The sequence below is a fragment of the Saccoglossus kowalevskii genome, chromosome 17, assembly GCF_978046115.1.
Source record: "Saccoglossus kowalevskii chromosome 17, keSacKowa6.1, whole genome shotgun sequence".
NCBI lineage: Eukaryota > Metazoa > Hemichordata > Enteropneusta > Harrimaniidae > Saccoglossus > Saccoglossus kowalevskii.
In genome coordinates, this window is record NC_140657.1 from 22,698,905 (window position 1) to 22,770,993 (window position 72,089).

Sequence of the window (72,089 nt, forward strand, 5' to 3'; positions counted from 1 at the left end):
AACAGTGTAAATAAACATTGTGTTTATACAATATTAGAACTCGCGCTATGCGGCTTCGTTTTATCTTGGTATACGTCATTTACATAACAACACTGGGTCGTTGCAACTAGCTATACACACGCGTGCATGCCTACCACGCATATCAGCTGAATTGTTGTTTCAGAAATTTAAACAGACACTGTTTTTAACCATAAATTGCATGTGTGGAATATTCTTTGGTTTTAATAGTCATATTAGTAAGTTATTGTTCGGAATCAAATAGATGGAACTGATTCATCGTATTTTCAACTTGAATAAAAACGCATGTCGCCATTATGCGTTATACTGTTTGTAGTGACTGTCATATTTATTTATCCAAAATCCAATGGTGTCTCATATATATAAAATGAATTTCAGGTATATTTATTAGCAGTTTAGTGTTAAGCCGCTAGTGTGATAGCCATTTAGAATAACAAATTTATAAAAAAATAATTGAATGACAAGACCGACAATGGTTTCTTTAGAGGGGGAGGGGTCAAACACCCAGTCGAAAAAATAATTTAGCAAAATTTCAGGAGAATCCCGTGACATTCTGTTATTTGTAAGAGGTCGTGAAAAGCTGGAGGTCCTGGGGTTGTTTTTTGAGACATACTCTTCGAATGCTCGCGGTGGACTACTGGGTAAATAGTGTTGTCTCGCATGAGTACAGGCTTTCTTATATTCGCCGGTGAGACCCGGCTCAATATTACGTCTCGTTCTTGTACCGATTTACAACAACCTTCGAAAGTAACCGATAATATCGATAGTAATGTCTAGTTGTGATAAGTACCGAAGAAAACTGTGTTTTCGCGAATTAGTTGTAGATTCAGGTTGCGTGATGTCTCAAATATATAGGACATAGGAGTGCGAGATCATATCGAAAGCAAAGAGTGAAAATATATAAATAGAATAGTCGGAGTTTAACTGACTGTGTTGCCTTCTCACCGTATAAGCAAATAGATAGATACTTAACCTCTGGAATTATCGACTGTGTTTGGTGATTTTAATAGTACTGCTTCGATCAAGTAAAACTAATTGCTACGACTTTTGTCGTTCTAAATTTTAAATAATCAACAAAATAAGATATGATTAAATGTAACATAGGTAAAAATTGTGTTAAAACATTGGCAAAAACAGCCAATTTGCAATTGAACTCTCATAAGGTAAAAAACTTAAACAACACACACAATAGCACACACAATTGGTTATTGTATCAGAATATTAGAAAAAAAGACAGCGGCATTCAGAATGTTTTTCGGTTTATCTTTGTGTCACCCTTGTAATAAATGATTTCCAAAATAAGATTGTGAGTTCAGTAACAATTTGACACTCGAGTCAAATCATATATACGGAATTTAATACGTCAAAACATTCAAGCTGCTCTCTGATTGGTCGGATTGTTAGGTGTCATAGTTAGGTAGCCAATCAGGCGCAACCTAACATTGTGGACAACTGAATTTCAAACTGTGGGTGAGTTCAATTTTTAGGCGTGGATTTTCGCTGAAATATGAATTATAGTTGCACATGCTTTCGCCTCATTATGATTATGGAAACTATATTATCTCAGGGGAAAATATAGGGTTACTTAGCAACAAGAAGATCAAAGTTGAAGTCATAGCATCGAGTCGTTGCAGTTATTAACGTATATTTTAAAAGATCTAATATATTTGGTGTACGATTTGGAAATGACTACAATTTTCCCAATGTATTTATTTATTTATTTATTTATTTATTTATTTATTTATTTATTTATTTATTTATTTATTTATTTATTTATTTATTTATTTATTTATTTATTTATTTATTTATTTATTTATTTATTTATTTATTTATTTATTTATTTATTTATTTATTTATTTATTTATTTATTTATTTATTTATTAGTTTTGTTTGTAATCCCCTCTAGGCTGAAAGTAGTGCAACTTGCGCAAATGACGAGAAAATAAAATATTTAATGAATCTGGCGTTCCGCAATAAAATTGTTCTCATCCACACATAACACTCAATCTGATTATACTTGGCGATTTCATCAAAACATTATTTGGTTGAAAGACGAATTCATTGTATCTATAAACCCTTCAATGTGATGCAAATTTATGAAACTATTTCAGATTTACAAACAAACAACAGTTGATCATACAAAATTCACATATAATTATGTAGAAAGGTTGTGTTTGTTGTGACGCTCTTAGATTTTCTTAATATGGTAATACGAATTGTAAACATGTTACTACTTAAAACTCCGCCGAATTACTGACTACAAATTAAACTGAAGTTACTTTCGTGAGACTGTAAAGTCGTGCACATGGATGAAAATGTAGTGTCTCCCGTCGATGGATAATCGATTATCAGATTATTTACTAATCTACTCGTAGACGCACAATCAAGTTTTAAGAAAAGATAATTCTGTCAAACTGCGTTGATCCACATCAAATGTTGCACAATATCGATAATGGCTACTTCACTGGCGTCCGCTTGCTCGATTTGTCCAAAGCCTTTGATCTCATTAACTACAATCTACTATTAACAGAGTTTTCAGTGTATTGTTTTGTCAGAGTATGCTGTTAATTGGTTTAAATCATACCTGACAAATCGACAACAATTTGTGTATGTTATGGGCTGTATTTCGAGAACGGACTTATTTTGTTTAAATGATATGGTTTTTAAAACAGAACCCCCTGAGCTTATCATATGCCAGACACTTCATGATAAATGATAAAATTAATGATGATCTAAATGTAGCTACAAATAATGACGTTAAATAAAATAATTAATGAATAATTATATGCTTATAAAAGTAAATTCGTAGCTTAGGCTTAAGCATGCTTAAAACTTATAAAATATATATATAAAATAAATGTTCCTTAAAAAAATCGCTTGGTTTACTTTGTGTTTATTCACCCTACGACTTTACTTCTGTTGAACTATTCTCAACGTTGCACGTTGTGCCGTACACTGAAATATTTCACTGCCATTCTCACATTGAAATAGTTACTGACTGAAAACATGTAAAACATGTAACAAATATCAGATTTATTAACATATTTCGTAGAACACACTTTAGAGGCAATAACACCGAAATACATTCTGCGATAGTCAATGAAAAAAATGTAAAATATGATATGACACTTTTTTCTAGTATAAAAATGAAGACAGCTTCCTAATTAACAAAGAACTAATCTACCCCGAAGTCGTATTTTGCCCATGTTATATACATGACGAAAATATTACCAAAACAGTAATGTAACTGTGAAAGCATAGCTTTTGGCGTTGCTGTTTTACATAGTGTATTATCTACCGCAGTGTCAATTATAGCTCGAGGGGTTTGTCTGAAAGAGCGTCAGATATGAATGGCTGAATTACTGATTTCTGCTAACTAATCTGTTGGCTTATATTTTCCGTTGTATTTTTGGGTTTGCTAAAACGTCTTTTCAAACAAGGTCGTGCGAGATGTGTGATACAGAACGCGCTCTAGAAGTGACGTCATTATCACATTGTATTATGGGTATTTATATGCGAGAAAAAAAAACGTATTACTATTTGATCCTAGCTACAGAGCTATTCGATAAATGAGTAACAGTTCGTAATATATAAACAAATAAAACCATACCACAAAAACAAATATTGATAAAATGTAAGTTCTCCAGAGTAAAACGGTTTGTTTACTTTAGTTGAAACTCAAGATAATGAACTAATGCGTTCTCACATGATAACTTCTATGCGACATATTCAATCCCATCCTCGTTCAACAAACTGTATTAATCAACCTTACAGCGTCCCAGTCGTCACTTAGCGCGTGTTCGAATTTCCTGTAAACAAACAATGTATTTCACATGCGTTGTATATATCTTATGGGACCCATACCGAACACAACGCAGTGTGACAACAATGGCGCTCTAAGTTCGTTCTCGGGCGTTTAGCCTTATAAATAGGACAATAAAAAAATCATTTTTTTAATTCGAAAGTGTCACTTAATTATCTATTAAGACACATGTACACCAACTCTATTTTCAGCAGGCACGCTATTTTCAACAGGCACGATGTACATTTTTGGAGAAAAAACTGAATGAAGAAAATACAAAAATGGACATTATTGGAACAAATTAAAACATGGACTAAATAGTTAAGTTATTTTTATTATTTGTTTGTAGGAGAAGTAGTTTTTGTCAACAATAGCATGTTGTATTGTTGTTAAGTCGAGAGACGTGACCATCAGATCCAGTGCATAGTGCTTTGTTTAGATTCCAGTTAAGGCATTGATTTAACTGACCGGCTTTACTGTATACAATGATACTATCCGATAGAATTGATGAAACGTGTTTTCCCATGGACACCTGTGAAACCAGACAACAACTTAATTAGCACAGATTTCCCCTAAAACAACAATTGTTAAAAGACGCACGTACGTGTAAGCACACCCACAAATCTGTTCACAGCGGAAAAAAACGTCCGCAATGAAGCGATATCAAATGATATTTATTCAAGGTTTCCTGCGAACAAAAAAAAATGCGACAGAGGCAATGAATCAATGAAGGACGCCGGAAAATACGTCACGGTGCGTGTATCATTTCACGAGTTCTTTTTTACACTGTTATTAAATTCCAATTCGATTTATTGTAGATGATGGGAAAACTCATCACATCACATCTGTCTCTCAGCAGTCTTCCCAATGTCTTGACCTTTTTTTGTTCTGCTCTCATTAAAAACTACGAGAATTGATAGCTTTCTTTTAGTAGAATCCACCAGACTTAAATTAATCACTTGATCCGGGTAAGTTTGTCAATTGCAACCAAGGTTTAATCGTGAGAGGAATTCTTATAATGGCACGGTTATGTAAAAAAACCGATGAACAAGTGATTAGACAAAGTGCAGCTGTCCCCAAATTATGTTCAATGTGAGGTTTAATTGTTATAAAAAAGTAATTTAAAAAAAAATCGCTGCTGCATTATGCCCACTCTCAGACTGTAATGTATATCATTGACGTCTCAATAACATTCGTCTATACCCGACCAGGAGATATTGTACCAATGAACAATATCACGGCAGTGTCACGTAGTATGACCAAGTAATAATCCATTTGTTTATTCAATCTTGTTCCCCGAATGTAATAATATCAATAATAATAATAATAATAATAATAATAATAATAATAATAAAAACGCATACCATAATGCCCCGTTTTAGGGTGCCTTTATAATCCTAATTTGCTTCTTTTAAAGTAAGTGTCCATCTTCACAGTTGCTGGGTTTTGTTTGTACAGTTCAAAGAACGGTTTGAATTTCAGTAAATATGCTTATTCAGTTGCACATACGTTTTAATTAGTTTTATTATTTGATTAGTTTTACTATTATCAATTTACCAGATCTTTGCAGCACTATTCCACTATTTCCTATCTATGTGATACGCATTTTGCAGCTCAATCAACAGGGCTTGTAGTACAAATGCAAACTTAAAAAAAAAAAACATTGTTCTTTTTGTACTATTATTTAAATATTAAATCTATTTATTTAACTATTAAATCAAATATAACTGTTAAATACAAATAACACTTTTACAAAGATAACATCAGAAAGCATCAATGTTGTTTGACTGATACAGATGACATGTTTTAAAACAGGTAGATATCAATATGTGTGCTAACACCTGACACTACTTCATGTGTTCAATCGCGTAGATATACCTTTAAGACATTATTTGTGGTTTTAATCAAAACACCTTATAAGAAATTTGTGTAATTGTAAACTTGTTAAATGTACAGTGTTGTTCCGAAATTTGCGGGACCGCCTTCTTTGCAATGTTTTACACTATGTTGGTGATGTTTTTATTCCATTTTTATTTTCAAATTTATGTCTAGGTGTTTTATATAAATATTTACATCTAACACGTACGTGTCTAATTTAGCATGTTCACTTGTGTTACAGATAGTAAGTGCTATGGCAAGACTTAATGTATTACACCGAGTGCCCATAAACATGCATATACCTTAAGGTATTTATTGTATCGAAAAAACCGTTAGAGTCTGTCTTTTAACAACCAGCTACTAACAGTGATTACGAATAGAACCTGAACTTGGCTCGGTGTTCGTTTGCGTACGGTTTGCTTCTACAGTCCAAAGAACAAGGACATTTTGTAATCATATGAACTAGCCTGTATTCTTCGTCGTCCATACAACATTCCATCATCATGTTAATTAGACACGTGACTGAATTTGCCTCTTCATTGAATGAAAGTTTCACGACTTGTTAAACGAAATAATTATCGCAAATTTCACCTCATCCTCGATTTCAGACGTTTAAACATATTGAATCATTAAATCTGACCTCTTCTCGAGTAGAGTTCCAAAGTTCCACGATGCTACGTCTCGTCATAACTTGAAAAGCTGGGATACGTTCCTACAATTTGCAGTTTATCAACATCCCATTACTTTTGGTATCCCTGTGTAAAAATGATAGATTCCGCATTCGAAACCAGCCGCTCGGTCGTCTTGCAGATCTGTGAGTCAAGAAAAACATAGACTAATTCTGTTCGTTCTTTTGTGGTACAGGAAAATATAGGCTGATCGTCATTACGATCAATAGCCGTTTGGATTGTCTCGGTAACTTAGTAAAATGTATGACGGGAAAAAACAGATTTCGGGTTATTGGAATGGAGACAGCTTCAGAGCCTACTGGTCGTCCGCGTATCCTAGCAACTGCCAATGTCGATGTCGATGTTGAAGAAAACAAAAAAACAAGCCATTGACGACTGCAACCGAAATCAATGGAAACCGGCTCGATGGCGGATACTGTATGGTCGATTCTCTGACTTCAGTTTTTTGTCCCAAATAAATATCACGAAATACAACGAGTATTGAAACTCCCCTCTATATTTTTTTTTATTTTTAACTGGTACATTATTTCCGTTAAAACCATTTATAATGACATTTCGGTAAGATTGAGCCTTTCGCAGAAAATATGAAAACACCCTTTTGAAAAATGGTTTGTCTTCAAATCAAATACGCTTTGCCCTTTGTTTTAGTGTTACACCCATTATAGTACAATGATATTTTCGTCGATTGTATAAAAGAAAGGGCATTGCAGAATTTTTAGAGTTTTAGATAAATAATAATTAATACGATTTCGATTTCATTATAATAAGATTGATCAATACAATAATGATTTCATTGGAAGTATTAATGTAAAGTTATTGATTTCTCCACAAGAATGTTTTATTTTCTTGAACTGTTGCCCGGATGTGATGACGTAGGTTAGAGTGCAGTCCTTTCGTCTCAGTAAGCTGGTTGCGTTGCGTTTCCTATGATTAGTGTGAAGCTTACTACGTAAAGTTAGTGTCCATAAAAAACGTAAAAGTACCATTAGTGATTTTTTATCGCTCTACTATTTAAAGTATGTTAACACATAACAGAAACATTACATATTATATGTATAATCATGTGCAATTATTTACCATTTATTGTACAGTGGTGTATTTTAACAACCTACACAGTCTATTTTGCATTTAACCATCACTTGTGTTAAAAGTCCATTGATACGACTCAAATCCCACGTTTTGTCACGTACTAAGAGACAAAAGGCATCTAAATTTATATTTTGAGCACAGTGTTGGTAAGATAGTTGTGCCTTCCAAGATTTTGAAAAACAGGATAAAGTATGCCAGAAAGAAGTTGTGCTTGCATATTTATCTATAAAGTTCTTGAAACATTTATTTCACGTCGTTGTTTTAATCATTGTGTATAACACATAATGCCCCAATTACATTGCCTCTGTTATTGCAAATTATTATAACATGTCCTCATCTGCTACAATATCGGGGCTATAAAAAAGAAAACACATGACAAAATAATCAAATGTCTGAGTAGAATGGCGGCGAAGATATTTCTCATTAATCGAGGTCATACCCGCATTTTATTTTAAAAACAATAAAAGCCCGTATGTAGAAAAGTAGCTCCTTGTAATATTACTCTATGATGCATTTGTTTCCATTATCCTAATGACCCATATGCTATCTTGACCAATCCTAAATCAGTCTGCATTTCAATATATCGAAGATTTTCTTATTAGGTGGTGTCATTTTCTTTCGTATATACGTTCAAACAATTTATCGCAAGTGTGAATTTGTGCCAAAGAGACATAGTTCAGCCTTATATTGACCAATTAAGGGTCCAGAAAACCCACATTCATCCTTTTGTTCTAAATGCGAGGAGATGACGTGTATAAATCAATGTGATTCTAATTTGAATTACAATTGCCTGTTCGTGTGTGATCTCATATTGACCTATTTTCAATTGGATTATTGTTCCCTTTTCAAAATTATGTTTTTTTGTTTATATTCATAAACTATTTGGTAATTTACCTCTGCTCATGATATCATTTCATTCTTGGTCGAATAGCTAAGTCTTGTGTTTGCTGATCAATAATTGTGTGGAGTTTCTTTTCCGTGTGCTTATGTTTATACAAATTTTGAGTTCAAACTTTCTTTCAATTGCTTGTTTCTGAGAATTGAATTGTGGCCACGTGAATTTTCATATCGTTAAAACTCAAAGCGAGTTGGATGATCGACAAATGGAGCGTTTTCTTTGTATAAACAGTGTCATTTAGTGAGCTGCATTTGAATTTCCAAAACTTGGGCATCTTTTGTAAATGATCATCGCGCCATAGTGTGATTTAGTAAATGTACAATGCTTTAAAGCGGGAGGGTCTTCACCCGCGCACGCGCGGGAATTGAGTCCTAAGCGACGATAACAACACACGCGAAAAACGCAAAGGCTCATGGGTAGACGTTTGTTTGTAAACAATGACATACTATGCCCATCTGACGCATGTGCACGTGACGACTCCCCCGCTTTAACTTGTACTTGTTATACCCAAAGAACGCCAAACGCATTACGGCACTCTCCAGTTTCAGAAAATAATACCATTCTGATTTTCACATTAATTTTGACATTAATATATTATCTAATTAAGATAATTTTACCAAAACATTGGTGGCTGGTGTAAAAATCCTCCCCACTAAATTCCTGTTTCCTTCTCTACTACTATGTGTTTCTTGCAATACAATTATATGTCAATTTTTTTGTCTACGACAGAAATGAATCACACCATCACTTCATGTATACCACTTATTATGTATCGTGATATATTTAAACTAAAACATTAACAAACAACACAATGCACACGGAAAACAAAGAAAGGCCAAATAAAGCTCGGGCAGCGGCAAGCACCAAAACAAAAAAAAAAGAAAATCGCTTGAGCTGAGGGTAGATGCTTATTAGCATGGAAACTGAACTTGACATTGAACTCAAACCTATCAAAGTCACGAATCTTGTTCGACATGCTTGTTAAAATTGAAGTTAGCAACTAAAATACATAATACGGTACTCAAACGCCATATAATTTTTTTAATCTTTGTGAAATGGCCTGTCCAATGTACGGTTTGCCGTAACGGAAAGGCAGGGTTTTTTTTCGTCGTAGATTTGCTTCACTACATCTTTCAACGCTTAGTGTACTATATGAATTGCTGAATTCCATTTCAATACATTTGTGGTATTCGACTTTAACTCTTGAATTTTTCAATCTTAAATTGTTCAATGTTGAATTTTAACAGTAGATTCCCGAATAAGTCGATGCCATATTTATTTTCTTTCTGCTTAATTTCTCTAAAATAGAGGTTCTAGTTTATTGAATATCTTTCTTGTTCTTCTGTTTTGCTGATGTTCTTCATTTTGGGAGATCAGAAACTTTTTTTTACCAATTCTTGTAGAAAGTTCCGTATCTTGTACAGATTGCGTCACTTTTTTATTCTTTTTCGCGAATTTCCCCCAAACCGGCTTGTAGTTCTCCAAGCTACTTTTTTACACAGATTGACTAGTGCTTCTCTGTTCATAACCTAATTTAAATTACGATCCTTAGTCTTCTTGACCTCTTTGTCCTCGGGAGATATTAGTTGTCCGATTGAATCCACCCAGTGCGTCATTTGCGATATCTAGATATTGACCGCCCGTGAGCCACCACGATACAAAATCGTGACTCTATAAGTTTGAACTCGCAGCTCCAAGGTCAAAGTCTAATTTTGAACGACTACGAATTCGATGTCAGTTGTCGGCTTTAGTCATGTACAAAATGTATTCATGAATATTTATAAGCTGATTATGCATTATTCATCTGCCATAACCTTAACACGTAAATGTTATGTGAATAATTGAAACAAAGTCCAAACTACGTGAGCACATTTATACCGGAAATCAGTCGTAATTGGAACGTGATTGGTCAGTACAAACTCCAGGTTTGGTTGAAGCCAGATATTGTACTCCTGTTGTGCAATCGTTCAGATATTGAACTTCACTCAGGCATCCGGGTGGGTCGTTCAACACCTTAACGATTGCAACAAGGGACCTATACAAAGAATATCTTTTTTGCTACATTTTGTATAACCGCCTTTTGTCATTGTATCCTGTTTACAATTTTTCTTTTGTGCTGCTGTTTTCCGAACGATGTATGACGACTAGTCACTACGTTTGTTGTGCACTAGCTCGCACTTGATGGGAAACAAATGTGTCATTAAAAAATAGGATTATGTACGTTGACGGCGGTCATTGTTGATAGCCCGATGCTCTGTCCTTTTCTATTTTCTGCTAGTTGATAGCGCGTGAAATTCCAGTTATAACGCTTGAATTGAAATGGGAATTTATATGTCTTGCATTTTATTTAATCTTCAAATATAATATATACGATTTTAATAAATGTCATTACAAAATAACCCACGCATTTGTATCTATTTTCGTCGGCGATTAATCAGAAAATATTAGCGATAAGTTTTACTTGCGTCATTGTTTCTTACTCCACTCTTTGGGAATTATATAAGAGAACAAATTGTGTGTGCGAATCTTATCAGTATGACGACATGTGACGTCAGAAGTCTCAGGGCCTGCTGTTTCTTCAAATTCTACATAAACAAAATACTTGTCTGTCGTTGCATTGTCACCATTCACGGTAACAACAACGAAGCGTGTGACTTCTGGTTGCAGATCGCAACAGCTCCCCATACACACAACTAAAGAAGAAAAAACGTGTCATTAAAATTAAGTGACTATGAAATGTGAAGTGTAGTGTTTACACGTTGTGACAGATAAGTGTACACGTAACACTCAATGTGCTCGAGTCGGCGCGCTATTCAACGAACCACGAATTCAATTGTGCATGCAAAAAACGTTTAAAAAATAAACAGTATAATTGGTAGCTGAGATGGGAAGTACTTAGGAATCTGTCTCCGTGATGTTGTGATACCCATGTGTAAGTAATTGGATTTTCCGTGGCTAATGACGGAGAATTGCAATTATTGTTATGATGCACGTGGCACTGGGGACACTAAATTAGCATTTGATTTCAAAACAACAAACAACGTCAAACAAACCGTCGTTGTTAGATTACTAATATAATCTCCGTGCTTGCACGAACTTGGATGACTAATTTGGAGGGAATTTTATGAGTTGATCTTACGGTCAGTCAGAGGAATTATAATGAACACCGTTATGGACTCCTGGCCTATGAAGGATCTCAAGAAACGCATATCCGTTAAGATCATTTTGATATTGATCGAGGGGCTCTATAAATCAAAAAAAAATCCGTGAACGACATCTGTTACGTCACCAACGCGCTTTGTCGCTAGATGGCGCGTCTAACAGGAACGGTGCAATTGCTGACTTATGACGAATGCTAAACTGCGAACGTCGCATTATAGAGTCTGCATCACGAGACGCAGACCGCTTCCGAGTTCTCCACGCACATATTCTAATTTGACTCGTATTCCTCGAAGGCATCCATATACATTGCGATATCATCGGGTAATTGCATTTGACATCCAGCTTTCCCGATGTTATTATCCCCTCGAGACTTAATAAATATATTTGTAGAAATGTCATATACGTATAATAGGACTGTTACAGTCGTTTTGAGCCGCAATGAAAAGATGCCGACAAAACACCACAGTATGTGTATACTAAATGATTATATTGTATTGTAGGGAGGCTGTTCTCGTGTTATTCAGTGGCACAACTAAACCTACCAATCTCTCGGCTTTAAAATGTAAATTTATTATTAAATGGGAGAAATGGGAAGATATTCTCTAGTAATTCTTTGAATTTTTTTGAATAACATATCAAACACAGATGTTTCTATTTCTAGGCTTGACTTTGTTAATAGTGATGACCACTACAAACCGTTTTGATCTGAGTCCGTTCTGAAAGCGGAGGTACTGTATTTTATTGTTGTCAAGATACATTACGAATAACGTACTAATAGTACGGCATTTTCGAGGTAGAGGGCACGCTTTGCTTCTTTATACATTTTCACGTATGTATACGAGATGTAGAGAATTGAAATACACTATCACTAATTTCTAGAAAGAAGTGTTCATTCAAACGAGTATCGTTAGAATGTTCGGCTTCGCCGTTTCCGTAGTAGACGCGCAATTCATTTTTTATCAGCAGTGCTGGAAGGATGGTAACACGCATGCGCGGAAATGCACTTGCGCATTTTTTTTTCTGTCTCGCTATGCAAAATACGCACATAAAAATTGATCACATTATCTCTTTTATCTTGACATACAATGCAATTATATTAGGGGTTATATCAGATGACACTTTCCTTCACTGTGTTTTGCGTAGCGCTAATATAACGAGCGAGTTGGTAGGTTTTATGAACGTCGTCAAACGAATAGGCACAGTAAATTATATACAGTTAATCATGAGCAATACTTGGGTAGGAGTGTCTCGCTGATCACTCGAGTTGCACTCTCCGCAAACGACCCTCCACGTCAAGAAGAGTGATCATAAGTATACTTAGCAAAGATAACATGCGTATATACGTTTCACATCACTATCAGCCCACACCTCTGTTCTGAAAACTACGTTTTGCAAAGGGTTGCATGCATGTACTTCTGTAAAATGACTAATTTTCACTGGGTTTAAATTTCACTGATTTAGCATTTCAGGCATATTCAGTGGGTTTCCAATTCACGGTTTATCATTTAGATAATATGTTCTATGCTCAATTTGACATATTCACTGGGTTTCAATTTAACTTTTTACCAATCAGCGAAATAAGCAAAATTAAAACCCAGTGAATAATTAACCCTTTTACAGTATATTCAAACTGTTGTAATAAACAGTTTTTACTCTTCTTTTTATTGTCAGACTGACTGACTGATAGTTTCGAGGTATTACGTTTCCCTTACTGCCATAAACATTATCGCTGAATATCGGCTTCATTTTATTTTATTATTTTAATTACTATAACGATACTGTTTACTCAGGGGTTTTTAAAGGCTAAACGAGAAATAAACTTTTAATTACTGGATTCACTCGTCCCTGTGTTTTATGTTGTTTTCATCCTCGTTCGTACACGACAAATGTAATTGTCGTGTGTCACATTCTACTCAAAAGTCTAAGCTGTGACTTTTACAGGTAGTCACAACACTACAAATACTAGATATCTTGTTGACCAAAAGATCCCATCAAATAAATAAAAAAAAAGAAAAGAGAACGTAATGAGAACAATTCTCCGTGGGTTTTTCAAAACGTTAAGTCATTATTTGTCGGCCATTTTAAATTGAAAAGTGATCATTGAAGTTCAGTTACGCCATACTTTTTTTTTCAGATTTTCAAATAGTCACATAAAATAACTTGGCAAAATTTCAGAATATTACTGTGTCCAAATATTGTATGTATTTACTCGGGCGAGGTAGAAATTAGATATCCGAATTTCACAAGTCATATAGAATTTCAAATTCAGATAATATTATTTTTGGTTTCTTTTAGATATTACTTTGTCGATGCAGCCGTAAAATTATTTCAAGATAAGAAGGTGAGCGCCCTCTACCGACTATTCCCATATTATTGGCAGAGGGCGCTTCACGATTACTAGTATCTATTCAGGATTCTTATTATCGATTAATACCATACTTCATGGCAGCATTAAGCATTGTTATTGAGAGCGCCCTCTTATATATTATTCTACCACAGATTTTTAGTAATTTTGTGACATTTATTGATGATGAACGGCGAAACGTTATAACAAACTCGGACACGTCAGGAACTGCATGACAAATTAAACTATAATACGTCATGAAGTTCTCGGGCGAGTGACACTGTGTGGTCTAAAGTCGGAACTGGTTCGTTTGTGGAAATTATTAGTTCGTCACTATTACTCCAGTTACTGTGAGACTACTCAGTGAACAGCCAAAAACGAAAAGTTCGAAGCACAATTTGCGATTTGTGGGATAGCTGGTACATACATCTCAGACAATGGATTGTGGAGACACTCGGAAGCATTTTGTAGAAAGAAGAATTTTAAGCATATAACTTCAGTCCCAAGATACCATGAAAACAATGAAAAGGCAAAAAAACACAGCTTCTGACAAGAAAAAAACAACAAAGTTGACTGTAACATATCCTTATCCAGACATAGTTTGCAAAGGCTCATGGGAAGACAAGGGTACGATTACCTACAGCAATTAAAGATGTAATATGGACGGCAAGATGCAATTTTTAGTATTGTTTTCGGATATGTATGTTGAAGATTACATTAGACTATGGCTTATCATGAACTTGACACGCTGTTGGAACAATGGAATTTTTTTTAGTTCATGATTAATACTTGTCTAATTTGGTCTACATTATACAGTATGTAGTGTATCGAACAACGATATTAGTCTGACCACCAGTAAGAATGGAACGGCAATATTGCATGCAATACGAGACAGTTTTTTTAACAAAATGACTACATTTACACAAAGTGTTGCAACAGGAAACAATGGTTACATTTTCGTTCGTATTGCATCTTGAAACTTTTCAAATCAGCAATAGTTGCGATTGTAGCAATGTGCACAAACCGGGAACCAATTAATAGCCTGTTTCTGAAATATCCCAAAATGTGCAATAAAGTTTGCAATAAAGGGTTGTTTACTACTTTACATCAAGTAATTAGTGAGTTAATAAATTTCATACTTTCAATGAGTTTGATAATGACACACATGTAAGATCTGGTTCCGAAAATTTCAAAATGCATTTCAAAAACCATAAAGGTGCCAAATCAAAAATCAAAGAAGATCGAACGTGTTTCAGATATGATGAACATAGAGTCAAACATGTTTTCTGATATGAAGAACATAGAGTGGAACATGTTTCAGATATGAAGAACATAGAGTGGAACATGTTTCAGATATGAAAAACATAGAGTCGAACATGTTTCAGATATGAAGAACATAGAGTCGAACATGTTTCAGATATGAAGAACATAGAGTCGAACATGTTTCAGATATGAAGAACATAGAGTCGAACATGTTTCAGATATGAAGAACATAGAGTCGAACATGTTTCAGATATGAAGAACATAGAGTCGAACATGTTTCAGATATGAAGAACATAGAGCTGAACATGTTTCAGATATGAAGAACATAGAGCTGAACATGTTTCAGATATGAAGAACATAGAGCTGAACATGTGTCAGATATGAAGAACATAGAGTCAAACATGTTTCAGGTATGAAGAACATGGAATTATCAGTTAAATTTCCAAATTCTCATAAAGGTTATCCCCCATTGGTCAAAAAACATCCTTTTCTGGAAATGTAAAAAAACAAAATGACCACCACCAGTGACCCTGCATGTACTATCATACAAAATCCGAAGAAAAGTGATTTATGTTTATGCAAAAAATATATGAAGCATTGAAATTAGGATTGATTGGGAAGAAAATGTGGAAATACTGTAAAATTACTAATTTTCACTGGGTTTAAATTTCACTGATTTACCATTTCAGGCATATTCAGTGGGTTTTAAATTCATGGTTTCGTCATTTAGATAATGTGTTCTATGCTAAATTTTACATATTCACTGTGTTTTAATTTAGCGCATTTTTCCAGTCAGCGAAATAAGCTAAATTAAAACACAGTGAATAATTTCCCCCTTTACAGTATGTCACTTTGAACCATATCAGTTAAAAACATGTCTGAGAAATGACTGCAGAAATTTAAAACCAAGAATTGAAACATAAACCAACACAACGTACATTAGTAACTCAGCATATCAAATTTTAAAGCGTTGAAATTGTGATTTTCAAGAACTAAAATTGCTAGACCAAACACACATCACTCACCCAACAACAAAAAACTACCGGTAATTACCAAGTCTGAATCCTAAGCCTATTTCAGTGCATTTTTGTTAATGGCCAGCAGTCAAAAATATACATCAATCAAAATATACATATACAATTAAAACAGCCACCCAACATGTACATACCAAGTTTGAAACAAATTGTCTTAGGTCTATTTTAGTGCATTCTTGGAAACAATAATGGCTGACAGTTGGCCATATTTGATTGGATCAAAAAATCAGTGCCTGTGCACACGTAGCTATGTCTTAAATTTGAAGAGGATCAGCCCAGGTACAAGGTACATATGGATTCACAAGGATTAAGTCATAAGTGTCCATTTTCAAAATTTGTCTTAATTTGGACTGATAACAATTGTGACAAATGAGTAAACTTTAAATTACTGTATTGTACTTTCAGAAATATAAGAATATAAATTCATGTGAATATCATACAATAACAAATTTTATGGTAAAATCTTACAATCATTAAAAACAAAATAACACAATCTGTATGTACTCTACACTCTTGACACTATAATCATAAGTTATTAAGCATACATTGATATTATTTATTAAAAACGCACCTTATTAGTCAGCAAGAACCTACATTTATTATGCATGGCTAGAGTGTGTATTATTATCTTTTTGACAAACATCAGAAAGATGAAGAGGCAACAAGAAATTAAAAAGCATGCCAAACTTGACCTAGGATTTATGCAAATATTTAAAGCACACAATCCAAAATTACTTTGTTATGATCCCAAGTAAGTGAACATTCGGGTTGTACAAATAAAAATAGATTTCCCATTTGCTGTTTGTATATGCACAGCATGAACAAGTTAACATATTACGCCATATGCATGAAGTGGATTCCACAGAATTACATTAATTAAAAAATGTGGGATAAAAATGGCATCAATCTGACTGTCCTTTTTACCCTATTAAGAATCTGGATGTCAAAGTACTTCAGGAACAGTTTGAGGCTCATGCATGATGAATATAAACAACTCGTAATTACAAAATCTGATGCATGTTGCAAACATTCAAGGGAATTATTTGAATTTTATGATAGAAAGTCCCAGCCCTCATAGTAGTAAGTGTTGAACACAAATGTAATTGAAAAGTAGCTATCTCATTATGTTTTGTCTTTGTGAAACATTTTATTCATACAGTGTTAAGAGTCAACTTTAATGATAGAGGACAGTGGTTGTTGTAGCCACATGCATTCAAATGTGTGTAAATAAATGTGTTTGGAATGCACATAAAATATCTGATTGCAACAGAGTTCAGATACTACTTGCAATTGAACATTAATAAGATGTCGACCCTAGCGAAGGGTGAAAGTGCCACAGACTCAAATCCATGGGCATTGACCAGGCATGCCCAAGGGTTGTTCAAATGTGTTGTTTTTTAGTACCTGTCAGCCAGAGAGATTGAATTGCTTTATTACTTGCGTTTTTGTATCAATAGAGAGTATACATACCATTACTACTCGATGATCACACTTCATCATGTTACCATGTTTATTATGGTTAAATTGGTGATTTGACATGCAAATATTAATTAGTATGCAAATTAGCTAATTAATTGAAATTTAGAATTTTCATGAAATAAGTTTTTGCTCACACACGCACAGAATGAAAGATATGCACAAACCAATAGCACAGCACCACAACACCCCCCCCACCTTTTTTATGTACACATCAGTTGGACCTTTCAGTGCCATCATTTCACCTGTTTTTTCCTATTTGCAAAATAATCTTGATGAAAAATATGTGGTTTTTATTTTGTGAATGGTACCTTGTCATTCAAATAATTGCAAATTTGTAAAAAATCACTCCTACAAAAAGAAGAAGAAAACAAAAATGTATAAAAAAATAATGTTATTTTTGCTAAAATTAAACTAAAACAACTTAATTATAAATACCAAATCTGCAATTTCTTGTTACGCATCCACAATCTCAATATTTGATGGTGTATATATTGGTCACTGGATGGTACATCAATAGATTTGCAAAGTGTGAATGTAACTTTAAAATGTTTAAAAATTCTCAGTATCTTGAATATTAATATTGTGGTTCACACAATGCATCATGGGAAATGGTAGACATTTTGCATCAAACAAAAGCATGTTTCATTGGAACATTTGGTACTGTAGAATAGGTGATGTGTTAATCCTGGAAGTTCAAAAGTAATGTGATATTTGCTGTCCTATATTCTTGATACAGAGAAGAACAGAACTGTAAATTGCTTTTTTTTTTTAATACATATTCCGTTTTAAAACAATAAAATCTGATCTATTGCTGAAAAAATAATACAAAATAAGAAATATAACATGCTATATAACAAAATTAAAATTTACATGTGAAAATAATCGTACAAGAATTATATACATAAGAAAAAGTTTGATTTCTTTGGCTTTCACTTTTAACCTACAGTTTTGTACTTAAAAACAGAGAACCAGAGAATCTATTTTCTGATCAATTTATTTTTATAATAATTAGCTCTTATTTCAAGATGATATGTCTTTGTTTTATTTGAAAACTGAAGTAAGGAACTGTTATATGCAAATGAGCTAATTAGTATGGACGGTTTGCATCAAAACAGTTATATACCGCTGTGTGATTGTCAGCATTGATTTGTACAGAGCAGCAAAAAACAACTTGAAAAGCTGGCATTTATTTACAGAGCTTCAGAGAGAACAGGACAATGTCCATTAGCCTAGGAAGGCATATGGAGGTACTCTTATACTATTTTGTATATTCAGAAGTTTCTCTGCAATGATACTCCATAAGTTACTGATTGTTTTGACTATACTACATTGTGTATTCAGATATCCCTAAGTTACTGATTATTCATAATATAATTTACATTGAGAAGTCAGTCACACAATCCTAATATCAAGCAGTAAGTCAGATATAAAAATGAGGCTCCAGGTAGAATAAACTTAAGATGTGTGAGTGCTTGCTCGTTTATGCTTTCTTTTCTTTAAAACTTTTTTCTTCTTTCTTGATCTTGCTTCCATGGCAGCCGCAAGTAGTTTAGCCTCCATCTCTTCCTGCTCAATCATCCTATTATTAGCTTTTTCTGAAAAGGAATTAAAACAAAAAATGAGCTAACCCCCATCTGATTACATGTTGAATGGCAGGCAGTCGTGATTTGAATGGTGACATCTCAGTTTGAATAGTGTACTGACCTGATTTGAATGGCGGAAAATTCTGATTTGAATGGCACACAGTATGGATTTAAATGGTGGACTGACATTATTTGAATAGTGAACAGTCCTGAATTTAATAACTGTCCCAATTCAAATGGCGAATGGTCTGATTTGAATAGTGCACAGTCCAGATTTGAATAGTGCACAGTCCAGATTTGAACAACAAAGTCTCAATTTGAATTGTGTGAAATGCACTGATTTGAACAGCACAAATTCCCGATTTAAATGTTGAACAGCCCTGATTTGAATAGTACACAATCATGTGATCTGGAATCATGCAGCATTTGGATATAAACATGTTCAAAATATTTCTCTATGAAGGTTTCCCAATAGTCCCAGTGCATCTATATTAGTATGCAATATAATAGTTGTATGTTTGGTATTAATATACTGTAAAATGAATAATTTTTACTGGGTTTAAATTTCACTGATTTATCATTCAGGCATATTCAGTGGGTTTTAAATTCACGGTTTTATCATTTAGATAATGTGTTCCATGCTAAATTTTACATATTCACTGGGTTTTAATTTAGCGCATTTTCCAGTCAGCGAAATAAGCAAAATTGAAACCCAGTGAATAATTAATTCCTTTACAGTACTAGTACATTTGTACTTACGCAGGGCTTTTTCTGCTAGTTTGTATCTCTGGAAAACTTCACCAAGCCATTCTTCAGGATGACTTAACAAACTGAGAAAGGAAAAAAAAAAGTAATTAAACTAATCTCACGGATTATTTATTTAATATATGAGTGGATGACATAATCCACACTGGCTGAATTGCCATGTGAGGACACAAAAAGAAGGAAATTCATCGAAACAGTAAACAAATTGACACGCGTTATAAAATCTGTCTTGCGTTTTTTTGAAGTATGTAAAAATGGCTGCCAGTTGGATAAAATTTCATACAAACTTGAAAACAATTGAAGAAAACATATGCAAACCTTTATGTCTTGCCTTTTGAATGAAAACATTGAAAAAATCACGTCCATCAGTAACCTATCATGAATGATGTCAACACCAAGTTTGAATGAAATCATATTGAAATGACTTCCAGTCATTGAAATTTTAACAAATTTTAACTTTGGACACATTTGGTCAAGGCATGCCAGAGATAAATCAAATCAGACTGACAAACAGACAGATGGACGTACACGCACACATGAACAGATGACTTGAACCAAAATTTAATAAGAACTATTAAATACAGTGTACAATGACACAAGGAGAATCCACAATATTGTACACTTACGTTGAAGTACTGTTAGCTGGTAGATGAGCAAGACACTCTGTGTAACCCTTTTCACGTGGTGGCATCAGTCCCCTAGTGTAAGAAAAGAGTGAAAATAAACTACTGTAAAATACTTTTAGCTGGAATTAATTTTCACTGAAAAGACTTTTTGGATGATATTCATGGATTTTGATGAGTTGAATGTAAAATATAGGAAAAAAGGTATATTCGCTGGATTTTATTTTCACTGAATCATTTAAAGAATAGCAAAAATTAATTTCAAGAGAAAATAAAGTATATTATAGTATTCAAACATCAGCTTAAAGTATGGGTATGGCTGACAAGCTTTTGAGACAAAAATAAAATGAAACTTGGTTTCTATGAGAGACTATCTATCTGAAAGTCAGGGAAAAAATCATAGGCACTAAAGCTATGCATCTAACTATCTAACTTGTACTGGTATGCATTTTTGAAAAATTTTCATTTCAAAATGGCTGCCAGTGTAGCACTTAATGCTATGAGGAAATTACAATGTCATTGTTTCCATGGAAACAATTTGAGTACCTATTTTTATTTGTTTTATTTGTTTTTTATTTGATGGGACCCTTTGCACAACAAAATTTCAAGCATTGTACAATATTTTAAAATTTTCTACATTTTACCAGTTTAAGTCCTATATATTCATTTTCAGAAATAGCCTTTGATATTAAGAAGTTATCACAAGGATACCGCAAAGTATGGACAAAGGCAATACAGTTGATGCAACCCCATAATGCCTGAATGAATACTTGTGATAACCTAATCATTATACATTTTTTTTAGTAATAACTTATGAGAAATTATAGCTCAAAATGGCAACAAAAACATTTTGTACTGTATTCGGTGACTAGGTTGCTTATTCAGTCATACACTATAGCACTTCTGCCTTGGTCTATTGTAAATAGATGTTGACCTAGGGGGTTATGATGATGTCTTTCTTGTATTGACCTAGGGGGTTATGATGATGTCTTTCTTGTATTGACCTAGGGGGCTATGACGATGTCTTTCTTGTATTGACCTAGGGAGTCATAATGATTTTTTTCTTGTATTGACCTAGGGGGATATGATGATTTTTTGTGTTGAAATGCAACGTCAATAAACCTGAAAAAATCAATGTTGGTGACATAGTGTATATTATAAGAGAAAATTTGAATGGGTGCTGATATGTTTTGGAACGAGTGCTGATACAATGTTTCACAGAATGGCAAATTCTACTGTTAGGGTACAATTGCAAGCATGATGCACACAAATGTTTTACTAAATGAGAAATAAACTTACTTCTTTAATGTATGCACCGAGACATTAACGCCTTTGTCATGTAAAGAATCATGAAGGTTTTGAAACTTTTCCTCATCGACATCATCCATTATCTGAATAAACAATATATGAAAACAAATCGCAAGTTAATTAGAAGAAAAAAGATCATCATGATTAGATTTGAGAGTACAGAAATTTGATCAAACAAATGAATTAGTTATGACAATAAACATGTTGCAGCTACCATTTCTACATATTTCTGGAAATGAACCCTAATTTTGGAGCCAACAAAATAAATTTCAGCCAATTTTCAGTTTTTACTCAAAAAAATTGGTTATTTTCATCCCAATCTTCTGAAAGAAAGTGCAGACTACTGTATAAACTGTACAGTTTTGTGATTTTGTGAGGGAAATGGTGGTGTACGTGCCATATTATTTTTATTTTTTGGGTTTTGTTTTGTTTAGGCCAGTAAAATATTGAATGTTTGAAAATCAGTTAGTATCTGCAATTTAAGTGAATGTTCAACAAATGTGTTGAATTAGTGATATCAGACAATAACAATGTCGCCTATAGCAATTTTGTAAAATATCTTTAACTTATTATATATTGAACTTCACAAGTGATGAAAACAAATCAGAGAAGGTCTTACCATTGCTTCATTAGTTTCATATACCCATTGTTTTGGTTTTTTCGGCTTTTCCACTTCTTTTTTCTTCCCTAGATAGGGTTTCATTACAATAGCATCTGGTGCAACAACTAAATAAATACAAGAAAACAATTATCAAATCCCCCTAGGTCAATACAAAAACGAAATCATCATAGCCCATAGGTCAATACAAAAAAATTATCATAGCCCTCTAGGTAAAAAAAAATCATCATAGCCCCCTAGGTCAATACAAGAAAGACATCATCATAGCCCTCTAGCTCAATACTAGAAAGACATCATCATAGCCGCCAAGGTCAATACACAAAAGAAATCATCATAGCCCCCTAGGTCAATACACAAAAAAAATCATCATATCCCCCTAGGTCAATACAAGAAAAAAATCATTATGACTCCCTAGGTCAGTACAAGAAAGACATCGTCATAGCCCCCTAGGTCAATACAAGAAAGACATCATCATAACCCCCTAGGTCAATGCAAGAAAGAAATCATCAAAGCCTCCCAGGTCAATACAAGAAAGACATCATCATAGCTACCTAGGTCAATACAAAAAATAAGTCATCATAGCCCTCCAGGTCAATACAAAAAAAAACATTATAGCCCCCTAGGTCAATACAAGAAAGACATCACCATAGCTCCCTAGGTCAATACAGGAAAGACATCATTATAGTCCCCTAGGTCAATACAAGAAAGACATCATCATAGCCCCTAGGTCAATACAAGAAGGACATCATCATAGCCCCCTCGATCAATACAAGATTGAAATCATCATAGCCCCCTAGGTCAATACAAGAAAGACATCATCATAGCCCCCTAGGTCGATACAAGGAAAAAATCATCATAGCCTCCTTGGTCAATTCAAGAAAAAAATCATCATAGCCCCCTAGGTCAATACAAGATTGAAATCATCATAGCCCCCTAGGTTGATACAAGAAAGACATCATCATAGCCCCCTAGCTCAATACTAGAAAGACATCATCATAGCCCCCTAGCTCAATACACGAAAGAAATCATCATAACCCCCTAGGTCAATACAAAAAAGAAATCATCATAGCCTCCTAGGTCAATTCAAGAAAAAAATCATCATAGCCCCCTCGATCAATACAAGATTGAAAGCATCATAGCCCCCTAGGTCAATACAAGAAAGACATCATCATAGCCCCCTAGGTCGATACAAGGAAAAAATCATCATAGCCTCCTTGGTCAATTCAAGAAAAAAATCATCATAGCCCCCTAGGTCAATACAAGATTGAAATCATCATAGCCCCCTAGGTTGATACAAGAAAGACATCATCATAGCCCCCTAGGTCAATACAAGAAAGACATCATCATAGCCCCCTAGCTCAATACTAGAAAGACATCATCATAGCCCCCTAGCTCAATACACGAAAGAAATCATCATAACCCCCTAGGTCAATACACACACAAAATCATCATATCCCCCTAGGTCAATACAAGAAAAAAATCATTATGACTCCTTAGGTCAATACAAGAAAGACATCGTCATAGCCCCCTAGGTCAATACAAGAAAGACATCATCATAACCCCCTAGGTCAATACAAGAAAGAAATCATCAAAGCTCCCCAGGTCAATACAAGAACGACATCATCATAGCTACCTAGGTCAATACAAGGAAAAAATCATCATAGCCTCCTTGGTCAATTCAAGAAAAAAATCATCATAGCCCCCTAGGTCAATACAAGATTGAAATCATCATAGCCCCCTAGGTTGATACAAGAAAGACATCATCATAGCCCCCTAGCTCAATACTAGAAAGACATCATCATAGCCCCCTAGCTCAATACAAGAAAGACATCATCATAGCCCCCTAGGTCAATACAAGAAAGAAATCATCATAGCCTCCTAGGTCAATTCAAAAAAAAAATCATCATAGCCCCCTAGATCAATACAAGATTGAAATCATCATAGCCCCCTAGGTCAATACAAGAAAGACATCATCATAGCCCCCTAGGTCGATACAAGGAAAAAATCATCATAGCCTCCTTGGTCAATACAAGAAAGACATCGTCATAGTCCCCTAGGCCAATACAAGAAAGACATCATCATAGCCCCTAGGTCAATACAAGAAAGACATCATCATAGCCCCCTAGGTCGATACAAGAAAGAAATCGTCATAGCCCCCTAGGTCGATACAAGAAAGAAATCGTCATAGCCCCCTCCGTCAATTCAAGAAATAAATCATCATAGCCCCCTAGGTCAATACAAGATTGAAATCATCATAGCCCCCTAGGTCAATACAAGAAAGACATCATGATAGCCCTCTAGGCCGATACAAGGAAGAAATCGTCATAGCCTCCTAGGTCAATACAAGAAAAAAATCATCATATCCTCTAGGTCAATAAAAGAAAAAAATCATTATGACTCCTTAGGTCAATACAAGAAAGACATCATCATAGCCCCCTAGGTCAATACAAGAAAAACATCATCATAACCCCCTAGGTCAATACAAGAAAGAAATCATCAAAGCTCCCCAGGTCAATACAAGAAAGACATCATCATAGCTACCTAGGTCAATACAAGAAAGACATCATCATAGGCCCCTAGGTCGATACAAGAAAGACATCATCATAGCCCCCTAGGTCAATACAAGAAAGACATCATCATAGCCCCCTAGGTCAATACAAGAAAGACATCATCATAGCCCCCTAGGTCAATACAAGAAAGACATCATCATAGCCCTCTAGGATAATACAAGAAAGACATCATCATAGGCCCCTAGGTCAATACAAGAAAGACATCATCATAGCCCCCTAGGTCAATACAAGAAAGAAATCATCATAGCCTCCTAGGTCAATACAAGAAAGAAATCATCATAGCCTCCTAGGTCAATACAAGAAAAAAATCATTATAGCCCTCTAGGATAATACAAGAAAGACATCATCATAGTCCCCTAGGTCAATACAAGAAAGACATCATCATAGCCCCCTCGGTCAATACAAGAAAAAAATCATCATAGCCCCTAGGTCAATACAAGAAAGACATCATCATAGCCCCCTAGGTCAATACAAGAAAGACATCATCATAGGCCCCTAGGTCGATACAAGAAAGAAATCGTCATAGCCTCCTAGGTCAATTCAAGAAAAAAATCATCATAGCCCCCTAGGTCAATACAAGATTGAAATCATCATAGCCCCCTAGGTCAATACAAGAAAGACATCATCATAGCCCCCTAGGTTGATACAAGAAAGAAATCGTCATAGCCTCCTAGGTCAATTCAAGAAAAAAATCATCATAGCCCATAAGGTCAATACAAGATTGAAATCATCATAGCCCCCTAGGTCAATACAAGAAAGAAATCATTATAGCCCCCTAGGTCAATACAAGAAAGACATCAGCATAGCCCCCTAGGTCAATACAATCATCATCATAATAGCGCTATGTTATTGATGAATGCATCATAAAAAAATTGCAAGAAAAACAACACACATGGCAAATATCAATAGTGATCTTACCAACTTGATCAACCGCTTTTCCTTTAAACAACGTTCCTTCACGAAGTGATTTGACCGCTTCTCTATTTCTTTTATGTTCACTATAACTATAAAGGAGACAAATGACATTTGAACATTTTAATATTGACATTGGAATGAGGAGAACAATGCAAACCATCACGATGAAAGTTTTTAAGAAGTAAGTAAAGTCATTATCAAGTAATAACTGTGAACTGATAACTGATTTAAGGGCAAAAAAATATAGATATGTTTCAGTTTAAAATGCGCTACTCAGATGTTTTTTTTTTGTCATACAGTATCTGAAGACAAAAATTAAGGACTCCGTACATTACTGTATTTTAAGAAAACAGGTCAAATATTTTTTTAGGATTTGCTATTTGGGAATAATATTTAACATAGAACACAATGTTAGAGCAAAATATCATTTTGTATCACTTTTTTAAAACCACGATGTCTGAAATATGAATTATGCCAAAAAGTACTTCATTAGTCACAATATATATAATAGCACCAGTGAAAATTTTGAAATACAGCACAAGTTGCCCACCATAGGAAGAAAAGGTAAAGCACTCGTAAGCATGTAGTAACAGTTTTCAGTAAGTCAAATTCACAATTAATGATTTTCATGAATTGTTTTCAATCAATCAAATAAAATTATATATTTTATAAAAGCGGTATGTGACATTTTTAATTCACTGTCAATCTGTTTGTTTTTGAGAAAAACTGCATAAAATGGCAATTTAGCAGTGGTTCCAATAGACCACAATAAAAACACATTTTGAAACAATAGTACATGCCCTAAAACATGTTCTATCCCTTAATTTTTTTCCATTTTCTTCATCCTCATGGCATGAAATGTAACATATGTAAAAATAAAGAATATGACATTGTTTTTTACAATTGTACTTGTGTATTACCTTAATTTTGATGGTGTTGAAACCTCTTTTGATGATTGTCCTGAAACTGGCCGATCGGCTCGTTTACACTTCTCACCAGATTGCTGAAATAAATTGAATAAATAACCTGAAGTCACACATGTATAGAAATAGAAATATATAATACCATATTTCTCTTCCAGTGATGCAGAGGTATGGTTTAAGTAAATCATGAGAGAAAACCAAATAGATTTCATACTATAATGAAATTTATACGTTAAAGTATTAGAAACTGAGTGGTTTGTCTAGATACTTAAACAGTATACAGTACAATTACAGTTGTTAAAAGTACAAATCATAAAAATTAAATTGTGGAAGTAAAGCGATGTCGTAGCACAATGTGTAAGCATCAAAAGAGGTGATTAGCAATTTTTAAAAAATAAAATAGGTCTTGAAAGATGAGTTTTTACATGATTCACGATGATACAAATTCAAATGTATTTTATCAAATCACACAATAAACAGTTTTTTTTTTCTTGAGTAGCGTAAACTGATCGTGTACTCCGCTTTGACCATGTTATATCAAGGTGGAATTGATTTTGAAAGAATTTTAGCTTTCAATCTAAAGACTGTTTCTATCACAGAAAGTATTTACTTACAAACAAAGAGATGCTAATTTCACAAAATTGACTAGCCGACGTATTGTGCGACTAGGTCTATTGTTTACAAATTATAATTCACGACTGGCAGGATGCGTGTTGGTCGGTACATAATTATAATAACAATCGAACAATAGTCCTGGTCGGAAGCATTTCCGACCAGCATGGCAAGATCCTTGAATAATGAAGATGATTTCTGCAGCCACACTGGTATTAGCAATATTGGAAAAGTTAACACATAGCCTGATGTCGTTTTTTCTTTATCATTTCTGCTATCTGTGGAGATGTTCTGCAGGACATGTGTTAACCCTGCCGAGTACAACCTCTTAGTTTTTACTAAAATTACACTCACAAATAAAAGTTTTGCTTATTCTAGTGTCATATTAAAATACAGCAATGTACATACCATAGCAGTGGTAGCAGATCTAGGCCTGCTTTTGATATGTCTTCTTGGACTGAATGGTTTAGAACTTTTTCTACTTCCATCTTTACCAGATTGTGGTCTTCTCTGCGGGGCTGAAAATGGCCTGACAGACAGTTTTAGGGCTCCCTGAAAGAATAAACCAGTTTTAAAAACACTGTGTAAGAGTATTGCATTGCAGGTGACATTATGCTCTATAACAAATCTAGACAATTGGTTAGCGTGAAACAATACATACCACTGTAATTACAAACATCTCCTGTCACGTTTCTTGTACAAAGCTAAATTAAAATCATGATTTTTTTAAGAAATTTGTACAGTGTTGACAACTTGACATGTGAAGATATTCATATTCAGGTCACTGCGCAGGTAAAATTACAAATTTGGTGAGGTTTTTGACAGCATGTTAGACAAAAAAATTAAAAGTAAAATTACATTTTCATAAAAAGCAATATAAATTGTTTTGTAACAATTTAAAAATTAAAATGGCATTAATTTTGGAAAAAGAGTCCATAATATCTGATGTTTGTACCAAATACAAACTACATGTAAATTGATACAGGGTTGCTGAGAAGATGTGTTTTGATGACACGGCTGTAATTCGGCCATCTTGAATCAGAATTCAAAACAAATGAAGGTGCATACCGGTATATATTCTAAGATGCATGATGTATGTACACAATTTGAATGTAATTAGTACAGGCATGTCTGAGATAAAGGTGTCAGAACAGGGACAAACAAATTGACCAGAAATGAAGCCATGAAATCAATTATTAATAAAATAACTAAAAATATTTAAGAACGGTGAGAGCACATGTTCAATAACTGTGTTCTTCTATATTATATGCAGTTTATCTATTATGACTACATATAAGTGTAGTGTAATATTTGACTAACCATTTGGGATGGTTTTTCTTCTGTCCATTCATCTAAGTGATTTTCCACGGTTGATTTTTGATCTGCGATACGTGGGTGTGCTAAATCTGCCAACTGTTCCATTCTGGAGGTTTGTCTGAATGGTGGTTTTGAAACCAGCTACAATTAAATAGACGCAAGATAAAAATCTTAAAAAAAAAACATTTGATGTTTCAAAACAAAAGCATCAACAATTGCAGCCATAGAGGGCAGTTACATATTTTGCTTTTCCATCTTTGGGCACTGAAGACCACAAGGTCTTGAATAATTAAGGTGAATAATTAAGCATGAATGTTATAATCGATATTAGTATCAGCAGAAAAAACCTGTCTATACCTTAGTTTTGGCACTTTGTGGCCTTCTGACACAACTGCGGCCATATTGTATCTCAGTTTCACCTTCTTCCATACTTTTCTCATGAACTTTGGGCGTCTCTGGCACAGACACAAGCGCTTCAACTGTCTTAGTCTCCTTTGGTAAGTCATCACCAAATTCAATTGTCTTTACAGTTTTAAATTTTTGAGCAGCTGTATCAGTTGATTTGAGTCCTTGTTTTTTCGTCATGGCAACTTCGTAATAATTTGTTTTTAACGAACTGTCTGACGATCTCTGCCACCCAAAAATTGAGCTTTTTTGCTCTGATTGTGCTTCCTCAACACGATCGATTGCATCTGCAGCCTCTTCGGTATCAGACAAGGAAATCTTTGACATCATTGTCTCTACGTCTTTCCTTCTTTTCGCTTTCCGAATTTTCGCAGTTAGATCATCGGGCACATTCTCCATCGCTTTGTCGTCATCGGGAATAGCCTCCTTTTTTTCGTCAGCATCCCCATAATCCACTGATACCGTAGAAGTGGCTAACCTAGCTTTGGCCGAGACAGGTCTCTTTCTATACGCTGGATGGGTGGTTCTCACTCCAGCGTGTTGCCTTTCGGCCATCACGTCAGTTTCATTACTTGTGACTGCCGATCTAGGTCGTCGCCTCGAAACCATTCGTTTTCTGCGTGGACTATGTGGGCTTCTTGGGGTGATATCAACAGTTATATTCCTATCCTCAGCGATTCTGACCGTTGCCTTTGTCACTGGTCGGGTTCCTGTAGCTTCATCAACAGAACGACTGGACAACATTATGCTGGTGTACTTTGAGTCGTTGTTCTGTGGCTCATCGTCATAAATATAGTTATCAACACTTTCAACTTCGATATCATGACCAGTGCCACCTTTTAAAAGTCTACAAATAAACAATTTAGTATGTAACCTCTCACAGAATAAATTTACCCAAATCTGCTTGTAATCATACAATAGCATTGTACATGAATGACATCACTATACAGTATGTACTGGTAATAAATATTTAATATTCATGAATATTCGGTTTATTCAGATTAAAACAGAAGTATTCATAACAATCCATTTTACTGTATGGGAGCGAAAGCTGGAGGGTCACCAAGGTTGACATGAAAAAGCTATCAAGTTTTCACCATAACTGCCTCAGGCGCATCTGCAAAGTGTTCTGGCCATGCCGAATATCTACCTTGGACCTACTCAAAAGAACTGGAGCCACCTGCATCATTGCACAAATAAGGCTTAGAAGACTCAGATGGCTTGGGCATGTTCTCAGAATGCCCGATTCATACAACACCAAGATAGCTCCCCGCTGGACACCACAAGGAAAACAACCAAGGGGCAGGCCGAAGAACACCTGGCGGGGGGACCCATTGAGCAAGTTCTCAGGGAAATGGGGTTAACATGGGGAGAAACAGAAACCAAGACTAAAAACCGTGTTGAGTGGAGGGATCTTCTTGGAGGGAAGATTCATAACATTTGAAGCGTTGAAATTAGTAAACTTCCTTGCGATTCACAAAATCTACTCAAAAGCCGTAATGAAGAGTTGAAAATCTGTGAATGCTGCCTTACATTTTGTCTGTTTTATATTCTTCGAAAAATATTCTATGATTTCATCGTTTTAATTTTTACAAACTTGAATGAATTTTTAAATAATATCTGAATTAGAAATAACCATATTAATAATACCTATCTGTGTCCAGTTCATCTTCGTCACTAGCCTCACCAGTGGGAATTGAAAACAACATGGGTTCAGGAGTTGGACGGCGTAATAACAGAGTTCTTGGTGACTGAGTAGATAAGAATATGAATTAATTAATATTAAAAAACAGGTTCACGTCAATTCTACACAAGTTAGTGAAATCTGAAAACATCTGATATTATGAAATCAACTAACTTTGCACTATGTTTGAGGATTATGGTAACACATGTTGTTGTTTTTTGCCACTCATTTCAATGGAGGCTTTTAGCAGGTGATGATACTTAAAACTACTGTACACCAGTCAATTTTCGCTGCTACGAAAATAATTTGAATTCATGAATTTTTTGCCTAGATGTCACTGATGTCATCAATTCATGATAGGAACTAATCCCATTTTATTTTTATTTCACCAACAGGGAAACAATGACTTCTATTGTTATATACATGTTCACATGAATTTAAATTTAGAGGATTTTATTTATTCTCGAAAATAGCGAAATTGAAAACCAGCAAATAATAAATGTGTTTACAGTATCCCCCCCCCAAAAAAAAATGTTGGTGTAACATTTTGCCTATTTTGGGGGATTTTTAAATAATTTTATCAAACTTTTGGAAAAAAAATATGAAAAAATAGATTTTATATGTTTTGTTTTGTTTGACAAACAAAACTGACTAGCTCAAATAATGAAACATACTTGTTTGACATTTATTTCTTTGTAACTCATGTTCTCCTTATCATCATCATCATCTTTGTCTTCATCATCACTCTCCTCTTTTTCATCATTTCCAATATTCAAATCCAATCTCAGTTCCTCTCTATCGGTGTCCTTTCCCTTGCTGGCATCATCTGTCTCCTCATTACTAGTGCCACCATTTATCATTCTCTCAATATCTGGCGATCCACACGGTGGAGGAGGCGGCAGACTCACTGTCTCTTCATCTGCATACGCTGCTGATAATTTTGCTGAAAAATTTAAATGCAAGCAAACTTGAGAATATGCAAGAGAATCATTCATAAATAAAAAATTAACATTTTGCTCCTTACACTATTGCTAGCATACAACACCAAGATAATCCAATTATTAATTTGAACATTAAATAACAAAATTATGAAAAAACAAACAAATATTTTTTGTTGTTGTATATACTGCACAGTTCATTTTGGTAGAGTGCTCTGAAAAAAATGGGCTAATGATAAGTTACAAACAAACTCACCTAAGTTGTGCGCATTTGCATTCGGTTGACTGTTAACAAATTCCTCCAGTGTGTTCTCAATGTGCTCTTTGCTCATTTGATTCAAATCTTCATGGGTGTTTGCCACGGTAACAGCTTCAACATCGTGATGTTGTACAGACATACAAAATGTACTCCCACTTGGAGGTCGTGATCTGGGATTGTAACGTTCTCCAAGAACTGAAATCAACAAACACAAATTGAGTGCTGTCAGTTTTTACTACTGTAAAAATGCATTAATTATTCACTTGGTTTTAAATTCGCTATTTTTGTTGATAAGTAAAATCAATTACTAAATTAAATTAAATCTACCTAAACATGTAAAATAACAATAAAACTCATTGTTTCTTTGATGAATTCGTAAAAATCAAACACAGTGAATATGCTCAAAACATCAGAATATAAAAAAATTAAATGTCAGTGAAAATAAATGGTTAAATGGTTTTACAGTATTTGACTACAACTATAATTACAGTACATCTGGTGTAGCAAAAACAATATGATTGAATAGTCACCCATTATCAGTATGGATATGTTCAAGAGCATTATAAACAAATGCACTAGATATCTTCCATATTTGGGAAATGAGAGTCATATTCATCATTCAAGCTCACCCCTGAAGGTGAATAATTTCTACTAGCATTTTGAGTTGTTTCAAATGATCACTATTTAAGGAAAGGTGCTTATATTGATACTTTCGTAAGGCCTTGTAAAAGAAAAAAAATTCTGGTCAAATTGTTTTTTTTCCCCAAAATTAGGCAATGAGGCGTTCTCTTTTTGCTAAAATATTTGATGTTGCAGGTTTCATCAATTTGTCAACAGACTATCAACCTCTGCTATATATTGAATCATATGATTCCTGTACTGTGCTTCTGCACACTAAAACTAAAAAAAACTTACTTGCTATAGGAGGACCATACTCATTGAATGGAATGGCCTTGTCTATTGATGTAGGTTTCCGTGAGCTGGGACTTTGCGGTATTTTTTTAGCACTCCATGGACGCCTGGACACTGTTGCACTTGTAGGTCTATTTCCGCTCTGTAGACGTTCACTTTGTTGACGTATTAGATCAGGAATTGATGTATTGCTACCCCTAATGAAGAACAGTAAAAAAAAAACTTTTCACAAATAGAATAGAATCGTTATTGCTATCATATCCCATATTTGAGGTTTTGATGAAAAAGTAATAAAGTAATACAATCTGAAAAATACATGTAAAAAAATAACTAACACAAACAACAACAACAACAAAATAAATAAATAAAAATCAAGCAAGACACTTAAATTTCTGAAAATAGAAAAAATGGTTAATTTGTATTTTCTGAAGCAGCTGGTTTAAGAATTTCACCTTTAATTGAATTTTCTTGTATATTAAAACATGATGTGTTTCGCCTCAATAAGATTTGTGTTACCGGAAATACTTATATCTTTAAAACCATTTTAAAATTTATTTAAATTAATCAGTTTTTTTGAGAAGCAAAGCTTTCATGTCTTAAGATTGATACTTACAAATTTAGTGAATAATTAATCAAAAATAGTGGAAAATAATTCATTTATTATTTTATAATCCACACATTTTGCAGTGCCACCAAATTACCAACTCACCATGCATGTGTCTGTATGCTAAGTTTTGACAGTGGTGGTTCAGTGTCCATCTCGGTGTAACTCTTCTTCCTACGACAAACCTTAGCACTTCGGGCTCTAGGTCGTAAAGTTCTTGCGTCAGTGACATGACTGCCAATGTTATATACCGAGGTCTTGACTTGGTCCAATTTTGTCAGCGATACACTGGAGGCGCTCAACCAGTCCTGTTGAAACATTAATCCGCCTCGAAAATTAAAACATGTGTCACCAAATTGTCATAATTTAACATTAGCTAAGGATAACAATAAACTAGCAGCCTGTCGGCTGAGATAGCTTCGCTGTTAGCAATGCACATTACAATTAAAGAACTGAAGATATCATTAGAAAATGAACAATATGTATAGTATCAAGGCAATCGGACTTGCAGTTTTTAACAAGAAGTCGAAAATAGCACTTTCTACCAAAAATGACAAAAATATTCACCAAAATTAGAGAATTGAAGATATCATCACGAAATGAACAAATCTGAGAAAGGTCTACATGTAGTATCTATATATGTAAAATATCACTTTTCACCAAAAATGACAAAAATATTAAAGATATCATTACGAGATGAACAAATCTGACAGAGGTGCACATGTAGTACCTATATATGTAATATCAAAGCAATTGAACTTGTGGTTTTTAACAAGAAGTAGAAAATATCACTTGTTAGCAAAAATGACTAAAATATTCACCAAAATTAGAGAATTGAAGATATCATCATGAAAATGAACAAATTGAAGAGTAGTCTATCTAAGGTACATATACACCAAGTATCAAAGCATTTGGACTTGTAGTTTCCAAGAAAAAGTTGAATCAAAGAAAGCTTAGAAAGAACTCCCATGTGCTGAGAGTATTGGAGACACATTTAATATAATTCAAATTACTTGTACTTGATTGAGATAGTGATGGAAAAGCTGAAAACTAATAATGCAAATCAGAAAATTAATATGAACAGATTTGAGTGTAAAACCAATGATGTCTTCGCAATGTAACAAACCATCTGTGTACCAAGTTTTATTGAAATGTGATTGGAACCCAAAAAAAATTATGAATTATTATGCTAATTAGGGAATTAATATAAACAGATTGTAACCCCAAACTAATCAGGTTTGTACATTGCCCTAGAGCATCTTTGTACCAAGTTTCATTGAAATGGGATGATTAGTACCGGGGTACTTGAGAAATCAGTGTGAAAGCTGAAAATTAATTAATTATGCAAATTAGGTAATTAATATGCCCAATTATTTACCCTAAAACTAACCAGGTCTTTGGATAGTCCTAAAAGGTCTATGTACCAAGTTTCATTGAAATGGGATGATTAGTACTTGAGATATCTGTGAAAAAGCTGAAAATTTACTAATTATGCAAATTAGGTGATTAATATGCACAAATATTTATCCCCCAAAAAATTAATCTCTGCAAAGTCCTTGAGTATCTATGTACCAAGTTTCATTGAAATGTAATGCTTACTACTTGAAACATCAAAAGCTGAAAATTAATTAATTATGCAAATTAGGTAATTAATATGCACGGATATTACCCTAAAAATTATCAGATCTGTGCAGTGTTCTATGACATCTATGTACCAAGTTTCATTGAAATGTGATAATTAGAACTTGACCAGTGGAAAAACCGAAAATTCACTACCAGTAATCATTATGCAAATTAGGTATATAGTAATTAGGTAATTTTTACCAAAAACTAATCAAAACCTAGCATTAGTTCAGAGCATCTATGTACCAAGTTTCATCAAAATCCAATGAGTGGTTGTTTAGATATCAGTGGAACAGTCATTGAACAGCTAAAAATTAGCTAATTATCATGCAAATTAAGTAAATAATATGCACAGATTTTTACCCAAAACTAATCAAATCTGCGGACAAGTTCAGAGCATCTATATACCAAGTTTCATCAAAATCCAATGAGTGGTTCTTTAGATATCATGGAACAGTAATAGAACAGCTAAAAATTAGCTTATTATCATGCAAATTAGGTAATTAATATGCATGGAATTTTACCAAAACCTAATCTGCGCATTGGCCCAGAGCATCTCTGCACTAAGTTTCATCAAAAACTAATGTATGGTTCTTGAGATATCAGTGGAACAGACGGACACACATACACACATACATACACACACACACACACCCACCCACACACACATACATACATACACACTAACTGCAAAGACTCCCAATTTGTGCTACGCACATGGGAGTCAAAAATTAAAAAGTTGACGCAAAAGACGACAATGGACAATCACTCATATGTCACTCAAAGTCAACAGCGGAGCTAAAAATGTTAAGGAAATACGGGAAATGATGAGGTTTTGTGAAATGTGACCAATGTGTGTTCATTAGTATCCCAAGCTATAGCTATACATGTATAAATGCTACTACATTAAATAAACATAGTTTAGATTAACCAGATGTAAGCTAAATGTGCTCTTGTGTGGTGCTGATATACATCTTTATAAAAAAAAGTCATCAATAATTGTACAAATTGACTTTACTTTCCATATTCTTTTTATGCTAGGTTTGAAAATATGTTATTGCGAGAATATTACAAAGGCAGTATGGTGATCATATTGATTGATGCACAATGGAGGTGGGTGAGATCAAGTACTGCCTGAGAGCTTACTTTGCAGTATTTTGGTGATAACCTCGTTATACATCTTTTAATATTTTTATTTATTTATTTTTTTCCTGCTTGTGTATATAATTTAGTATGTAACACATTCCAGTCCCAACTAAAAATGTTTTACAAGAATTGTGACTGTGCAACCATTTGTATTCAGTGATGAAATATGCACAATAGTCTTACTATGTCTGATGTAAACACAGGTTAGAAATGAACATAAATAACCTGGAATGCATTCAATGTTGGTGACTCCAAAAAAGGGAAATGTTGAACATTGGAACAGGTAAAAATCTGTTTTGGTGAATGCAAATATGGTCATTTATATTTTGCTAATCTAATTTTCTATCTCTATGGAACACTGTGTTATATAGGAAACAAGTAGTAAACCAAACAAATTTGACAGAAATGTACAACAAACAAATCAGAGACATGTGTCAATTCGGGCAAAACAATTGTGAGTTATGATCCAAAAAGTCAAAAACTCAGTTGCTAAGCAACTAATTCCAGAGACTAGTATATCAACTAGTCTGATCTAATTATGCGTGTAAATGGTAGTTTTGTTGCTGAGTGACAATTCATACACAAATATGTTGTTGCCCGGAATACGCATCAAGTTGGTGTTGTTAACATTTGCTATGTTCACACAACAGCATTTTATCGGAGCCCTACGACTCGAGCCAGCAAAAATGGCCATGTATATGCATTTGGCTTGAGCCAAGTTCGGCTCCACTAAACCCTCAGGGTTGAACTCTGTTAGGATTGAGCCCCGACATGCACCCTATCTTGTATACGCATCAGGGCTCAACTATTCAAGTGGAGCCCAAGTAACTGCTCATTTTAATTATGGCGGAGACAACATCGTTAGTAATTTCACATGATTTCCAGCTTGATGAAGAAGTATGCACTCTAATATCTAATTGACAGAGTAAAGAAATACTGTGATAGATTCATAGCTCAATGGGAAACAGGAAAATGGCGTATGAAATCATGTGACAAAAACTTAAAAGAATGACTGAACAAATCAAATAGAAATTGAAGAAACTTATAACAGACATCGAAGATAAAAATCGTAGAAGCGGTCACAGTACGGTGACGTGTTCCTAGTAGGTGTAGATTGACAACTGTTACACATATCACAACAGTTGGACAATTACAAAATGGTAATGTTGCATGACAATAACTTTTTTTAAACGAATAGGCTGCCGCGTTTCCTGTTTATTTGAGAAACTAGAACCTAAATCGTAACACCAGTGCATTGTCTTTTCTACCTCTATGCTCAGACTCCTGACTGTTTTCTTTTTTTTCTCCAAGCTAATTATTGAGGGCACTGTTCCGTTTGACTCTGATCGAACTAAATTGAGCTCTGGCAGATCTCAGCTCTCAGCTCTCATTCAGCCACCGACAATGTGAACTCATTGGGGATAATCTGCTGTTAATGGATGGGAGGAGCAGTAGTTCGGCTTTGAGATTGCTGCCCTGTGAACATAGCAAATATTGTGAAAATCGTTTGAAAACACAAATATGACCACTATTTCATTTCATATTTCACAAAGTTTTACACCTGACGTCTGTTTAGAGACAAGAATTTGTTATTTGCGCTTTCTTTAATGTCCAATAAATAATTTATTCCTCTAAACAGTTTACTACACTTCTAATTGACAGATCTTGGAGGACATATTAATATTAATAATTTCCATTATCAACAACTTATTTCTAAGTCTAAAAAATTCTTTATTTTAGCCAAATGTTACCTCATATCATTGCACTTAGATGTTAGTTACACCCAAATCGAACTTTGGTTGACATTTCATAGTGATTGATAAGATTTCTGAATTTGATCATAATCAGATATTATTTGAGTATTGCAACCACAAAAAATGTGTTACAACAGAGTCAATGACAACAACGACAACAATGAGGACAGACATTTTTTCCTCGTATGACTTGACCTTCATCTGTGATGATACGAACAAGGTAAAAATAACACGTGTTGGCAATATGTCATCAATGAGTACATTATTCTGTTCAAAATACAATACTAAATTATATTTGAAAAATTGATTTTAAGAAAACTTATAACAAAGACTGCAGTATGCTTTACCTATACATTATACAATCACCAGGAAGTACATACACACACATGTGAACAAACAGACACTGGATACTAGGTACTGTAGAATACTTTATTTTCACTTGGAATTTATTTTCGCTGAAGTGAAGATTCCGTGAAAATAAAATCCAGCGAATATACTTTTTTTCCTATATTTCACATTAAACTCATCAAAAATCAGTGAAAATAAATTCCATATAAAACGCCCAAAAAGCCCTTTCAGCGAAAATTAATTCCAGTGAAAATAAAGTATTCCACAGTATGTGAACAAACAGACATTCACAAACTGATAAATATATTTATGAGTACATGCACTTGACTATACAATCTAAAAGCATACACAGTGAACTATTGCAAATGTCACTGAAAGAATCAAGTAGGAAGCCAAAACAATAATCATCTGCAAGTGAAACTTAGAGAAGGTACTGCCTGACCAAATTGAATATTAAAGATGCAATATAATGGAAAAACATCTTTGTTTTTTATTATTGTTGTTCGATACTCCATGCTGATCAAATCGGATTACAATTTATCAAAAACTGAAAATGTTTATAGAACACACAACAGTATTTCTATGTGCAGTGATTGTTACTGTACATACCAAAACATTCAGTGCACATGCATATTAGAGAATTGCATTGTGACATTAAACAAATACTTGTAGGTATGCTACAAAATGTTTTCAGTTCACGATCATAGTCCAATGTTAATATCAATATACAGTATCAAACAATATTAAAAATTCCATGTCCATGTTCTCGTTCACATCTTCAAATGTAATTTTCTATATAAATATATACCAGTACTGTGACTACTCTACCTGTATAAGTAACTTATGAGCTTAAAAAATAAAGATGCTTTATTGGATTAATTTTCAGTTTTTTTTTTTCTTACTGGATTTAATTGGAAACAATAGACAGATTAGGTGTTAAAATAATAAGAACACTGGTATCCCATAATTCCATGGTGCATTCTCAGAGATTGAGAAGATCCAGTTTTAAGCAAATAGCAAAATTGTGTCTGTGGTCATAATAAGTGATATTTTGAAGATTCAGAACAGAAAAAAGGCAATTCTTGTTCATGTATATTTCCATTGCAGATGTGCAATTCTTCAGTCAGGGCTAAAAAAGATACAAATTTCTTAACAATTTTACCACCAGTTCCCTTTTTTTATCACAAATTCACAAAATAGTCTTGTTTATAGTCTGCACTTTTCTTCCCAAGATTGGGACAAAAAAACAAATTTTTTTGAGTAAAAACTGAAAATTGCCTCAAATTTTGTCTGTTGGCTCCAAAATTAAGGTTTATTTCAAGAAAAATTGAAAAATATAAGGAATATGTGCAGACAAAATTAGCGTGAGCAAGTCAGGTGGTGAAAAGTTTGAGGCTTGGCTGGCTGAAACCAAAATTAACTTGAATCAATATACAATTGCTCAAATAGTTTAAGACACATATAGCTTTGAAGACAGAATAGTTTATGTAGAAAACAAAGAATTGAGATAGTTTGAAGAATGCCCTAGGCTATATGTCAATTCAGACCTGTGGCAAGAATTGAAAAACAAAATATGGTGTCACTGGTCAGTCAGTATTTTAAATCAACCTTTGAAATTTTTCCATATTTTCTTTTAAAAAACCTAGTTTGAGCCCGTAGCTAATTGTAAATTAAAAATTGTCCATTTAGTTCACAATCAGTAAAATGCATAACAGTGTGAAAAATGTCGCACTAAACTTTTTCTCCCATAAATAATTTGAAATGCATGCATGCTCCAGTGCTACAAAGCTATGATAATATTTATGGTAGAGTAACTATGTAATCAGTGAAGGCGCTAGTGACTTGGAAAAACATTTGTACAAAATCAAAGTTATTATTAGGCTGCCATGAAAGACTTGATTCTATACATACAAAGTGTACTCATTCAGAATGGGGGCACTACACACCGATTGACTGATGTCATTGGTGCATACTCATCGTATCTGTTTCAACATATGCTAAAAATTCAGGTCACACTTGTCAATATAGTTGTGTTGATTTCTTGTTCTATACACAATTATGCCGATAGAAATCTATACATTTGTGAAAAAAAATCAAAATTATCACAAAATGTAAAAAAAAAAACTTACTTAAAAGTACCCTGCATTTTGATGGTGATAATCAATAACTGAATGTTCTAACAAAAATGTGCACTGTTGTATCATTCTGTAATTTTATTTCAAAATGACCAAAGGTGAAATTATATTTGCAGAGAAACAACATTTTGTGCCGTGTCATATTTTAACCAATTTTTACATAAAACATCAGAGGTGGCGGCACAAAATTTTGCATGGGGGGGGGGGGGTTGCGAGATCTGCTCAAATTTTAAAAATTTTAAAAATTTTAAAAAATGTATGTTTAAATTGTCAGTTGCTGATGTCAGACAGTTAGTAAATTTACAACACAGTGCATGACTAAAAGAAGAAATTGTCCCAAATATAAAAAAGCATTTCTTCACTGAAAGCATGCACATGAATTCTGTGGGTTTGCTCGAGTATGTGTGGAACGTATTTGATTAGATCACAATACTATATTTGAATATGAATGAAAACTAAGGATGGGCATTTACATTTTTCTGTTATTCACCGTTCATACATTCATATTCATACATTACATACATATGATTGTGTATGTTACAGTTGCACATCACAACAGAAACAAAATTATTAAACAAGTATAAATATAAACATCAGCTAAGAGACCAGTGACAGCTGAGAATCTACGGCGCAAAACAATATTATTAAGCCTAGTTTTCATTAGGATCGAAACTGTCGACACAAGGGTCGTAACTAAGCGATTTTATCAATTCGTTTTAATAACAGGTTCACTGCATGTATCATATGTCTTTAAAAATTAGACATGCTGTAATTGCATCTCAATGTGAAACAAAAACCATAAAAAATACATGTCAGTAACATTATTTCACAGTTACCGACGATTTATTGAAACGCAAGAAACGTTAAGGAAATTAATAATTCTTACCCTGCTAGCGATATTGCGAATTTGTTCATACTTTTCCAGTTCCCGACGATTCATGACTGTGTCGCTACTGCGCCGTTCAACAATTTCCTATTACTAAACGACACCACTGGGAACCAATAATAACGCTATTCAGATATCTAATTAATTCCATTTGTGAAATCAGTCTTTGCAGAAAGGCTTTGATGTAAACAGTTCGCCATTTCCATCGGAGGTCGGTATTCAGAGTACTCCCTAAGTTAGTTACTTTGAAGTTTTACAATTATATAAATATCACTCTAGTATGTCTAATTTCAATTATCAATCTTGCAAATCATCTTTCAGGGCCAACCTTATTCGAAATAATAAATTTAGTGAGTATTTGAATGGTTGACACACTTCAAATATCCATATAGTCGACACGATCTGACAAGTGGTTTGCACAAACTTACAGTCTTAGGGCAACAAAACAGTTTCTTCCAAATCTTGCGTGAGGGCAGTACTCTCAGCATGCGCATTGCGTCGGTTCTCCATGGAAATGAAAATAATCAACATGGCGCTTGTCGAGGTCAATATTTGTCCGCTGTTCGGGTAAGTTGTAATAGTTATTATGCATTCATGGCGTAAATGTAAGTTGTTTTTCGAAAAAAACAAGTGTGGATATCTAGAAATTGTCTAGCAGACTGGCCAGCTGATCGAATCATGATGATTTTCAATTAGCTCGAGCTCCAACCGGTCGATCGGTGGTGAAAAGTGAACCATTGAAACATATCCGTGTAATGAATATTAGCAACTGTATTGTGTGTGAAGGTTATAAAATGAAACTCTCTTTTCTACGTGGATCTGAAGTAATGAGTGTAAAACGTTAGTGTCTTCAAAACACAGTCACTTGATGGCTGCAAATTCAAATAAATCGGCCAGGGGGCATCGTACATTTCAACGACCCATTTCTTACCTTTAAATGTAAAAATAAAAATTCCAATTACCGGTAGTAACCATTCTTGCGAAGCAACTAAAATGGCAACAAGTAGTTTATGAGATGCCGCATTTGATTTGTAACTTAGGCAGCTGTTATTTATTTATTGAAATAGTGAGACACCTGTTTCAAAAGGGTTTAAATAAATAAATAAATAAATAAATTAATTAATTTGACAATTTGTGTTGTACATTTACATGTAAGAGAAATTTTCTGGATTTTGAATTAATTTGAAATTAAAGCAGTTTTCAATACAGAATCCTGCTATATATCAGGTTTTGATTAGAACAACTCACAAATGCCATAACATATATCTAATAAAGGTGTTTTTATTTTGTTGACAGGTGACATCAGTGTGATATTGACAATGGCGGAGCAAAGGGAGGGAGACTTATCGAATGATGTGACGAAGAATGAGGAAGAAAATAAATCTGGGGAAGACACAAAAAATGCTACAGCTGCACAAAACAAAATTGTAGAAGAGAAACCTGCAATAGGTGAAAAAAAAGCTGCTGATAAATTCAGCGATTCAGAGAATGAAAAGTCTGATTTACAACCTGCCAAAGATGTAACACTTAGCACTCCAGATTGTGGCATACAGGAAGTGCAGACTGTTAATAAATTAGATATCAAACAGCAGAAAGATGGAGCTACAGAGGATGGGCGTGAAACCACTGCAACCATAGCAACAATGGATGATGTAAATTCTCAGCAGTCCGGTGATCAGAGTGATAAAGATACAGCTGATGAAAGGACTATAAATGATCAGGAAGAAGTAGTGTCACAGGATGTTGTTATTGCAGAGATAGAAAAGCAAAAAGTTGATGTACATGCCAAAAACTCAGGTGCTGATGATGGGGATCATAATGACAAGACGAGTGACGTTACAGATGAGTCTGGTCAGCCTGGGTTCTCAGAAGTGCCAAATCAGCCTACGCTGGAACAGGATCAAAGTTCGCAAAATTCTTCCGATGTAGGGAACAATCTAGTAGTTAATAAAAAAAGGAGGGACATACCCATGAGTGCCAAAAGTGTGACATTTGCGGAGGATAGTCATGAGAAACGAGACATTGTTGAGGAAGAAGATGAAGACAAACAATCTGTAGGTTACGAGAAATACGTCTTAGAAGCTGATAAAAAGGAACGAGATGCTGAGCTTGATACAAATGACGATAAGAAGGAACAAGACGCTGAGGGGGATACCAATAATGAAGCACAAGTGGATGAAATAGTAAGAACCTTCAAAACTTTATTGTTTCCCCATGCTTGGATATTTAAAGATGGAATATGGATGAAAACTTAGATTAATATAATTTTCTGTTTGGTACTTCATGTGGATGACCAGATTGAATTATGACCGTAAACTAAAAATGGTGAACACACAATGTAGTATTCGTTCAATAAAAAAACTACAAGTACATAGATTGTTATTGTATGCACTAAAACAGTCAGCACGCATGCATTTTTATTATATTGTTGAACGAATACTCAGTTGCACGCTACAAGACCAACAGTTTTAGTTTGTGATAAATTATAATGCAATTTACTCATCAGTATGGAGTATCAAACAGTAATATAACAAATTACACATTCTCAACTACCTGGGTATATTGCATCTTTAATGTTTGTCAATTTAGATGAAACTATTTTAGCAGAACACAAAGTTTTTCCATAGTTTATCACTGTCAGTATATCTGTCTATCCATTCAGCATCTATTTAGAGGATTTTCTGGTTCTCTCGTTGCTATATATGACTGATAGTTGGGGGTGGTTATGAACTTGACTCTCATTGTATACTTACTGCTGTGTGATTCGTTTTTAGAATACACTTAAACTTAATAAATCATTATCATGCAATATTACGACATTCACATAATTACCGGTACACATGTTTTCCCACTGTTAATTAAAGAACTCCGTGGCTTGAACCTTGGCATTCTGAATGCGTACAATTTCAAATTCAAAAACTTCTAAAAATACCTTGTTCTTATTAAAATATTGAAGGAAATATCTGTCCTTTTTCAAGAGAACCAATTCAAGCCGTTTGAACATACAAGGTCTTATTTCTCCCAGGAATCCATCACGAACAATTGCAAAACATAATGCCTGAACTGTTTGTTTGATTTCCACTGCATCTATTTTGTAATGAACATGTTCTGGTACAGTTTCAAACAAAAACTTTGTTGTAAATGACAGAAATAATTTATTTTTTTTGTTACATTTGTAGAAACCGGAAGTGCCATCAACTGGGCTCTTCCAAACAGCTGTGAGTGAGGAGAAGATTGAAGAAGCCAAACAGAGGAATATATCTACAGTGGGCACAGAAGCTATGGCAGTGGACTTGTGGGGACGAGAGCTGGTGCCAGCTGAATCTATGCAACAAGTCATTGAGAACAGAGCCGCAGAACAGTATGTTGTATTCAGTGTGATATCTAAGATATTTAGCTTTGAGAATATAATTTATGTAATATATCTAGAGTGTCTCATCTCCAATTAATGATATGGAAAAAACTATCATCATCATACTCTCATCGACGACAGTTCGACTAATTGATAACTTTCATAGATCGAATTGATTGTCGGTTTAATTCTTGTCTGGAGTTATACATAAGTGATCCATCAAATTTTTGTGAAGTCTTCTCAGAAAACTTCAACACATCTGCTCAAAGAATGGATCAGGATACTGTTAACGTATATACATTTTTGTAAGCGTATATAAGTAGTGGATTACATTACGTACGTGTCATATCACAGTGACTTTTATTCACCTAACTACATCACAAAAATTTGAACTACCCTGAATTCCTCTCAACTACCCCCCCCCCCAATAAAAGACTAGACTAGAAGTTGTTTCATTGGTCCTGTTTCTCTAAACCAGTGTTCTATCCTAGTCCGCTTGCATAACTGATCCCTGAAACTTTAACATTGATTGTTGAATACAATCAGAAATATTCACAGAATACAGTTTCAATATTCGTTTACTAATTGAACAAGATTTGAGCATAATTAACGTCTAAAAGCTGAGAAAAAAGGGATGTTTTAATCTGACACCAAAATGACTGTCAATCTCAGGTTTATTCAAGTCACAATGTTTCTCCAAACTTTAAGTGACAATATTTCATTTAAAGCGTGAGGGTCATCACTTGCGTCACCCCGCTTTAAGTCAGATCTAGTAAATTTCAATAGGGTCATTAAAACCACATTACCCATGGTGCATCAGTGCAATATTCCCTGGGATTGCAAAGCTGTACTTTAACTACAATATACTGTTCCTTGATACACAATATTTTCAAACGTACACTCATCATGCTCATGTTTAGTTTAAAAATGCCTGACTTAACATTAATATAATTTCATAATTTGCAGTTATGAAAAGGCACTTCAATTACAAGAAAGGGGCAAACACTACAAAGCCATTCTGTCTTTTGACAAAGCCATTAACCTGCAATCCCGGAAGGTAGAATACTACATCAACCGCGGTGAATCTTATCTTCAGGTTTGCGACTTCCAGTCGGCCATTTTGAACTATAAGAAAGCATGCGTATTGGACCCGGAAAATGATGATCACTACAGCAAATTGGCTTTCATATATTTCTTTCATGGTCAGACTCTCTTCGATCAACATAAATTTTCTGATGCGTTGGAATCGTTTTCAAGAGCTGCTGAAATGAAACCGGAGATTGTGGGTTATCACACAAGAAGGTGAGTAGATAAGTTCAATTTAATTCAAAATAATAAATTTGAATACCTGATGAGCAACAGTGACATGAGACACCTCTTTTAAGTACCTTAGATTGTTTCGTCGTATTCAGTTTTTGTTCATCAAGCTTTTTATATTGTTATGTGTTATTATTATTATACTTTTGTATGTACTGGTACTTATATAATAGCTGTCTAGGTGCTGTTTGCATGTGTATAACCTGCTATCTAGGTGCTGTTTGCACATGCTTAGCATAAACACATTGTTCCATTCGTTAATTCATTTTTCTGTAGAAAATTACTTTGCGTACAACATTCTGGTACGTGTTATAGGTTTATTCTCTTTACCCATTGTGTTAAAGTCAAAGGTCTATAACTGTCAACATGTGGTGTTGTACATTTTCTGTTCAGCGATTTTTTTTTTTATTTTTGTGAATTTATGCCATATAATTGGATAACATTTATGCAAAGTTATTTGAAAATTTGTCGTAATTATTTATTATGGGTAACGTATTGACCTATCTTAGTACGCTTAAAAGATTGATCCAGCTGACTATTCACTTATTGGTCAGCCACGTAAGTGGCTTTAAGTTTTAACACTAAGCAGTGACAACCGTATGGTCCATTTTAAGTGTACATGTATTTTGTTACACTGATACCATCTGTTTTTATCTGCTCGTGTTGAAAATACAAACAGGCTTTCCTGAAGAAAACTATTTTCAACTAAAATGTCTCTGTAGTACATTAGTGGGTGATATATGTGGTCCTGTGGTTGTACATGTACCAGTAAATATAATTGAGTAGTGGAGCGCCCTCACAGTAAGGGCGCCCTCATAACTAATACTTTCTGTTTTTCAGTGTTGCTTGTTTGGCAGCGTTACAAAGACACGGAGAGTGCCTGGCCTTAGTAAATAAAAGATTAGAAGTGGAACGAGAAAATCCAGATTTATATATTATGAGAGCCAGATTGCATGAACTTTTCAGAAATGTAAGAAACATCATTCCATCTAGGTGTAGATTTTGTGGTAATACGTCTAAATAGATGAACCATCCCTCTGTTGATAATTGATGAGTTCAAGGGGCAACATCAAACTCCATTTGACGCACATATTTACACTCGAACCAAACAATTTTCTCATCTTGGATGTGTGTTTTTTTCATTTTCTGTTATTTTGTTCATGATTGGATAGAAAAAAAAACGAACTAAAAATACTCCAAGATTTTTTTGACTTCATTAAAATAAAATCGTTTTTGTAGGATGGAAACTTTTTGAGGTCAAAACCCCCCACCCCCAAACTAAAGCAAATAAGTTTTTTATCCGACAGAAGGATTATTACAATCGATCTGCATTGTACATGTTTTTCAGTCAAATGATATATTTATAGTGCCAACATTTATTTTGTGTATTTATTAATAATTTGTTTAGCTGTTACCTCAGCTCCTCAAATTAGGATTTCTGGACACATGGATTTGACTTTCATAAATGTAATATTAATAATCCAATTATTATTATTAATCTTTTATATGTCATATTTTTTTTGGCCAAATATTTATGCAGCATTTCACACAATTTTTTCATTCTTGTTAATAATTTTAATTTGTTGATTTTTTACGAACTGCACTTGAATTTCCATTGGGATTGATCAAAACAACAAAATGTCGCTTTATTTTTTGAATAGTGACAAAAGGCAACTTCCATGGCTAAGATTTTTATAAGTTGTTGTGTTTGATTTGGTCTGGTTGACATGGGATAGGGCATTAAATCCAAAATAGGAATACAGCCTGTCACAAAATCTCAAATATGGAATACGAATGTAATATATTTGTAAATCTGTTTGATATACTACTTTCTATGATATGACTTTGCAGACTACACTATGTTATTACGACTTGAAGGACGCCTTACAACTTGATCCGAACCAAGAGGAAGCTCTTATCATGATGGGTAAAATGGAAATGAAAGCCAACGAGTATAAAAAACAAGCCATACAAATGAACCTTGGTGGTAAATATAAAGAATCATTACAGAAGGTATCCATGGCGATAGAAACTAACCCTACTGTGCCAGAATACCATGTATTGAGGTAAGGTGCATATAGTAAATATTTTCACTGAGTGTAACACACTGCTGGTAAAAAATAAAAAGCATGAGGATTTTTCTGGGACATAAAATTCTAACATAAAATGTTGCTTTCTAATAAAAGCCATAGGATATTAATATGCCATGCATAAATTCACTTCATGTGCAAATGTGTCATGGAAGTTTGTTGCTATGGCTCAAATAAAATTTGCATATTGAAATTATGACATAATGATCAACTTATGAATTTTAATGATCAAATTATAAACTTGATACAGCTCAAATCAATGACCAACATCAATTTCCAGGTAGTTCAAGGGTTATTGTGGATCTCATCACTTGTTGTATAAGAACTCAGTTTCTGGTGGTTTCTTAATTGTGTTAGAACTCTAGTGTTTCCATATATATCTTAAAAGTCCTATGACAGTGTTTATGAGAATTGAGACAGTGTTGATTGATCCTATAGTAATGGCCATAATAAAGACACAATTTTGAATCCAAAACAGATAGTAAAGTATATGTATATAAAGTCCTACAATAGTAAATTTAATTTAACTTCTTTGGGCTGCTTCACTGTAGGTAGTTGTCTCAACTAAGAGTCATGTCAGTGAAAATAAAACCTAAGCTATAAACATTATTGAAATTATATAAAATGTTAATTTAGTGGAGAAATATTGCAATACTGAGTATTAAAAGCAACTGAAAAATCATCTTTTTTTATTCAGATATTTGTTATTCCTCATCATGCTTTATTCATGAGTGAATTTTTTTGATTGGAAGTTGTACATGCATGTATTTAAACACTGACTCTGGTCACACTCTTGATGTAAAAATTGTCCAATGCAATTGGTTATACACATGTAGTACTCATGTATGCCACTCTGACACCGTGTTTAATTATACTTCTTAGAGGAGCACTTCACAGACGACTCCAGGACTTCAATTCTGCTATCGATGACTATCTACTGGCGTTGGATAAAACTGACCACGATGAGGAACATCCCACGTACCAGGACGCACAGCGACAGTTATTATTAACTTACAACGACTTCGCTGTTGAGTGCTTCTCTAAAGAGTTTTACGATGAGGCTATTATACTCCTGAACAAAGCGATCAAGGGCGAGAAAAGAGAAAAAGGGTTGTACATCAACAGAGGAGGTAGGTAAACATGTATTGGGTAGATGATAAATAGTAAGGTGTTCGGTGATTGGCTAATTCGTTAGATAATAAATAGTAAGGTGTTCATTGATTGGCTAATTGGTTAGATGATAAATAGTAAGGTGTTCATTGATTGGCTAATTAGTTAGATAATAAATAGTAAGGTGTTCATTGATTGGCTAATTGGTTAGGTGTTAGTTTGCCAATCATAGGCAATCTTGTTTATAAATAGGAGTTCTTTTTTTTCTTTCACAGATTGTTTCTTTCGCCAGAATGCGTTACAGTTTGCGTTAGCTGATTACCATCAAGCCTTGGAATTGGATTCCTCTGATTCCTGGATCCGAGCTAGGATTGCTAACATCCACAATGAATTTGGACTGCAAGATTACGAGGAACGCAGCTTTCAGGAAGCAGAGGCAAGGTTTACCGTCGCTATTCAGCACAACCCACGAATTGCTCAGTACTATGTTTCCAGATCCAAAGCCAGGTTTATGATGGAGGTAAGCAATACACCATCCCTGTAAGTCATACTTGCTAATGCTGATGCACTTCTGTGGTGTAAAGCGATGTAAGGAACGCTGTACTCAGCATGGATATATATTTCGTCTGTGCTCATCCATGCATATTTCTCAGAGTTTTGCTTTTTTCCTAAATGACCAACAACTTCACATGCAAGCACAATTGTTGCTACCTGTGTCTATGTCATGTGATCTCACAATGTTTCTCAAAATCCTTGATTTCTTCTTGGTGTTTGTGCACTGATTTATATAGAGTCGAGACTAACTGGCATAACATTTTCATTCTTTCTGTCTGTCAGAATTTGCTCACATTTTTTGGGGAAAAAACAAAATTTTTCCATGATCTGAAGCCTGCAGCAATTTGAAAAAAAAAAACCTGTACGTTGGAACACTCTGCAAAAATTGTTAGCAAAAAGATATTCAAACACACAATCAAGTGAGATGTTGAAATGATCACCAGCATTTAGAATTTGAAATGACAAAACAATTATAATGTTTAGGGAGTACAAAGATTTGTTTTTCTGATGTGGTGGTGCTTCCCACTACTATGTAATAGATAATATTTGGTAATCATTGTTCTAAGTAACTATTCAAAATAGTTAGATATTTTGAGCAATAGCTCTTCTTTATGTGTAATGTATACGTAAAAATGAATGATCAAATCTTTACAGCGCCATCAAAAGTTTAGCTTTTTTATCTTTTCCAGAACCTTGGTGGATCAAGAACCGATTTATTAATGGGTCTCCATCTGGAGCCTGGTAATGATGAGATTATGTCTCTTCTGCCACGACTCTTTCCTGGCAAGACAGTAGGGGATGTTATGAAGAGCAAAGCTGCCCGTGCCGCTAAACTTACTGTGGAGAATGCTGTTGTAATGGCGTCACCCGTCAAACTGCCAACATTAGAAAGGTAGACTAGTATTGCTTTTTTTTCGTGGTGCATATCGTTCAATAATAGGCACAGGAAACATGTCATTGAAATTGGGCATCATCATTTGTTGCATACTCAAAGAAAAAACAAATCTTGTGAAAGTACCAATATTATGTAATCACAGTGACAAGTGAATGCTAAATTGTATACCGTATTTGTCCTCAGTTAAGCGCCACCTTCAATTAGGCGCCAGTGCCACAAAAACTTTGTATTTTACACCTCAATTAAGCGCCAGACAAAGTTGAAATTTTGGCACGTAATGATCGTGAATTGGGCGCCGGCGGATCGACTACCGGTTACCGGTTCGTAGCGATGGACGCGATCGCGGAAGTCCCTCGCTGTTACTGTACGAATGGCTTTTATGTAAAAAAAAAAAATGCTTTTGTTTCTAACAATTTTTAAGAAATCGGTCTATAATCTCTTGAAACATGTCTTTTTAGTCTACTGTAGAAAATATCAGCGTGGTTTTTAATTTCGCAGTAAGTCCATAAAAACGAAATTAAAACAATGCGAAAATGTTCTGTTTCAAATGCGCTGTTGTCACAGTAAACAGTGTTAAATTATTCTTTAAATGCTCAGTTTACTTTCCAAAAATAACTAATTTCTTGATTTGAAAAAAAAAATCATGCCGTTTTTCGGTGCAGTGACGCAAACTGATTAGTAATGATTTGCTAATACAATACATAATCTGTCAATCCTTGGTATTTGCACTACCATTAATATGTCTGTACACCCTCATTTGTAATGAGCATAGAATCTGTTTCACATAGCCTAAAAATATTAATCCACGGACATTACAAAAATCACAGCTCTTACATCACTTGAGTTGATATATTTGAAAATTTTCATCTTGTATTGTCTCATTTTCAGGACCAGTGAGGATGGAGATGATGAGACAGAGCTTAAAGATGAGAAAGGGGCGCCATCCACTGCTGTGCCGTCTACAGCGTATAGTTATCAAACAACATATAAGCCAGGATTCCCGGATCTGAAAGCTTGTATGGATGAAATGGAATTCCATCGACATATTGTTAAAGGAAAAAAAAGGGTGAGATAACAGTTATATTTTATGATTGTCAAAGGGACTGTGTATATATGGGTGGTTTCATCCATGCATTTTGTTCATATGTCCATGTGCCTGAGGCCATTTCTCAGGTTTACATTGTCTATGCCTGATTTGGTTTGCAGATGTCCATACATGGGTAATTGCATACCTGAATGTTAGTTTGTTTTTCAATTCGGGTTCTATTCTGGCATCATTCAAGTGTAACACAAAGACAACGTATCATGCATGTGCATAACCCCCCCCCCCCCATTTAATAGAATATGGCTGACTCATTAACATATTTTGACCACAGAAACACCTAAATTACGTAAGCATATGCGTTGCTATCGGTAATACAGCAAATACTTTTTCAAATTTTTATTTTTTTATTATGAAACTCAGTTGACCAATGTTTAATTCAAAATAGCCACCTAAGTGGAATTTAAATACAAAGCCATTGTTACCATAAAAACAGGTTGGGGTACTCTTTTTATATTTTCTCAGTTGAGTTAACCATAGACTTGTATGCCATTTCAATTTGCTGTTTTTTTCTAACCTACGCCGTTACACCAAATCCTAAATTCGTTTGGTCCATAGATTTAAACTTAAAAGGGCATAAGATGGTCAATGTATGTTTACTATCACAAAAAGAATCAAATTCTGTTTTAACTGTTTTTGTGTTTTGTTTTTTTTACTGCAGATAACTCAAAAGGTTAAGAAAATGCTCTACGGTAGTAGCACGTTAAAAAATGATAGACCAAGACTTGCACCTCAGCCGCCTGCCCGACCCGTAGCTGTACGTGGTGGTGCACTCGGCTCCCAGGGCATGGTGTCGGTTGTGAACAACGGTGCAAAACCACAACAGGCTGGATGGCGGTCATTTTCACTAGGAATATCACCCTCGTAGTACAAGCCACTTAATTTCTGACTACTGAAAATTATTTATTCATGAGAATAAATGCATACTACATTTTTTTAGAGCCAAAAAAACAAACTTATTGACTGTTATATACAATTATTTCTTTTGTTTTCAACTCCATGCAGATTTTTTGGCAAATAGATCTAATATCCACCTCTATTTTCAAAGCATGCATACTCACAAAATCCAGTCTACAATTCCACCTGATTTAAACATGTTTTTTATTTTTCACTCTCTCCTGGCGAGGATGTGGGCATAGCAAAGAAAGAAAGTTAAGAAACCCATTTAAGCCTGTTCTTGTTTCTATAGTTACCCTTTTATTGGACTGCTATATATAAAATTCCGATTTTTTTTTTAATTTTTCATAAAATGGGAGCAGGTTGAAACATATGTCTTAACTTTTTTTTTTTTCGTGACAGGTACTGTAAGCTTAATTTTCACTCCAAGGAATTTTGCCAATTTAATGATTTTATTGCATTTGACTACAGTCGCTGATGCTTTATGTCATAGGATGTCCAAGAAACCCCAGCTACAAAATTTCACAATTTTCACTATATAACAAAGATTTGTCTTGTAAAATTAAAGTTGTTTATAGTGGTTTGGCAACCCTATATTAGGCAATAAACTAAAATGACTGGATCTCGTTTTTGTTGGGTGGTAATCTTTAAAATAATATTTTACTTGTATGTACAGTGTATTATATTGGATTTTTAAAATTGATTATATATGTTTTTGTTAATATTAAAACTGAAAAATGAGAAAGAAATGAATGGATAAATTGCTCTCTTTATTTGAATATATGGAACATGGTATAGCAGTGATCTATGATTATATGAGATTGTTACGAGGATACCGAAAAGTATGCATGAAGACAGTACAGAGGAAGTATTGAGGTTGATGCGCTGTGTACTGTTTGAGTACATACTTTTCAGCATCCTCGTAATAACCTTATTATTAAACATCTTTTTCTCCAAAGGATACATCATGGGAATGCCGAAATACAAAAATTTTAAAACAGATTGAGCGAACTTCTTTATATGGGGTTCGGTCATACCCTGAGGGCTGCCATGTTTGTTTTTATTATTAGAGGACACTTGCATGCATATTCGTTCCATATTTGAAATTCGCATTTCCTAATATAGTAGGATGAAAATACCCAGTGTGTTACCGCAAAATTACGGCATGCTGTAACTTATGGTGTTACCGTGATAGATGTATAATAATGTGTTGGTACATTGGGATCTTGAAAAATGTCCTATTATAGTTACAGATTTTGTAATTTGGGTGTAAAAACAAAGAAAATTAGAGGTCATTTTCGTTTGTGCCTCGAAACAATTATACAGTCTCAATTTTATTTTTTGTATACCTCTCTCAAAAAAAGTTGGCAGCAGTGACGTTTAGTGTGAAATATTGCTGTAAACATCATTTGTTGGTTGTTTGAATAGTACACTGGGAAAAAAAATCATGCAACAGGACCGTGTTTTTATTAAGTTCAGACAGAAATGTATATTTTTAACATATATTGCTAAGGGTAACAAATCTGACAACCTTTGAAAAACATCGACGACTGCAAATGTAAATTTACGTTCACTGACGCTCGTTGACACCATGCTGAATTAGCATGTGAGGTCTGGAAAGTCAAGGGAAAAATAAAAAAAAATCTTTGAAAAGTCTTTAAATTTCTTCACAGTTATTAATTCATTTTAGAAAGGCTCGTTTTATCCAGGCAACTACCACATTCTCGTACTTTGATGAGCTTTAGTGATGGTATAGGCCTGAATTAAACGTTACCAAAAGTCTCCAAACCATGGGGATAAAACTCCGTACATAGTACATGTTTATCAGCGAAATACCGTTTGACGTCTGGCGAATCAAATAGTTCCTTTAACTTATCAGCGGCGGAGAGATAAGTGGAACCGTTGTCGGATATAAATCTAGACAGCATTGTTCGTCGTGCTGCGAACCGTCGGAAAGCGCATAAAAAAATTGGCGCCGACAAATCAGACACGAGTTCTACTAAATGTATAGCCCGAGTTACCGCACACGTAAATAACAACAAATATACGCCTTTTGTTCTTTGCCATTGTGTGCACCTTTAACGTATAGCGCACCCGTAAAGTCCACACCTGTTCTTACCGAAAACGGCGAAGTGACGTTTACACGAAACGATTGCAACGGAGCTTGACTGGGTTGACAATGCGGTTTTCCAGTAATTTTCCGACACGTTAAGCAGTGTTGTAGTAATTTCTTTACAATTTGACGGATTTTCGTATCCAATATCTTTGTCGTAGATCAGTAACCGTAGACAGCAATCCGGAATGTAGTGTACGTGAATGAGAATCCAATACAACAATGTGAACACACATTTATATGATGTGAACACACCTTTATACGATGTGAATACACCTTTATATGATGTGAACATACCTTTATATGATGTGAACATACCTTTATACGATCTGAATACACCTTTATATGATGTGAACACACCTTTATACGATGTGAATACACCTTTATACGATGTGAATACACCTTTATATGATGTGAATACACCTTTATACGATGTGAATACACCTTTATACGATGTGAATACACCTTTATATGATGTGAACATACCTTTATATGATGTGAACATACCTTTATACGATCTGAATACACCTTTATATGATGTGAACACACATTTATACGATGTGAACACAACTTTATACAATGTGAACACACCTTTATACGATGTGGACACACCTTTATGCGATGTAAACACACCTTTATATGATGTGAACACACATTTATACGATGTGAACACAACTTTATACAATGTGAACACACCTTTATACGATGTGGACACACCTTTATGCGATGTAAACACACCTTTATATGATGTGAACATACCTTTATACGTTGTAAGCATGCAGTGAACGCACATTTATAAGATTTTGTTTTCGATAGTGCTGTACATGTATTTTGTATATTTAAAGGACGGTGGTCGTCACGTAGCGTGTGTTAGAATTTCGTGTACACAAACAATGTATTTTACATGTGTTGTGTACGTCGCTATGAATTCCATATCGAACAGAGCGCGGCCCGACGACCACCGCCCTTTAAAAATGCATTTAGATTCGTTTTGCGACCGGATCAAAGATGGACGATTACAAATACTGAAGTTCTTGTGCAGGTACATTGTTTTCAAAATAAAAGTGATTCGATACAGAGGGAAATGAAACATATCTACAACCACTGTATGTGCTTCTTCCAAAGATATATTTTAATAGTATACATGTTTTGTAACTTGCGTATCAGGAGAAATTATGTCATAGTACGGCTAAATGAAACAAAACGGTCGATGTTTTCACACTAAAAAAAATATTCTATTTGGAAAACTTATACTAATATACCAATTCTGTAAAGTAACAATACATCTATAACTATACTATGGGGTGCTGTGGTCTTATTTTGTGGTTTCTATACACAACCGTCACCATATCAGCCAGGGTACCAGTGCTATGAACTGTATATATATATCAGCATTAGCATATATCCCCTAAGTCACCCTACTATCAATTATCGCCACCACCTGATGGGATCCGCCATGTGAACCACCACCTGTACGTCCACCATCGCATCGGGTCTTCGCTATTTTTGGTAGTAAACTCAATCCAATTACTTGGTAGTAAACTCCAGGGCTTAAAACTATAACAGTCGTAAATATTGTAAGTATAATACCCATTCGTATCGATATTTAGACGAATGGTCTGGGATATTATTTCCATGGTTACAGATTACATGTAACGATTATCTATATTTAGCGAAACACACCATTTACTGATTAAAATCCAGTCTTTTTTTTTGAACTTGATGTTTTATATCGTTATATGCATGACTGAAAAGCCCGGGGTCACTAATAGAAACTTACTATGCGAGGCAACCAAATTATGTTTAAAAATGGGCAGATGATCCCTTTTTGACATTTTCAATGGTCAGGGGTCCCTTTTTGACATTTTCAGGGATTTGTTGTCTTGATATACTGTGTGATATGTGCCAATGGTAGACCCATTTTACCATGATTTTAAACTAGTGTATATTAATAAGGGATTGGTCAGTTACTTCGGCCTGGGGGGGGGGGGGTCGGTGGATCAGTAGGGGGGTTACCCTGTTTTTGATTGTGCGAATAGGGGGGGTCACCCTGTTTTTGATATCATGTTTTCCAGAATTCACACACGCGCTCATGCATATATTTTTAAAAATTTTATTTCAGAACAAACGATAAAAAAGTTAATCGTACAAATGTGTTCTTAATAATAACTATTACCTATATTGCCTATAAATTTGTTGATGCAAAAATATTATAGGCTAAATATTCTGAGGTTAAAGTTGCCAAATAACTAACAGATTATGCAATGCGGCTAGAATCCCAATTATACAGTTAAGTTTTAACCACATCCCAAGTCCATGTGCTGCTGATTATTTATTTAAAGTCTGAAGTCACCATTGTATAAACTATTTACTGGATTTATCTAATTATAACAGGAGACGGAAAGACAACATGTAGCAATTAGTACAAAGAGCAGTGACAGTTTTTGTTCAGCAAATCAAAAAGGTTAAATTTGTGAAAATGCTGATATATAAATTAAAATAAATGATGAAAAAATAAATAAATAAATAAATAAATAGTTTTTTTGTTTTTTTAACTTTTAAATATGCATATTTTGCTCTGTAAAATACCAAAATCCAACACAAATTTAAGCAAAAATCAAAGTTTCCTTTGTTTTCATAAGCACATAATAATATAATGTTGGTGGGGGGGGGGTCACCCACTTTTTTTTATTTGATAGGGGGTGGGTCAACTGAGATTTACAGCTGGCAAAATGGAATCTGCCGACCCCCGAAGTAACTGACCAATCCCTAAGCGGTGTGTTTCGTGTAAATGTGTTTCAAGGACCCGATCTCTCTGATTTTCACCAAACGTTGGTGCCTCGCATACCACGTATATAAAATAATACAAGTGATCCCCGGGCTGAAAGAATACAATGGTCAAGTTTAGTCCAACACTCTGGAATCAGTGGAATACTCGTATGTTTCACTGAACGGAACAACACCGTGCAGACGGACCGTGACGATGCGTCAAACTGGCTGTCGGTTGAAATGTTTTGCACTAGACATAATTTTAGAGCCTGTATTTTTCTACGAGATGTTTCTAAGTTTTTTTGAGGATTATTCTGTAAAGAAATCGCTGAAATTATTTAATATGTTCATAAAAGGGAAGTTGTCGCGTCGACGATGGGCTACGGGCGACTGACTGGATGGCGCCCTCTCGTGCCAATCCCCCTGATTATTTGTAGCATTTTGTATTGTATGTGATACGATTCAATATACATGTAAATGTATTTACAGGATAGTATATGAAGTCAGTTCGTTTCGTTCCGTTCTGGTTCGTTTCGTCTCTTTGAATACCATACCTGCAATAAAATATTAGGAAATGCCTTTTTTCGGTAGATCGGTGAATTGGCTTAAACAATCGTCCTAGAATGCGTCTTTCTAGCTACAGTTTCCAATAGTTCTCTCCCCTTAACATTTACAAATTTGAAATGCACGTTTTGACATTTTTGAAATCAGCCTCCTCCGCTCAAAATTTGGTTTCAAAAATACTAATCTAAAAAAATCCTAATCGTCAACTGTGTAAAAAGTTTTAAATTAGTACATTTTAGATACATTTTTGACCATCATTTCAGTTTTCATATATTTGATCTCAAAAATGTCAAACGTGTATACTAGTCTGTTGTTGGATACTTAGATTACGTGTAAAAGGGGCATATGATACTGTTCATCACTTCCGGGCGTGTCAGTAGCCATTCCATTTAGCTATTCACACGAGCGGCGTGTCAATATAGACCACTTTCCCGGAAGTCGAAGAACATTTCCCATGCCTGCGCACACAGGCGCTCGGAAAGTTTCTTGGGTAATAAAAATGACCTAACGTTTTATTATATGAGTGCTCGGCCAATGTACCTGCGACTGACTAATAGACCTATAAGTATCATGAAGAAAAGTTCCGAGCGCCTGTGCCCGCCGGCGCGCATACCGTTTTGGGGTGTAACGTAAACTTGCGCGTGTGATATTGTGCTTCTGGTTGTGCCAATCGACGTCACACGAATAAAATTCCCTTCTATCGACCCTCAGCAACTGACATGTTTGTATTTTCCGCCATGACAAAGCACAGGAAGCCCACGAACTATAATCATAATCTATAATCAGCCGATCCCCCTTCCCCGCTCACAGGGACTGCGTTGATTATAGTTTCTGGGCTCCCTGTGGACAAAGCAGGAGTATCGCTCTCGTCTTAACCAACAGGGGCGCGTGTGATACGACAGGATGGCAGCGGCCATTAGTGGTATAACTTCATAAATTAAAATTATATTATTCTATAGTTCTAGATTTAAAAAAATGAGTGTACATAATAATTGCTGCTATATAGCTATCAACATTGGGACGTTGACATTTTCATAAATCATCATTACCGATTTTAGAGTATGAAGACACATTTGTCTTCATACGGATCCACATTCAGTTAAACTGGCACGACGCGGCGCGATTGTTGTCACGGTGGCGTTTTCAGTTGACTACTAATCATCGAAATTCGTTGATTTTTGCAGGGTGGTTTTAAAGGGCGGTAATCGTCGTGCTGCGCATGTGCGACATTTGTGTTGATAAACATTGATTTTCCCACAATCCAAATATGAGGTTTGACCTAGACGCGGCTTGCACTAATTACTGCCCGGGTGTCTCCTTCGATACCTTCCAATCATCTAAAAAAATACCTTGGTAACGTCCCAGTTTGTCAGTCAATGTCGCCATCTTTGATTATATGCGACCTATATATCTCACGCATACGTGGCAGGACGGCTACCGCCCTTTAATTTATGCTGCCCACAAAACTCATATAAAAAAATCAAACATCGAAACTTCAAACATCCTTGTAAAAATGTTTCATCATATTAAAATGTTGTTCTGTTACCTATACATCATTTTGTATGGACTGTTGGTTGTCACGAACTATTAAGATATTCTGACGGCTAACGTATATTTCCCATGATGCTTTTATTTTGAAATCGCATTTGTAAAAATAACGATTTTTGAATTTTCCAAAAAAAAATCGTACTTGCAAAAAAACACACAAAAAAAACAACAAATTGGACGACTTGTGTTCAAGTCAAGTCTATGTGTTTTATTTGATAGAAAAAGGCGGCATACAACTCAACTCCTTAGCTCAACGAGTTGAGACATGGTCACATGACCACGGCGCCTCATGACATATACATTTTGGATCAGGTTAGGGGTTCCACAGGTTATTGGCCACGTATCTTTGAATGGCATTTCCAAACATGGCGGCGTACCGTACAATTGTGTTTTTGCTCAGTCTGACAGTTGTGCTGTGTTTCCTTAGGTTTCCCGAGGTTTGTGGGCACGGCCATGATCACGGAAGCGAACATTCCCACGGACACGGTCACAGTCATGATCATGGCCATGATCATATCCACGATCACGGACACAGCCAAGACGACATAGCCGCAGCGAAGTCGCGATACAGTCGTGCTGCTCAAGAACAGCATGGACACAGCCACGGCGGAGCGGAGCCTCATGATCATACTAATCATCACGGGCACGGACACGACAGTGAAGACCACCACGGACACTCACATGGCAGTGAAGACCACCACGGACACTCACACGGCAGTGAAGACCACCACGGGCACTCGCATGGCAGTGCAGACAACCACGGACACTCGCATGGCAGTAATACACACCACGGACACTCGCATGACAGTGATGGACACCGCGGACACTCGCATGGCAAACTACGTGACGAAATACCAATGCCAAGTAAAGCAGGAAACAACAAGAAAGGAGACACGTTTACTATGTGGCTAGAAGCTCTCGGTTCAACTGTTTTAATCAGTGCTGCTCCATTCTTCATTCTGTTCTTCATCCCAATTCAGAGCAATACTGCGGAACACGAATCACTTCTCAAAATTCTCTTGAGCTTTGCATCCGGTGGGTTGCTAGGAGATGCCTTTCTTCATCTCATCCCACATGCTATATCACCTCACTCTCACACCGGGGATTCAGAAACTGATGCAGCACATGGACATTCCCACGATGGTGCAGGGCATGATCATTCCCATGACATGAATGTTGGTCTATGGGTTTTGACAGGAATCATTGCCTTTCTCATGGTTGAGAAGTTTGTACGTTATGTAAAGGGGGGACATGGGCACAGCCATTCTCATGGTCACAGTCATGCAGCACAGCAAGAAGAGCGTAAAGATTCAGATGATGCACAGAAAAAAGACTCAACTTCAGATATGCGTCAGAGAAAAAAAACAGATAGTGATGAAGACAAGAAAGAAGTAGTTGATAAGATAACAGGTAAACATTTTTTTTTTAATTATCTGATGTAATATTGGATGTGTTTTTTTTCTTTTTCCTTTGCAAAAAATACAGCTTTGACAGTGAACAGTGAACCGCTACAAGAAAAGTGCACTATTTTATAATTCTGGAGCAGTTGCAAAGATTTAGTGAAAGTCACTGTGACCTTCTTTCATAATGACTCCAGTGAAATCTTCAATGCTACATATTTTAAGCTTTTCCCACACTCTTGAATTCCACAGAAATTTATCTCTTATGTAACTGTGTTTCACAGTACATACATACAAAAAAAATATCTTCTGTTAGAAGTACATATACACTACATAACCCAATAATGAAAAAAATATGCTTCCAATGAGTTACATTTTTTAGAAAACTTGCATAGTTAAGTGAGTAATAAAATATTAATACACACGTAAATGACATTTTTTGGTGTAATGAGCAATATATATATAAAATAACTTTTATTTAGTTTTCAACTGCACCATATGTTATGTCAATACATGTGTATTTGACCCTATTTAGTAAATTATGATTCTCCTACCTCCATACAACAAATTGCAGTATGGCAACAAGAAAGTTCTGAAATTATAATGCTCTAGCAGTGCATTTTACATTGACACATCATCAGTGCCATTTGTTTTAGTTCTGTATCATTCACATGGGTGAGCAGTTAGACACGTTTGGATTGAATGGGAGAGAATTATAAACAGCCCTTCCTCATGCCACATGCTTTATACTAATCCACAGACACGTATTTTAAAAACCGTAATTTGTCCTGCCAAAATTTTTTTTGTTTTTTTCTGTAATTTGGTAAAAATAATGCATTTTTTTTATTATTGAGAAAGGTGATAGTGTGTGATAAAAAAAGAAAAATGAGTTAAATTCAGATGAGATAAGACATGGTTTCCCCAGTAACATGGGTAATTTAAATAACAATACCCAATCTGTTGCACTATGTTTCATTTAATGTTAATTGATTAGGTTATATTGGGGACGACGTCAAAAGATCGATGTCGGATAAAAAACTTAATTCCTTTAGTTTTTTTCCAAAACCCCCCTACCCCCTACTGAAACTTAATTGATAAATATTGGTCATGGCGTCAGACTACATTCACCATTAAATACAAATTGATAATCGGACAGTAGTATTGCATAGACGTTGGTTGTCGGGTGGGTGTAAAAAGATTTTACAAATGCACCTCATTTGACGCACAGATTTACACTCAAACCAAACCATTTTTCTGTTTTTTTTTCCCTTTTCGGTTATTTCTGTCCGTGATTGGATAGAAAAAAAACGAACTACAAATACTCCAAGATTTTTTTGACTTCATTAAAAAATAAAATCGTTTTTGTAGGATGGAAACTTTTTGAGGTTAAAACCCCCCACCCCCAAACTAAAGGAAATAAGTTTTTATCCAACATCGATCTTTTGACGTCGTCCCTTAGTTGAAATGAACATATAAGTCATTATTCCTATAATAGAGCCCTAATTGCATTGTTTTATAATTAGTCATGATGAGAGGAATATTACCCCATCTATATAAAAGTCGAGTAGATAGGGGTGCTTTTCTCACTTTCCTTCAATTGGAAATGCATATGCTGTCCACATACATGTCAGAAACTGAAACTGCAGAATTATCAAAGTTTATTACTGTAAAAGGGTTACATATTCACTAGGTTTTAATTTTGTATACTTTGCTGACTGGAAAATGCGCTAAATTAAAACCCAGTATATACCCATTAAAACCCATTGAATATGCCTGAAATGCTAAATCAACAAAATTTTAAGCTTTCAGTAGCAGAGCTTTTGGTAATCTAGTAGTAGAAATATCCAGTTATTTAAAGTATTATATCAGCTTATATTTTTTTTCATACACGCTAGATAAAGTGGGTCAAAATTTAAACTTGTGACAGTTCAGTATGAGTACCTACTTTAGAGACTATTCACTGTTTTTCTAACAGCTGGTTGTTACATTTTTACATTTTTCTTTCTGCAATATTTTTAATTTTTTTTTAATTTGCAAGCCATCAAATACACTTATAATATACATATATCTAAAGTTGTCTTGTCTCTGATTCATATAATATAAACAGTTGTACTGAAATGTTAAGCTACGCTCGAAATATATTGTATGATACAGCAGTAGTCCTTGAATTTAAGTATTCATTTTAATTCAATGAAGTTTTCACCTAAAGTTTAGGGAAACATCTTCTCCCTTTTAAAAATGGAATAAATTATGCAGATTTATTTTGTGAATAGTACCAAAAGTTGGCTTTTTGTGCAAAGAGTTGTAATATCGTGTTTTGTTTTTTCACAACACATAAATTGTTCCTGAATTCTAACACATGGAGATGGCATTAATTAACGTTAATCACGTCATTTTAAGTGCATCTCTATCATGTACAGCCATGTTGGTTTTATACATTTTGTATGAGTGGGAAACAGCTGCTGTAATTACATAAACAAAACAATGTATTTTACATGCTTTGTTGTTGCATGGGAGCCATATCAAATGCTTATTTGTAACTGGAATTTATTTTTACTAATAAGGTTGTTCAAATGGGCAACCAGTTTTAAAATTAAATTGCCAATTAAAAAAAGTGTGTCTCAGCTACATATGTAACTGGTCAACCACCAATTTTGATCTCTGAACTTAGATGGAAATGTCTGACCATTATTTTTCTGTGAAAACACTTATTTTGTAACATTTTGGGCATATCCACTAGATTTGATTTTTGGGAAATTATAATTTGAAAATATTGTTTTAAATAATTTTGCTCTATTTGGAATATTTATAAATTTGATAAAATTAATAAATTTGACATGTTTACCATGTACAATGTTAGTTTGTCCCATTAAATGTTATAAATTCAATAGTTGCAATTTTATTTTGGTGGCTTTATATATAACCTGCCAGTCTCTACATGTTTTTTTAAATTCATATTTTAAAACACATAATCAATTACCGGTGGTTGTCATGGTTATTTTTTTTTAAATTGACAGGTGAATAGAATACCAATAAATGTACGTACACCATATACATGTATGTATATCTATATACGCTGGTTGATTCACAAACAAAGTACACTCGGAATGCCTTGTCCTGGCTAAATCGTCAGCCTATGATCATATGCAAGATCAGCCCAACATGCTTGTTTATTTCTGTGCAGCACGTGCATTTCAGTTAAAAATGAACAAACCGAACAAACAATTTATCCTTCTTTGTGTAAACAGCATCCAAACTAATTTTGGAAATATTGATATTTGGTTAAGTCATTTATTTATTGTTTATGTGATGTACATCAAGACATGAAAGTATTTACAATATTTTGGGAAAATGTGATTTTTGTTCAACCAAATATGATTAATGATTTTCCCAACATCAACAGGTTTTCTGAAATTAGTTCAGACAATATTTATAATTTTAAATGGAAATTAAGAAAGAATATTCAATTTTTTATCAAAGTAATAAAATGTCTATTAAGGACCATGAATAAAAACTGCACTCCTGTGTGCCTTCCCATATGTTCATTCTAATAGTAGTCTTTATATTGGTTTCATATGATAGCACTGTGCCATATGTTTCATTATATTCATTTATTTTTAAATTTTCAAGCATTATTTTCTCATTTACAATCAATATTACTGTTTAATTTTACCACTCATTCCAGAGATGATGAATTTTTAATCATATTTAATTGAAGCTTTTGTGGACCGATTTGATCACTTCATTTTAGATATTACAATATTCCATTGCCCATATTGTTGCATCTTAACTATATATTATATATATATTATATATTATTCTGTTGTGTTTGATCAGCATATTATTTTGAATCACTTCACATCAAGCCAAAGTCAACTTTTGTTATCATTCAAAAAATATATTTTTTCCATATTTTTTTTTACAAAAACAGTGATCATGATATGTATCCAATAAAAAAAATAAGTTCATTTGGTCCAAAAATTAATGCAAAAATTGTCTAAAAAATCGTAAATTTGCAATTTTTTGCACCAAAATTTCTGCAGCAAAAATATGGTGCTCAAAGCATGTGTTTGTATGTATGTAGGTTTCTTTGTAGAGCACATTACCTCATTTGCATAATAGTGATATTTCATGCTACAATGTATACACTAGCTGAGTTTTAGATGTGAATTGAGCCAAGTAAAATAGAGGTTAATCACCACTAATTAAACACCTCTAACATGTTCTAATGGTATATCACAACAATAACGAACGAATCACAGCACCACCATAAAATGCTTGTCTGCGACACTATCTCGCATAGAATTGAATCCTCACCCAATATGGCACTGTAAGTCATTTTTGATTTCTGTGTTATCTAAGTCGAGTGCCCCCCCCCCCCTCCGGCGGGCGATACATCACCAAGGATTAGGATTACTGACAACCAACCGGATGGTTTATTTACATAGATGTCGCTATAAATCCTGCCCTCTGGTGACGAAACCCTCGAAATGCAGCGCATGTAGATCGTCAAAATGTATATCCTTTGTTGCAACTCTTTTCGGATCTGGAACCTTTTGTCTTTCTTAATACAGCAAATCTCCTTAAGAGCTTAAGCTTAGATTGTGCACCATCCCCTTGAGGGACGGTGGATTGTGGAAAAGTAGGAAGTACAAGATTTCTTTCCCATCAGCTAGGGGGTGCATTGATAGGATTGTATCACTAGTCCGGAAACGGCTAATGTTCATGACAAAAGTGCTTAAAACAGCTTAGTGTACAGTCTGGACAAAACGTAACATTTATCTAGCTTTGTGCTGGCTTAAACTTCACTCAGCTGTCTTTTAAAACCGCGATTGTGAATTCTTATAAAATGGCAATGGTAGCTGATAGTCATTCAGCTTTGTACTTAAGTTATGCTCTGATTGTACTGTATATAAAGTGAACATACATGTATGCATGATGAAAACAATTTCTCTTTGCAGTTCATCTTTGCAACTAGTCACTTGTATTTCGTAGGCTGGTTTTGGTCACAACCTGTTCACTTTAAATGTTGAAATACCACTTTTTTTAAATCCAATGTCACCTAAGATGACAGACAGAGCTGTTGGTAATACTGTTGAATACTTTATTTTCGCTTGGAATTTATTTTCGCTATTTTCGCTGAAGGAATGATTCCGTGAAAATAAAATCCAGCGAATATACTTTTTTTCCTATATTTCACATTAAACTCATCAAAAATCAGTGAAAATAAATTCCATACAAAACGCCCAAAAAGCCTTTTCAGCGAAAATTAATTCCAGCGAAAATAAAGTATTCCACAGTATAATTGTCCATTGTTGTCTGGCATCTAGTTTCCCATGTCCTGCAGCAACTTTTTAGCTCTGCTGTCGATTTAGTCATCAACTTTACATTTTCAACTTCTTCTTGAAAACAGCAAGTCTGCTTGCTTTGATACACATTGTGTATGTACCTTGGATAGATCTTTAAATCTCTAATATTTGTTTATATATTTTTTGGTAAAAAGCGCTACAGTGTATTTTCAACTTCTTCTTGACAACGGCTAGTCTGACTGCTTCAATATTTTATAAGTAAACATCTTGAGTGGACTTTGTAACAAGACTACAACCCTTAGCTACACCTCATACACATACGGTACATGTATATAATTTGGTTGCTCAGAATTACCTCAAAGTCAAAGTTGAGTTTGTGCCATTTTCAGCTCTTCGACCGCACACAGCCCATAAAAATACATAGTACAGTGGTGCATGTGCTAGTGACGTAGCTCCACCCCAGAGAATAGACTACATACAGCCAGTCACCAGGCTGTACCCAAGTATTTGATTTCTTAATCCTTAACTTATGCATATTGTTATCTATGTTCTGACTTGCATGTTGTATTTTGTTTTCTCACAGAGAATGCTGAAGAAGAAAGCGACATCAAAGTTGCCGGGTATTTGAACCTTGCTGCCGACTTCACTCATAATTTCACCGATGGATTGGCTATCGGTGCTTCTTTCTTGATGGGAAGAACTATAGGCGTAATTACTACCATAACGATTCTTTTGCACGAAGTACCGCATGAGATTGGCGACTTTGCCATATTGGTGCAGTCAGGATGTACAAAGAAAAAGGTGAGTATACATCGCTCTTTAAAAAGCATCCCTACAAATTTCATTATTTTTGATGCATTAAAGCCATATTAATATTTGTTAAATGATCACATAATTAATAGTAAATAAGTGAGACTATGTGCACAGGAGTTTCTTTAGTACACTCAGTATAAGTTCTTTTAACAGTGTTCTCCCCAGGATGTAAACAGCGTGGCGGTCCCGCCACAGTGCTTCGATTTGCCGCCACACCGGTCTGACACCGCCACGGTGATTAGCAAGACCGCCACAGTGCTTCTTTTCATTGGGGGATCTCGTCACGCTGGTCGGCCTGACCGGCACTCGAAATTAGCGACCACCGCGGAAACGCTTCCGACTATTGTCATATTGTTATTATGCTTGCGTACCGACCGACACAAATCCTGCGAGTCGTGGAAAATAATTTGTAAACAATAGACATAGTCGCGTGATGTGGTAGCGGCTTTGAACAATACAAGTCAATTTTGTAAAATTAGCACCTCTTTGTTTGTAAGTAAATACTTTCTGACGATAGACGCAGTCTTTAGTTTGAAAGCTAAAATTCTTTCAAAATCAATTCCACCCGATATAACATGGGCAAATCGGAGTTCACGATCAGTTTACGCTACTCAAGAAAAAAACAACGTGTTTATTGCGTTATTGGGTAAAATACATTTGAACTGTTATCATCGTGAATTATGTAAAAACTCTTCTTTCAATACTTTTTTTTACCTTTTAAAAATTTCTAATCACCTCTTTCGAAAACCATCATGCAGTTTTCATCTGAAATTCATACCAACACATCGTGCTACGACATCGCTTTACTTCCGCAATGTAATTGACTCCCATGTGCGAAGCACAAAATGGGAGTCTTTGCAGTTAGTGTGTCTGTATGTGTGTCTGTATGTGTGTCTGTATGTGTGTCTGTATGCGTGTGTGTGTATGTGTGTGGGTGTGGGTGTGTGTGTGTGTGTGTGTATGTGTGTCCGACTGTTCCACTGCTATCTCAAGAACCATACATCGGTTTTTGATGAAACCTGGTGCATAGATGCTCTGGGCCAATGCGCAGATTTGATTAGGTTTTGGTAAAAATCCATGCTCGTTAATTACCTAATTTGCATGATAATTAGCTAATTTTTAGCTGTTCTATGACTGTTCCACTGATATCTAAAGAACCACTCATTGGATTTTAATGAAACTTGGTACATAGATGCTCTGAACATATGCGCAGATTTGAGTAGTTTTTTGGTAAAAATCCGTGCATATTAATTACCTAATTTGCATGATAATTAGCTATTTTTTAGTGGTTCCATGACTGTTCCACTGATATCTAAACAACCACTCATTGGATTTTGATGAAACTTGGTACATAGATGCTCTGAACTAATGCTAGGTTTTAATTAGTTTTTGGTAATAATCCGTAGATACTAATTACCTAATTTGCATAATGATTAGTCAATTTTCTGTTTTTCCACTGATATCTCAAGTACTAATCATCACATTTCAATGTAACTTGGTACATAGATGTCATATGACACTGCACAGACCTGATAGTTTTTATGGTAATATCAGTACATATAATTACCTAATTTGCATAATTAATTAATTTGGATATAAGTAGTGAGCATTACATTTCAATGAAACTTGGTACTTACATACTCAAGGACTATGCAGAGATTGATTGTTTCGGATAAATATTTGTGCATATTAATCACCTAATTTGCATAATTAGTTAATTTTCAGCTTTTCCACGGGTATCTCAAGTACTAATCATCGCATTTCAATGAAACTTGGTACATAGATCCTTTAGGACTATGCAGAGACCTGATTAGTTTCAGGGTAAATAATTGTGCATATTAATTACCTAATTTGCATAATAAATTTTCAGCTTTTCTACTGATATCTAAAGTACTAATCATCACATTTCAATGAATCTAGAATTATGCAGAGACCCAATTAGATTTTGGTAAATATTTGTGCATATTAATCACCTAATTTGCATAATTAACCAATTTCCAACTTTCACACTGATATCTCAGGTACTAATCATCACATATCAATGAATGTTTATACATGGATGCTGTAGGACAATAGACAGACCTGGATAATTGTGGGTTAAAATCTGTACATATTAATTACCCAATTTGCATAATTAACCAATTTTAAGCTTTCACACTGATATCTAAAGTACTAATTTCCATTTTAATGAAACTTAGTACAAAGATGCTCTAGGACAATGTACAAACCTAATTAGTTTGGGGTAAAACTCTGTTCATATTATTTCCCTAATTAGCATAATAATTCATAATTTGTTGGTTCTAATCACATTTCAATTAAACTTGGTACATAGAGTTTTTGTTACATTGCGCAGACCTCATTAGTTTTACAATCAAATCTGTTCATGTTAATTTTCTGATTTGCATAACTAGTTTTCAGCTAAGTAATTTCAAATTATATTTAATGTGTCTCCAATACTCTCAGCACATGGGAGTTCTTTCTAAGCTTTCTTTGATTTTTATGATCACGATCATTCGGAAAACTTCGGGTTCTACCGGCAATACCATGCGGCATTTTGATTGGTAAATGGCTTTTTTGACCCACCGGGTCAAAGGACACATGCCAGTCAACTAATGCGTCATAACTATCATGGCGGGTCTGTGTTTTTCACTGAAGTGATCGAGTGATCAAAAATAATTTCTCCCGATAAAATTAGTTCAAATTTTATGTTTTTTTCATATAAAAAAAAGAAGTCTTTAATTTTTGCATGGCATCATGACCGAGTAAGAAGAATTATTGGTACATGTATAACCGGTGTATAACATCGCGAAGTAAGTTATGTCACGTCGTAACTTTGATCGTTTGGAAGTGTTATTTGTTCGTTCATTTACTGTAAATGTAAACGTTAGAAGCTGATGGTCGGAATAATAACCAACAATCCGCCAAATAACTACATGGTCGATTTTTTGAAGGAGAATTTTGTAGTAAATAAGATCATGAAAGTGGTGAACATAATCCTGGCTCAAACGTTTCAAATGAGTTTCATTTAACCTTTTACAATTTATTTGTTTCTTTTTAGTCTGCAGCATTTGCATTTCGAGAATGTTTCATTTTTAAATTCAAACTCTTCTAAATTGTGAAACGTAATATTTTGACTCTAAAAAAAAATATTTTCCCTGTGACGGAGCTCATTAATATTACAAAAGTGCCCAAAATAAAAGTGTTTATAACACTGTGTGAAGCAAATAAATATCTGCCACTTTGTTTTTAAAAATATATGTTGTTTATTGTGTGGGTGTAAATGTGCTTTGGTCAATTTCCATTATTATGTAAATGATATGCAAATGATATGCAAATTAGGCCGCCACAGTGGTTTAAATTCCTGGGAAGAACACTGCTTTAATATGCAAGTTAATTGGCAAACAAAGCAAACTGAATGAGAACAGAACTTTCTCCTGATGGGAGAATACAAAGTACATTTAAAGAGAAATGTCTATAATACACTACTATAAAGGATCTAAAAATACATTGTATGAAGCCTAAAAAAAAATGTTAGCATAGAAGGAGTGGGTGGGGAAACAATGCTATGTTCAGGCTGCAAATGAGTCTACTGATGAGAGATAGCTTCTGTACTCTGCTCAAAAACCGACATGGTATATAAACTTGCGCGGGCAGAGTTTATTATTCGCCCTCACCCACAGCCACAATGATGACTAAGATCTCCACAAAAACACGAGAAACAGTGATTCATTGCATTATAGTTTCTATTTTTCAAACGCGAGTGTCACCATGAATGTTCAGGGAAGCCATAAATAAAAATAGTAGTGAATTTGACAGCTAGACCATTTACTTTTGCCGGAAAAATGGGTTTCATAAGCGTTGAATTTTCAAATTTGCCGGCACTGTAAGCTCCATCCACGTCGTTTATATAATGCCTACTTTGTATATGAGGTGAAATAAACACCACTAGTGCGTTGTTTATGTTAGAGAATACAATGGAATGAATTACAGGAAAGAAAACACAGACAAGCTTCTTTGCAACGTGGGGCATGAGGTTTTCAAAACCAGACAGAATATAAAGTGTCTGTCTGAAAACACAGACGGTGGTTGAAATCAACTTGTCAACGATAAACGGCATTCATAAACTTTTATACAGTTCACATAATATTTTGTGAGGAAAAATTTAGATTAATACACAGACAAAATTAAATATAATTAAATATTGGTGATATCTTTCCTTCTTTATTAGTCCCCGAAAATGGGGACTTATAATTCGGTCTCTGTGCGTCCGTGCATCTGTGCGTTCGTCCGGAGTCATATCTCAGAATCCCTTGGACCGATTCCGTTCATTCATTGCATGTACCTAGTACTTTATGTGGGACATATGCACATGCACTGGTTTACCGATTTGATTTAAAATGGCCGACTGGCAGCCATCTTGTTTTTTGAAAATGTCGTATTTTGGTCATGCTTTGTCAGTTTTTATTTAAATTTAGTACATAGATCATACATGTTAGGATACATGTCCATGGCGATTTATTTTCCAATTGGATCAAAGATGGTCGACTGGCAGGCATCTTTTTTTTTATGCAGTATCTTGGACCTGCTCTGTCAGTTTTCATTCAAATTTAGCACATACATGTACTTTATACATGTTAGGATGCATGTCCATGACAATGTGTTTCAAAATC

At 34.6% G+C, this 72,089-nt stretch overlaps 3 protein-coding genes across 3 annotated transcripts in view; 2 read left to right on the top strand and 1 right to left on the bottom strand.

Moving 5' to 3' along the window:
- Positions 1–16,078: 16,078 nt before the first annotated feature.
- On the bottom strand, positions 16,079–41,821 carry LOC102804254 (uncharacterized). The gene is made up of 16 exons (XM_006818708.3): positions 41,586–41,821; positions 33,799–34,001; positions 33,093–33,286; positions 32,175–32,372; positions 31,655–31,923; positions 30,947–31,047; positions 29,249–30,143; positions 28,895–29,032; positions 27,983–28,126; positions 26,960–27,042; positions 26,043–26,128; positions 22,555–22,661; positions 21,927–22,018; positions 20,631–20,702; positions 19,999–20,069; positions 16,079–19,251 (listed from the first exon to the last, which is right to left on the bottom strand). The coding sequence occupies exons 1-16, from the start codon at positions 41,637–41,639 to the stop codon at positions 19,112–19,114; spliced, it is 2,847 nt and encodes a 948-aa protein (XP_006818771.3). The 5' UTR covers positions 41,640–41,821; the 3' UTR covers positions 16,079–19,111.
- A 226-nt stretch (positions 41,822–42,047) lies between these two features.
- On the top strand, positions 42,048–53,664 carry LOC144345480 (uncharacterized). Its single transcript, XM_085492094.1, has 11 exons — positions 42,048–42,152; positions 42,882–43,768; positions 44,765–44,946; positions 45,904–46,239; positions 47,095–47,224; positions 48,106–48,320; positions 49,227–49,474; positions 49,730–49,974; positions 50,699–50,901; positions 51,793–51,970; positions 52,668–53,664. Exons 2-11 carry the CDS (start codon positions 42,905–42,907, stop codon positions 52,872–52,874), a joined length of 2,808 nt encoding a protein of 935 aa, XP_085348220.1. The 5' UTR covers positions 42,048–42,152; positions 42,882–42,904; the 3' UTR covers positions 52,875–53,664.
- A 6,563-nt stretch (positions 53,665–60,227) lies between these two features.
- The window catches only part of LOC100372977 (zinc transporter Slc39a7-like), a 15,864-nt gene continuing 4,002 nt past the window's right edge, over positions 60,228–72,089 (top strand). Inside the window, exons 1-2 of the mRNA XM_006818722.3 lie at positions 60,228–61,307; positions 67,190–67,407. Coding sequence (XP_006818785.3) covers positions 60,248–61,307; positions 67,190–67,407 — 1,278 coding nt within the window. The 5' untranslated portion in view covers positions 60,228–60,247. The remainder of the gene's footprint in view (positions 61,308–67,189; positions 67,408–72,089) is intronic.

Excerpts from the sequence above, each read along its gene's own strand:
- LOC144345480 (XM_085492094.1), top strand. The coding sequence starts at position 42,905 with ATGGCGGAGCAAAGGGAGGGAGACTTATCGAATGATGTGACGAAGAAT. Across the intron at positions 43,769-44,764 it reads AAGCACAAGTGGATGAAATA|AAACCGGAAGTGCCATCAAC; the intron begins GTAAGAACCTTC and ends TTACATTTGTAG. Across the intron at positions 46,240-47,094 it reads GTGGGTTATCACACAAGAAG|TGTTGCTTGTTTGGCAGCGT; the intron begins GTGAGTAGATAA and ends TCTGTTTTTCAG.
- LOC102804254 (XM_006818708.3), bottom strand. The coding sequence starts at position 41,639 with ATGAATCGTCGGGAACTGGAAAAGTATGAACAAATTCGCAATATCGCT. Across the intron at positions 33,287-33,798 it reads AGCATACAGACACATGCATG|GGGTAGCAATACATCAATTC; the intron begins GTGAGTTGGTAA and ends GTTCTTCATTAG. Across the intron at positions 22,662-26,042 it reads AAAAGCGGTTGATCAAGTTG|TTGTTGCACCAGATGCTATT; the intron begins GTAAGATCACTA and ends GTATTTATTTAG.